This window comes from Natrix helvetica (assembly GCF_964273705.1).
Source record: "Natrix helvetica genome assembly, chromosome: W".
Taxonomy (NCBI): Eukaryota; Metazoa; Chordata; class Lepidosauria; order Squamata; family Natricidae; genus Natrix; species Natrix helvetica.
In genome coordinates, this window is record NC_138555.1 from 78,251,032 (window position 1) to 78,323,120 (window position 72,089).

Consider the following 72,089-nt stretch of genomic DNA (forward strand, 5'->3'; position numbering starts at 1 on the left):
TCACTCAGCTCTGTTCAATTGTCCAGACTCCACCCTCCACTCCAAGGACTATGGGGTCATTAAAAGATGATGATGACACATATTTTCCTTGTGGGCTACTGCCGTTGTCAATTTATAATGTTCATTCCAAATTTTATCTATAAAATGTTCTATAGATGACATCTCCCATCAGCGAGACTGGCTAAAATGTACCTGAATTTATCACTGGATTGTTGGAAATGTAGGCAAATCCAAGAAAAATATGACCCCATGTGGTGGTTATGCCCAAATTGGAATAGAATGAGAAAATGGTTCGAAGAAATTACTAAACAGCAAATAGATAGGAAAACAGAATTATTTCTATCGGGAATACCTACAAAGAAATATGACAAAACCCACAATATTTAATTATACACATCATAATGGCAGCGAGAATAATGTATGCACAAAATTGGAAGAATAGTAATATATCATCAGAGGGAAATGTTATAAGGAAAGCGTTAGAGTGCGTAGAGATGGACAAACTCACAAAAGAAATAAAAGAAAAGGAGGAAACAGAATATTACATGGTATGGAATGAGTGGTACAAATGGCTAGAGGACAGGTGTAAAGCTTAGGGAAAGACTAAATGAAGAAGACACAGGAGCTAGAAAATAGAATAGAATAGAATAGAATAGAATAGAATAGAATAAATTTAATTTGTTAGCCGCTCCCTCTCCAAAAGGACTCGGGGCGGCGTACAATAAAAACCCATACAAATATACATATACATACAATACATATACACATACATATAAACACATACACGTACATGTACATGGAGGAGGTAACAATTGTTAAATGCATACAATAGTAATAATAGAATTAAAATTAACAATTAAAATACCCTCAGTTAAAATTACAAATTTAAAAAAGACTGTCAGGAGCAATGGGATAAAACTATGGTTGAGCCAGGTCAGCTAATTGGAAAAGGTGGGTCTTGAGCTTTACACGGAAGGAGCGGAGATCGGAGGTAATCCTGATGTCAAGGGGGAGGTCATTCCACAGGGCTGGGCCCATCACAGAGAAGGCTCTGCTCCTAGGCGTCGCCCCCCGACACTGTTTAGTGGACGGCACCTGGAGAAGTCCCTCTCTGTGCGAGCGGATTGGTCGCAGGGATGTATGGGGCAGGATGCGATCCCGCAGGTAACTAGGTCCTGTGCCATGAAGCGCTTTAAAGATCGTAATCAGAACCTTGAAACGCACCCGATAGACCACAGGAAGCCAGTGCAGCTCGCGCAGGAGAGGTGTTACATGGGAGTATCTAGTACTCCCCATAATCACCCGCGCGGCCGCATTCTGGACCAACTGCAGTCTCCGAGTGCATCTCAAGGGAAGCCCCATGTAGAGAGCATTGCAGTAGTCCAGGCGAGACGTCACCAGCGCATGAGTGACTGTGCGTAAGGCATCCCGGTCCAATAGGGGGCACAATTGGCGCACCAGGCGGACCTGGTGGAACGCCCCCCTTGCCACGGCTGTCACATGGTCGTCCATGGACAGCCAGGCATCCAGGAGGACGCCCAAATTGCGTGCCTGCTCCATGGGGGCCAGTTGCACGCCCCCGATGGCCAGAGATGGAAGCAACTGGTTGAACCGGGGGGCCGGAAGCCACAGCCACTCCGTCTTGGAGGGGTTGAGTTTGAGTCGGTTGTCATCCATCCAGACCCGTACGGCTTCCAAGCACCGGGACATCATTTCGACGGCCTCGTTGGGATGGTTCGGGGTGGAGATGTACAGCTGAGTATCATCAGCGTACAGATGATATCCCATCCCGAAACCATGAATGATCTCGCCCAGCGGCTTCTTATATGTGTTGAACAGGAGTGGCGAGAGGACCGACCCCTGTGGCACCCCACAAGTGAGGGGGCTCAGGGCCGATCTCTGCTCTCCTGCCAACACACGTTGCATCCGGCCGGAGAGGTATAATAGCAACGTATAGGTGGAGATGAACAAACGTGTATAAATGGAAACCGTACATAATGAAGGATTGTAAATTAAGGGATGCGTATAATAGTATCATACATCTAGACAAAGAGAAACGGAAATAAGGGGGGTGGGGGGAGTGTATTTACAGTGGATTTACAGTGGATTTATACCGAGGTGGAAATGTTGAACAGAAGGAAATTGCAAAAAACCTTTTTTGGTCTTTTTTTTAAAAAAACTGTTTAATAAAAATTAAATTTGACTTTACAGTACTGCATTGTTTTAAATGTTGTGTGTGTGTGTGTGTGTGTATGTATTTGTGTTACAACCCCTGGTATGCCCAAATATGGGAGGGAACTCACTACTCCCCCTTTCTGTCTATCAGCTCACTGCAAGAGCCCATCCAGGGAGAAAACCATATTTTTTTAATGTTGCCTTTTTATATTTGTGTTGTATTTGTGCTGATAAATAAATAAAGGGACACTAGTATAGATCTATTTCAAGTTATTTAGCTCTCATCAGCTAGCCATATTCAATTCCCAGTAAGGGTATGGCTAGATGATGAGAGCTAAATAGCTTAAAATATATCTATACTAGTCTCCCTTTATTTATTTATCAGCAGAAATGCAACACACACACACAAACACAATTATTTTTAAAGAAGATGATGATGATGATTAAGAAACAAAACATCTGATAATCCCCAACAAAATAAATCACAATCCATGAGAAATACACACACAATGGTTTACTCTGGTTTTGGGTTTGACATCTACAGAGGAAGCAGACAGAGAAGGCATGATATCTATTTCTGGCAACTCACAATAGATTTCTTTGCTTCTTGAGAGATCCCTGTGGGATCTTTACCGTTAGTTCCGAATATGTGCTACACCTTATTATGCTTCCAAACAGTAACTAGGTTCATTTTCTATACGAGATGGCTTCCATGTTCATTGCCCGAAATAAATATAGAAGAAGGCAGCAAAACTGTACAGAGGAAACATTCATGAGCCAAGAAGACAAGGCATCTCCTACAAAGCACTAGAACAGAGAAAGTTATGTTTCTCAAACACTGAATCAATGGGTAATGTTTTAACAGATGCATTTGCTCTGCTTCTGTTTTATAAGCAAAATCAGCACAATTTCACAATCTAGAAATGGCTATTAGTAACCAAAAAAATGTGAGATAATGGAAGAGAGAAATCATGAACATTTTCTAAATATTTTGTATTTATGGCGATTCTCAGTCCTAGAATAGAATAGAATAATAGAGTTGGAAGGGACCTTGGAGGTCTTCTAGTCCAACCCCTTGCTTAGACAGGAAACCCTACACCACTTCAGACAAATGGCTATCCAACATCTTCTTCAAGACTTGAAGAAGAGTCCTAGTAAGAATGCTTCTGGTTTTAGTTCTATTTTTTGCTCCCTAATTTCTTCCAACCATTTCCGAATTTTGCACCAGTAATTAAAATATTATGCCTCCATTTATGGAGGAAGTATATTATTATTACAATAATTACAATACAATAGCAGAGTTGGAAGGGATCTTGGAGGTCTTCTAGTCCAACCCCCTTCCTAGGCAGGAAACCCTATACCATTTCAGACAGATGGCTATCCAACATCGTCTTAAAGACTTCCAGTGTTGTGGCATTCACAACTTCTGGAGGCAACTTCTGTTCCACTGATTAATTGTTCTAACTGTCAGGAAATTTCTCCTCAGTTCTAAGTTGCTTCTCTCCTTGATTAGTTTCCACCCATTGCTTCTTGTTCTACCCTCAAGGGCTTTGGAGAATAGCTTGACTCCCTCTTCTTTGTGGCAGCCCCTGAGATATTGGAACACTGCTATCATGTCTCCCCTAGTCCTTCTTTTCATTCCTTCATTCCTTCTTTTCATTTCTTCCTGGTGAACATTTTGAAGATACGTTAGACCTTTTTAAACAGAATTAAAAAAAAATAAGTAAATGGAAAGGAGAAAAATTGATAAGGAGGAAAATATCTTGAATGCCTTTTATATATAGATTGTTAATTGGTAAAAATACTTCCTGGCAAAAATAAACTAGTGAATACAAATTTGATAGATATTGTGGTTTAGCCTCTGATTTGTATTGATCATTGTCCTAATAATCTAGAATATTGAATTTCCCAGTGTGAATCTGAAGATCTTGAAAAAAAAATTGTGAATCATTCTTAGGGCACTTTGCAAGGGGTGAGTATTTTTGCAATTTTTTTAAAAAATTGTTCAGTTCCCAAGAGTGGTTAGCTGTAATATTTACTCTATGAAAGTGGAAACTAATCAAGGAGAGAAGCAACTTAGAACAGAGGAGAAACTTCCTGACAGTTAGAACAATCAATCAGTGGAACAGCTTGCCTCCAGAAGTTGTGAATGCCCCAACACTGGAAGTCTTTAAGAAGATGTTGGATAGCTATTTGTCTGAAACGGTATAGGGTTTCCTGCCTAGGCAGGGGGTTGGACTAGAAGACCTCCAAGGTCCCTTCCAACTCTGCTATTGTATTGTATTGTATTGTATTGTATTGTATTGCATTGTATTGTATTGTATTGTATAAAGTAAGAAATGGTTTGCACAGTTCAAAAGGAATAGATTCAGTCAGATAATTTCTAATGTACAAGGTTTGGGGCTGGTTTAGAAGCAAACATACATTAAATCCAGTTCATAGAACATAGAATAATAGAGTTGAAAGGCAACTTGGAGGTCTTGCAGTCCAACCCCCCACTCAAGTAGGAGACCTTGTACCATTTCAGCTAAATGGTTGTTGACTCTTTTTTTGAAAGCCTCCAGTGATAAGAGTATCCACAAATTCTGAAGCCATTCCACTGGTTGATTGTTCTCACTGTCAGGAAATTTCTCTTCGTTTTAGGTTGCTTCTCTCCCTGATTCATTTCCACCCATTGCTTCTCATCTTGCTTGTTAGTGCTTTGGAAAATAATTTGACCCCTTCGTCTCTGTAGGAGCCTCACAAATATTGGAACACTGCTATCGTGTCTTCCCTAATCTGTCTTTTCATTAGAATAGACATATCCAATTCCTGTAACTGTTCTTCATAAGCTTTATCCTCCAGCCCCCCTCAACGTTCTTGTTCCAATAATACATTCGTAAATTTACTACAAAAGCCAATAGCACTCGGTCCGCATAATGCTAGCTTTAAGCACAGTTTTGAAAGTAGCCAGAATTAGCCATGTTCATTTGTCATAATCCATGATTTGTAACTCATAAATACCAACAAATTGCATTATGATTAGTTGCAATGCCTCTTGTTATGATAGCCTGGAGACCAAAATACGTAGAGAGTGGCTGAAGGATTTGGGTTTGGCTAGTCTAAAGAAAATAAGAATTAGGGCTGACTGTGACGTGATTCCAGAATTTTAAGGGGCTGCCACAAAGAAGAGGGGGTCAAATTATTCGTCAACGCACAAGAGAGTAGGACAAGAATCAATGGTTGAAACTAGTCAAAGAGAGAAGCAACCTAGAATTAAGGAGAAACTTCATAACACTGAGGACAATTAACCAGTGGAATAGCTTGCCTTCAGAAATTGTGGGCTCTCCATCAGTGGATGTGTTTAGGAAGAATCTAGACAGTCACTTATTTAAATTGGTACAGGTTCTCCTGATTGATCAGGGGGTTGGACTAGAAGACCTCCAAGATCCCTTCCAGCATATTCTATTCTATTCTGTTCTGTTCTGTTACACTCTACTTTACTCTACTCTACTCTACTCTACTCTACTCTACTCTACTCTACTCTACTCTACTCTTTCATTCTATTAATGCAGATATAACATAAGAGCCTAAAGGTATCTTGGTCCAGCATTTTGGCCAATCAGATACCACTGGGCTGGTTGACATAGAACTTAGACCCTGCATTTTTTCCTATACCCCTTCCCTGTATGTGTTTCTTGGAAACATGCTGTCACCAACATAGAAAACAACATTTAGGATACAGGAAGATGTCATTGATCAATACAGTAGGGCCTATTCATTGAGCTAAGCATAAAGAATTGATGTCTTTTTACACACTATTGCAGTGTTCTTTGTTCTTTGCCCATGTGTTTTTTTCTCCTTTTTTTGCCTCTGAATCTCATTTTTGCACTGTACTTCATTTTCCCCATTGAGCATTGCAAATCTATGAAGAATGACCAGGAAAGGCTTGATTTCAGTGAAGACTGGTAGGACACCCCCCCTCCCCCCTTGCCCTGGTTTTCCTCCTGAAAATCTCTATCTTAAATTGTTTGTTTTTATCTCCATGATTTATGCGGTTAGTAAATAGAAATTTGAGATGAAATTGCGAGGTTTGCATTAGCATAGAATGAAAAGGAAAGGGATGGGATGGAATGGAATAGAATAGAATAGGATAGCAGAGCAGAGCATAACATAGAATAGGCAACAGAGAATAGAATAGAATAAAATAGAATAGAGAAGGGTAGGGTAAGGTCTCCATGATTTATGTGGTTAGCAAATGGAAATTAGAGATGAAATTGTAAGGTTTGCATTAGCATAGAATGGAAAGGAAAGGGATGGGATTGGATGGGATGGGATGGGATGGGATGGAATAGAATAGAATAGGATAGCAGAGCAGAGCATAACATAGAATAGGCAACAGAGAATAGAATAGAATAAAATAGAATAGAGTAGGGTAGGGTAAGGTCTCCATGATTTATGTGGTTAGCAAATGGAAATTAGAGATGAAATTGCAAGGTTTGCATTAGCATAGAATGGAAAGGGATGGGATGGGATGGGATGGGATGAGGTGGGATGGGATGGGACGGGGTGGGATGGAATGGAATAGAAATAGTATAGCATAGCATAACATAGAATAGAATAGGCAACAGAGAATAGAAGAGAATAAAATAGAATAGAGTAGCGTAGGGTAGGGTAGGGTAGAATAGAATAGAATAGAATAGAATAGAATAGAATAGAATAGAATAGAATAGAATAGAATTCTTTATTGGCCAAGTGTGACTGGACATAATGAGAATTGCAAAATTCAGTGTATGACCAGGTGTAATGAGCACCTGTTTTAAACTTTGTACTTTCAGATGCTATTCTTAAGAACCATAAGACCAAAATCCAATGGAGAACCAAAGCATGTCTGGATTCATCCTCCTGGGTTTCTCCATTGGGCGTCCATCAGAGGTCCTACTTGCCTTCCTCTTCTTCGTCATTTATGTTGGAGCCTTGGGAGGCAATTCCATCATCCTCTGCATTGTATCATCAGATAGCCGCCTGCGTACTCCAATGTACTTCTTCCTTGGCAATTTCTCCATCCTGGACATCTTCTTCACCTCTGTCACCAGCCCACAATTGATCTGGAGCCTCCTCTCTGGGGACAAGTCTATCTCTTTCGCTGGTTGCATGACTATTTCTATTTCTTCCTAGGGACAGTAGAGTTTCTTCTGCTGACCTCCATGTCTTATGACCGTTATGCTGCCATATGCAACCCATTGCAATATCATGCCATCATGAGCAGCCAGGTCTGCATCCAAATGGTATTGGGTTGCTGGTTGGGTGGGTTCTTCTCCGTTCTTATTCCCATCATCATGATTAGCAGACTGTCCTACTGCAAGTCCAACATCATCAACCATTTCTTTTGTGATAGTGGCCCCCTGCTAAATCTTTCCTGTAGTGACACCCATCTCATAGAGTTGATGGACTTTGTGCTGTTGTCTGTTGTGATCCTCTGCTCCTCAGTCTTAACGCTGGTTTCTTACATATGCATCATCTCAGCTATAATGCGTATCTCCACTACTACAGGTCGGGCAAAAGTCTTCAATACCTGTGCTACCTACCTGACCATGATCTCCCTCTCCTCTGGTGTCAGCATCTTTATGTATGTCACACCATCCCAAATGAAGACTCTTGATGTCCGTAAGATCCCTGCCCTTCTCACCACAATTGTCTGTCCATTCCTGAACCCTTTCGTCTTCACCTTGAAAAATGATCTGGTCAAACAAGAAATAAGAGACATGGTGAAAAATGCACAAAACTCACAGCTGATACCTTTTGGGGAGTGTGTGAAAAGAAGGGCCAAAATAAATAGGGAGATCATAAAGAAATGTAAAAACAGAGCCCAGAGGGGGGAAATGTGATTCTTATGGGTGAGAATATCATTATCAAAAGAAGGGGAACTCTGTCAGATATTAATCCAATACTAATATGCTTTATCTGCTTGGCAGATGGAAAGTGATAGGTTGATATAACACAATGCCCATTTTTCCTTATATCCTCATCTTAGGACCTCCTAAATTATCGTGTCCTCTGAATCCCAAACAGTTGTTTAGGCTTCATGTGTCTTGAGTTTGAGGTTTTTGAAGTCAAGGAAGCTATCTCTATGCATTTGATTTCATCTCCTGTATACACAAAGGAATGCATGGGCACACATATAAGACTTTTTTTTGCACCAAATTGTGTGAACTGCATGACAAAGTCCTTTGGGCTGACTGAAAGTAGGCTTTTCCCATGGAATATTTCTATGCAGTTGTAAAACAATATGGCCAATGAAGAAAAAATAGAGTAGAACAGAATAGAACTTGATGGCATGTAATCTATTAATTAGTTAAGACAATTTTTCTCAACGTTGGCAACTGTCATATGTGTCGACTTCAGCTCTCAGAATTCCTCAGCCAGCATGCTTTCTGGGAGTTGAAGCCCATATAGTTCAGCGATGGTGAACCTTTTTGGGCTCGCGTGCCATAAGTGGTGGGAGCGCAGAGGGGTCGTGTGTAGGCGTGCTGCACCCATAATGCAATGCGTGACACCCCCCCAGTGCACATGCGTGCACTACAGGCATGACCCCCCCATTTTTGCATGCTTCTTTTGCCCTCCCCAGGCTCCAGAGGCTTTATAGGAGCATGGGGAGGACGAAAACAACCTCCACCGCCCCCCAGAAGCCCTCCGGAGGCTTCAGGGACCTTCAGGAGGCTTCCCTGAAGCCTCGGGAACAGTCAAAACAACCCTCCGAGCAAACAGGAAGTCACTTCCAGTTTGCTTGGAAGGTCGTTTTAAGCGCTCTGAAGGCTCCAGGGACCTTCAGGAGGTTTCCCTGAAGCCTCCGGAGCAGTCAAAATGACCCTCCGAGCAAACAGGAAGTCCGTTTCTGAACTTCTGGTTTGCCCATAGGGCCGTTTTTTGAGCTCCGGAGGCTTCAGGGAAGCTAATGAAGCCTTTGGAGGGCCTCCTTAGGGGCGGGGGAGGCTCTTTTCGCCCTCCCCAGGCTCCTATAAAGCCTCTGGAGTCTGGGGAGGGCGAAAAATGGCTTTAAAAAAGGGGGAACTCAGCTGACAGGGCAGCGCCTCGCGTGCCCTGACAAATGGCGTGCCATAGGTTCACCATCACTGGTTTAGATTGCCCCCCCCCCAGCCCCCAGGAGCACTCTATGTCTCCTAAACACTATTCATGCCCTTTTAAGAAAGAAAAAAACAACAACAAATGGGCCCGTTTTGGTGAAAAGTGGCCCATTTTGGGGAGGTCTGCAGAGTGCAAAAACTTTTTTTTTTAAAAAATTGCCTCTTCAAAACCTTGGTGCGTCTTATACTCCCAAAAATATGGTATGTCTTATTGTTTCCCTTTGGGAAATGTACAGGTTTTTTTTTATTGCTGTTACTGTATTTCACCACTTTAACATTAAAAAAAATATAATTACATTTTTAGAAACCATTGCACTCTGGCTATTTTACCATAAACAGAATATCCTCTCTATGTAAGAGAGAAAGATAGAATGGAAGTCTTGGAAGAAATATCCTGCTGGGGTCAGTTCCTAGTGGGGAGAAAGACACTGGAAACTTGGTGGCTGCTTGGAAAGATGGTTTATGGTGGACAGGATCACATGGCTTGAGATGCTGGGCAAAAAAGTGAAGAGATGCTGAGAGTGCCTGGGTTTTATGCCCTCCCTGGGCTTTTGAATTTGAGCTTGTATTCTGATTGGTTGTCGGACTCTGATGAGGCCACGCAGGGGCAACTCTGTAGTCCCAAACTTGGTTGAGCCTTCCTGGGTGATGATGTAATGAAAGGGCTTTGGGCAATTCCTACTATGGCTATGCCTGAAGGAGGTAGAGCTTTGTTATGTCTATTCTACATAGACATGTAGAATAGTCTATATGTCCAATGTAGACCTGGTCTACATTGGTCCATTGACAAAGTTGAGGGGGGTGAGTTTTTGGCTCCCTTTTAGGGAAAATATTCTGCTCTCTTAATATTTCCTAAAATATCTCATTTTCCCAGGAGAGGGATGGGTGCCACCTTCCCACAGAAGAGGGTGAAGAAAATGAAATGGAAAAGAGGACTTTCGGAGTGCCCATGCTAAGATCAGCTTTACAACTCCGTGACTGTCCTTCCCTCAAGGTCACAGTCTATAGTGGTGCAGATAACCAAGGGCGTTGACACTAACGTTAAAATACTGTCTAGTATTTGACATGCTACTGTAATGTTTATTGGTGATATTTTAGTACTGGTCTTGTATGAAGCCTTGGCATAATGAGGGCAGAACAAGAAGCAATGGGTGGAAACTAATCAAGGAGAGAAGCAACTTAGAACTGAGGAGAAATTTCCCGACAGTTAGAACAATTAATCAGTGGAACAGAAGTTGCCTCCAGAAGTTGTGAATGCCCCAACACTGGAAGTCTTTAAGAAGATGTTGGATAGCCATTTGTCTGAAATGGTATAGGGTTTCCTGCCTAGGCAGGGGGTTGGACTAGAAGACCTCCAAAGTCCTTTCCAACTCTACTATAGTATTGTAATTATTGTAATAATAATATATAATATACCCTTCCAACGCTGCTATTGTATTTGTATTTGATTTTAACTTCTGTAATAGTGTAATAACAATTGTACTAATCCTTGTAATAATATTAATTGTTTATATCACCATTATATTTGCATTGTGCTCAATATTTTAATAGTAATGAGTAACTTTGGTTAATTTTTATTCAATACTAATTTAGAAAAAAACACAAACAAAGACTTCTATTTCCTGTTTTGGCTTCCGTTTCCTAGCCACTTATAAATTCTATTCCATATTTTATAGAAACCCGATTCTTCTCTTTCTTTTAGTTTCATGGTCATTTTGTCCATCTCTGCCATGCAGAGCAGAGGGTTGGACTAGAAGACCTCCAAGGTCCCTTCCAACTCTACTATAGTATTGTAATTATTGTAATAATAATATACTTCCTCCATAAATGGAGGCATCATATTTTAATTACTGGTGCAAAATTTTAATTACTGGTGCAAAACTCCGGAAGTTGTGAATGCCCCAACACTGGAAGTCTTTAAGAAGATGTTGGATAGCCATCTGTCTGAAACGGTATAGGGTTTCCTGCCTAGGCAGGGGGTTGGACTAGAAGACCTCCAAGGTCCTTTCCAACTCTACTATAGTATTGTAATTATTGTAATAATAATATACTTCCTCCATAAATGGAGGCATCATATTTTAATTACTGGTGCAAAATTCGGAAATGGTTGGAAGAAATTACGGAGCAAAAAATGGAACTAAAACCAGAAGCATTCTTACTAGGACCCTTAGATCAAAAAATGGATGAACACTTTCAATACATAATAATACATATTCTCACTGCAGCTAGGATTGCTTTCGCACAAAGCTGGGGAAAAAATCAATACACCCGCAGAGGAAACAACAATTAGAAAAGTACTTGAATGTGCAGAGATGGACAAAATGACCATGGAACTAAAAGAAAGAGAAGAATAGGATTTCTATAAAATTTGGAATAGAATTTATAAGTGGCTAGAAAACAGAAGCCGAAACAGAAAACAGAGAATGCAAATATAAAGGTGATATAAATAATTAATGTCATTATAAGTGTTGCTACTACGGTTGTTATCTTATAGGACAAATTAAAAGCAATAGGAAGGCAATGCAAAATGGAGAACCAGAAAGGCTAAATGTGAAAGCCGACACAGAAGGCTGTATAATTGCTTTACATCGTTATGTACGTTTTGCGTATTGTGTTTTTTTCTTCTTGTGTTTTTCGTTCTGTTTTTAAAGATTAAATTGTTGAATAAAAACTTTTTTTAAAAAAAAAGTATTTCAATTACTGAATAGAATGGAGAAAGTATACATGTACACCACTGGAGGACATCGCCAGGTCTCGCTGCTTTAGCAGAGTAAGGAAGATACTCAGAGATGATTCAAACACTGGTCAGTGTCTCTTCACACTTCTACCACTGGGCAGAAGACATCAAATTATAGGCAGCCGAACAAAGAGGTTTAAAGATAGTTTCTATCCTTGGGCTGTGAGACTTTTAAATGCAACCACAATCACTCCATGCATACGCTAGTTGTTTTTTTTCCTTTTTCTTTCTTTTTTCGTTTCCGTTATAATTTTGCACCAGTGAGGTTAAAACCAATTTCGTTGTATTTAAGTGCAATGCCAATAAAGATTATACTTATACTGGTGTAGCTTTGAGGATACATTTGCTTATTCTGGGGGTAGGGGGAGGGAAGTTGAAGAAATATTCATCCTTAACCACAGATATACTATTTCGTCCTATTACAGACATGAGGTCATAATGAGGTCACAGATATACTATTTCGTAGTATTACAGACATGAGGTCATAATGACCTCTGTAGCAAAATGATGTTTTTATGGTTGGATCTAAAAAATTGATTCATAGAGCAAAAAAAGTGTATTGATCTCTATCAAATGCACATCGCTCAGGCCACGTTTTGTTTCTCTGTGCTTGAACTTCAATCTTCTCAAATTTCCTCTAATTCGTCCACTGAACGAGGGCACTAATCAATTCTTTAGAAAATAATATTTTCCAAATCCCTAGGGGAGAAGGTGAATTTTCGAGATTTCTAGCTGCTTGCCGTAACGCAGGTAACTGCACACCAATATTGTGACTAACGGTTCTGGATCTATTGCTTCCAAAAGTTGCAGAAGACCATTTGAATTTGTTCTTGCCATAAAAATTATTGCACGACGTAGATTGTACCTGGTCTTCGATTTCTTTGGGAGCTTCCTCAAGACTGTTGTCAAAATTGGTGGCGGAAGTCAGTTCCTCACCTTCCGTTACAATTTTTTTGTCACAATCTGCTTCCACTCCACTCAGATCACTCTCTTCGTCCCCATACCTCTTTTGGACAGTTTAGTTGAAGTTTGGATCACCAAATTGCACTCTTTTTGGCCCCGACATTACATTAAAAAAATACATTAACAAAGATCTGTGGTCAAAATGACCAAAACATGAATTCAAATGCTGCTACAGAAAACACCAAATAACCGACCCAAGCGCGAAGTTTGCATTTTAATTCTCTGAATAGAATTTTTTAAAAAAACACTTGTGTATAAAATATTCCCATCCCCAGCTGAACATGTCTGAGTAAACTTGTTTGTATGATGTAACTTCTCGTTCGTTGCATATTTGTTAAAATTATTTGCCATCTATCTCACTGTACATTCACTCTGGGCAGCTTACAACCGTACAAAGAGAGAAATGAAAAGAATGCATGTAAGAATAAGCAAACTCAACGAGCACCAAAGTTTCCTCATCTCTTTCCCCCCTCTCTCTCCCCCTCTCTCTGTCTCTCTCTCTCTCAAAAGAAAGATAACAGAGCAATAGAAAACTTTGGTGCTTTCTGAGTTCTCTCTCTCTCTCTCACACACACACACACACACAGACACACACACAAACACACACACAAAAATGTATGTAAGAATAAGCAAACTGAATGAACACCAAAGTTTCCTCATCTCTTTCCCCCCCTCTTTCTCCCCCTCTCTCCCCCTCCCTCCCTCCCTCCCTCTCTCTCTGTCTCTCTCTGTCTCTCTCAGAAGAAAGATAACAGAGCAATAGAAAACTTTGGTGGTTTCTGAGCTTGTTCTCTCTCTCTCTGTCTCTCTCTGTCTCTCTCTCTCTCTCTCACACACACACACACACAAATGTATGTAAGAATAAGCAAACACAACGAGCACCAAAGTTTCCTCATCTCTTTCCCACCCTCTCTCCCCCTCTGTCCCCCTCCCTCCATCCCTCTCTCTCTCAGTCTCTCTCTCTCTCTCTCTCACACACACACACACACACACACAAAATGTATGTAAAAATAAGCAAACTCAACGAGCACCAAAGATTCCTCATCTCTCCCCCCCTCTTTCCCCCTCTCTCCTCCCCCCTCTCTCTCAGAAGCAAGATAACAGAGCAATAGAAAACTTTGGTGCTTTCTGAGCTTGTTCTCTCTCTCTCTCTCTCTCTCTCTCTCTCTCTCTCTCTCTCACACACACACACACACACACACACACACACACACACCAAAGTTTCTTCATCTCATTCCCCCCTCTCTCCCCCTTTCTCTCCCTCCCTCCCTCTCTCTCTCTCTCTCTCTCTCAGAAGCAAGAGTATAGAGCAATAAAATAAACAATGAAAAGGAATGCAATGAGAAATGCAGCTATATGATTATCAAAAAAGAAAGAGGGGCAGGTAGAGAGCAAAGAACAAGAGGAAGGAGGGAGGGGGAGTCTGCCAGCTACCTCGAGTGTGGAACTCCCTCTTTAGAACCCAGGCCAACTGGCAGAGCCAAATCTTTCGGTCTTTTATTAATTGAGCAGCATCTACAAGGATAACAAAAGATGAGAGATGTTCTTCCAAGTCCTTCTTTTCTTCCTCTCAGTCTCTCTTGCCTTTTCTCTTTAGTCCATCAACTTTATCACCTGAAGGATTGAAGTATGGGCTCTAACACGGGGTAGTCAGTCTGATGTTGTACACATTGCTCCATTCATTCTCACGTGTCCCCCAGAGTTCCGGAACTGAAGGAGATCACTTCCCCGATTAGTAGATGCTCGTCTCCATCCCCAACCACCCTCCAAAGCTGTTTCCCTCTCCATCCGCGACCATCCTCCGAAGCTGCTCTCATTTCCACCCACAAGCCTCCTTCAAAGCTGTTTTCACCTGCCTGTTTCTCAGGCTGTAAATGAAAGGGTTGAGCAAAGGAGAGACGACGTTGTTCAAGACACCTACCGTCTTGCTGAGGTCCAGCCCGCCACTTTGCGTGGGCTTGACGTACATGAAAATGCAGCTCCCGTAGGTGATGAAAACCACCACAATGTGAGAAGCGCAGGTGGAGAAAGCCTTCTGCCTGCCTGTCCTGGAAGGAATGTGCATGACGGCAGCAATGATTTTAACGTAGGAAACGATTGTGACGGCCAAAGTCCCCAGCACAGTCAAGGTGGCCATGAGAAAATCCATCAGTTCCAGAAGCTCAGTGCTGGCGCAGGCAAGCTTGATCAGTGGCATGTTGTCACAGAAGAAGTGATTGATGACATTTGGACCACAGAAGGGAAGACGAAACAACAGAACAAGGGGCATGATGACGTAAAGGAAACTGATCAACCAAGAACCTACCACTAACTGAGTGCACAATTTGTTGTTCATGATGACTGTGTAGCGCAGAGGGTTGCAGATGGCTACGTAGCGGTCGAAGGACATGGTGGCCAAAATGAAGAACTCAGTGGTGCCCAGAATAAAGTAGAAAAAGGTCTGTGTGAAACAGCCCGCCAGAGAAATGGTAGTGTTGCCCGAGGCCAAGTTCAGCAAGGCCTTTGGGATGGCCGAAGAGATAAATCCTATTTCCAAGACGGAAAAGTTCCGGAGGAAAAAATACATGGGGTTATGAAGGCGATGGTCAACCAGAGTGATGTAGATGATGAGAAGATTTCCCATGACGGTCAGAAGGTAAGTGAGAAGGATGACCCAAAAGAGGAGGATCTGCAGCCATCGGATACGGGTGAAGCCTACAAGAATGAACTCCGTTACCATAGCTGTCCTGTTCAATATTTCTGCCATTCCATTATGAGTTCTTTCTGGGACCAAATCTTTAGAAAAAAGAGGAAAAAGGTGTGATGCGTCCAACCTTTTCCTCAGAACATTAGAAAAAACAAACAAACCACAACTTAATTCCTCTTAAAGCTGTCGTGACCGATAAGGGGAAAAAAACAGAATAATAATGGGGAGAACTGTTAAATTTACATGATAGAAAATGCTAGTAAGAAAGTCTACAGCTATCAGTAGAGGAAAGTATTATTGGAGAAACAAAGTAAATAGCACTGCAGATCAAAGTGGGAAGGAGAGATGACCTTCCATCTTTTTTCTAGGAAACCACCCGTTTTTATAAATTGAAAAAAAAATATGCACCCAGGTTTTAAGGTTTACTTGAATGTTCCTTCTGATGCAATTCCCATCTTAATTAAAGAGGTTGACATGTTAATTTGTTTACGAGGAACACTGGTTCTTCGGGGAATTCACTCGGTGGACAAAAAGTTCATTCGATTCTTCTAAAACATGAGTCAATCTTCTCAAACAATTAGCCCTTCAAGGTGGACCAAACCTGGGAACCAAAAATATCAAGCTGATTGACCAACCCAAAGCTAAGAATGGTCATGCTTTGTAGTTGAGTTCTTTATTGTTTCACATCTAGAAGACAAAATCTTGCCAGAAGTCTACTATATGCACGTACAATGTACTTACCACGGAGGGGCTGTTTACAACCTCTTTCACTCATAATTCCTGGACTGAGTTGTCTCCTGCTGTTCTGGAATGCCACTCCTCCCTCCTGAGAATCTACCTCCTTACTGCTATTCCATCACACTGATAGTCTTTTGATTATAAGATGTCAGTAACAGAACCTTGCAAGTCTGAATGCGTGTTGCAGTCACAGCTTTGTTCCAGATAGTTTCCCGCTAGGCATTCAAAATGGATTAATACATAGATGAAAGGGTGCATAGTTTGTATAGATAGATGATAGACAGACAGATAGATAGATAGGTCAGTCCTGCCAGTCAGGATTCAGGCCTGGATATAGGACAGAAATGGCATTGAGCCCACTTTTGGATGGTCTCTGGCAGGAGCGGGATGGCGGTAGTGCATCTATCTATTGCTGTGCTTGATCTCTTTCGATACCATCGACCACGGTATTCTCCTCGAGCGGCTTTGAGGGATGGGAGCGGGAGGCCCATTTGCTAGCCTGGTTCACTTCCTTCCTCTGCGGCTGTTCTCAGTCAGTGTTGATAGGAGGGGTGAGATCCAGCCCTTGGCCACTGCTTTGCGGGTTCCGCAGTACTCTCTCCGCTCTATTCAACATTTATATGAAGTCACTGGTGAGATCATCTGTCACCATGGACTGAGGTATCCTCAATATGTCGATGGTACTCAGCTGTATGTCTCAGCCCACAGTGAGTTAACGACACTGCGTCCTCCCTCTTGCCTTGCCTGGAGGCTGTTAGGGCTGGATGGGGTTGAAACTAAACCCTGGCAAGACTGAGTGGTTCTATGTTTGGGGTTCTTTGGCCCAGGGTGAATTGCCCCCTTTGGTCTTGGATGGGGTGGCACTACCCCAAACAGAGTCTGCATAATCTGGGGGTTCTCCTGGATTCGTGACTCAAAGAACAGGTGGCGGTCGTGGCCAGGAGGGCCTTTGCACAACTGCGGGTTATACTCCAGTTACGCCCTTTCCTGGACCAACAATCCCTACTCATGGTCAATCATAGTCATTTCCCGTCTTAACTATTGCAACATGCTCTACATGGGGCTGCCCTTGAAGAGCACCTGGAAGTTCCAGTTGGTGCAAAACACAGTGGCCGGCATAGTTTTGTGCAGACCCCGGTGTGCGCATGTATCACCTCTCCTGTGGGAGCTGCATTGGTTGCCGGTACAATTCAAGGTGCTGGTTATCACCTTTAAAGCCCTTCATAGCGTGGGACCAGCTTATCTGAGGGACTATCTCTTGCTAGTTACATCTACCTGATCCACCAGAGTGGGGAGGCAAGGAATGTCGTGGGCCCTATCCCCTAGGTCAGGGGTGTCCAAACTTGGGAACTTTAAGACTTGTGGACTTCAACTCCCAGAATTCCCCAGCCAACCATGCTTCTTTTCGGCTGTTTTTCGGCCTTCTTTTCGGCTGTTTTTCGCCCTCTGGAGGCTTCACCTAAATGGTTTGCATGTTGGGCCATTTTTCATGCATTAGGGAAGCCTCCTGAAGGCTCCGGAGGGCTAAAAATGGCACTATGGACAAACCTGAGTCATTTCTGGGGGCATTTTTTGCCCACTGGAGGCTTCAGGGAAGCCTCCTGAAGGCTCCGGAAGGCAAAAAATGGCACTACGGGCAAACTGGAGTCACTTCTGGGGGTGTTTGTTGCCCTCTGGAGGCTTCAGGGAAGCCTCTTGAAGGCTCCGGAGGGCAAAAACCGGCCCTACGGACAAACCGGAAGTCACTGTTTCTGAACTTCCAGGTTTATTTATTTATTTATTTATTTATTTATTTATTTATTTATTTATTTATTTATTTATTTATTTATTTATTTATTTATTTATTTATTTATTTATTTATATTTGGTGCTTCTAGACCGCCCCCTCTCCCAGAAGGGACTCGGGGCGGTGTACAGTCCATAGAGAATATCACAAAATACAATAAAAAATTAAATATGTACAGTTTGGAGGAGGTTAAAATGCAATTAAAAGAACTGTACAAAGCTAAATAAATATAATTTTTTAAAAATCCCTAAAACAGACACAACAGATTAAAAAAACCCTAAGATAACCAGATAATAATACATTTGCCAGGAGGGACAGTTGTAATTATGCCAGGCCTGCTAATCGGAACAGGTGAGTCTTCAATTTTTGCCGGAAGGAGCGGAGGTCAGAAGTGGTTCTAATGTCGGGGGGGAGGTCATTCCAGAGGGTTGGGCCCATCACAGAGAAGGCCCTACTCCTTGGCGCCGCCCGCTGGCATTGCCTAGTGGACGGCACCTGGAGAAGCCCCTCCCTGTGAGAGCGAATTGGCCGCAGGGATGTATGTGGGAGGATGCGATCCCGCAAGTAACTAGGTCCCGTGCCATGGAGCGCTTTGAAGATGGTAATCATCACCTTGAAACGCACCCGAAAAACCACAGGTAGCCAGTGCAGCTCGCGCAGGAGAGGTGTTACGTGGGAGTACCTCGTACTCCCCATCACAGCCCGCGCGGCTGCGTTCTGAACCAACTGCAGTCTCCGGGCGCGTCCCAAGGGCAGCCCCATGTAGAGAGCGTTGCAGTAATCCAGGTTGCTCGTAGGGCCATTTTTCACCCTCCGGAGCCTCCAGAGGCAAAAAAACAGCCCTATGAGCAACCCAGAAGTGACTTCCAGTTTGTCTGTAGTGCCGTTTTTTGCCCTCTGGAGCCACCTAGAAAGCCTCCGCAGCCTGGGGAGGGCAAATAAAGTGTGTGTTTATATGCGTGTATGTTGTGCTGATCACGTGCGCATTTGCGCTAGGGTTGTGTGCATAGCATTATTTGGTTGTGGGCACACCCTCGCATGCCACCCCTGCACTTCCCACCCCCGTTTTTGGCATGCGATCCAAAAAAGATTAGCCATCACTGGACTATATAAAAAGATTGCAGTAAGATTTGGACTTCTAATGATATATAAAATGCAGCTTATTAAGCCATTGCAAGTCCTTCTATCTAATTCTCCCTTTCTTTATTAACTATAATAAAACGAAGTAAATCGAAGGGCCTCTATGGACCCAAAGTTTTTGCCATTATAAATTCTTAACCTCTTAATTAATTTTCTGGGGAATAAGAGAAAGAAACAAAGTTATTCAACTTCTTGCTTGACCTCCAGTAACCTTAATTGAGAACAAGAGGTTAGAAACCCAGGTTTAATTCTCATACACTGTGGAATTAACCAATTTCTTTTTTTAAAAAAATCCTTTGAATATAAAATACACCCAGTTCTTTCTTTTATTTAATTTTATTTTTAAAAAGTTAAAATACAAAATTCCCCAAAAATTTAACAGGAACAAACCAACAACAACAACAACAACACACACACAGAGACACACAACAAACAAGACATTAATAGGGTGCATTGAAAAAACATTAACACATACACATATTATTCCCCCTAATTAAATGACAATATTAATTTCCCACTCATTGTAGAACAGGCGTAACAAAATTTAAACTACTAATACTATTTACAGATAGGTTACCATATTAACCTGTCTCCCTATCCACTATACCAGTGATGGCGAACCTTTTTTGACTCGCGTGCCACAAGTGGGGGGAGCGCAGGGGGGTCGAGTGTGGGTGTGCCGCACCCATAATGCAACGCGTGAACCCCCCCAGTGCGCATGCGCGCACAATGCCCCCCCCATTTCTACATGTTTTTGTTTTTGCCCTCCCCAGGCTCCAGGGACTTTATAGGAGCCTGAGGAGGGCGAAAAGAGCCTCCCCCGACCCCCCGGAGGCTTCAGGGACGCTTAAAACCACCCTCCGAGCAAACCGGAAGTGACTTCCGGTTTGCTCGGAGGGTCGTTTTAAGCGCTCCGAAGGCTTCAGGGACGGTCCCTGAAGCCTCCGGGGGGGGGGAAGGCTCTTTTCACCCTCCCCAGGCTCCTATAAAGCCCCTGGAGCCTGGGGAAGGCAAAAAATAGCTTTTAAAAAGGTGAACTCAGCTGGCCAGCGCGCGCATGCGCGCTGGCCAGCTCACAGGGCAGCGCCTCGCGTGCCCTGACAAATGGCTCCACGTGCCACTTGTGGCACACGTGCCATAGGTTCGCCATCACGGCACTATATTAATAACAAAATAGTTAACAGGTAAAACCATAATTTAAAAAAAAAACAAGATGAAAGTTTCAAAGAACTCCATTAGCAAACTTCTTGTAATCAACTGATAGAAAGTTTACCACAGCTTCTTATCTAGAAAATACAGTTTTGTATGGACATCTTCAGACTTAACAAGTTGCCCTTGACGTATAATTGTAATTGAGCCTAGAATCATGGTTGCAAGTCATATCAGTTATTAACCACACCACCCTGTCTTATTTTGCGACCTGTTTATGGTTATCGTACATTGAATCAGCCCAGTTTTTAAGCAAACCAGAGCAGCTGTTAAATTAATCCATGACGGATTCTGGGAAATACCGTCCTAAAGTGTGATCATGTGACTGTAGGAAGCTAAAAATACCCATAATTGTAGGCCAATCGCCAAGCACTCAAAATGCAATCATGGAGGTTGTCAATTCTGAAGCCATTTTTGGACTGCTTCAGTGTTGCCACATTGCAGCTGAGCGATAGGGAGTCGTGATTTGAGATAGAGAGGATTTTGTAGCCAAAACAAAATATTTTTCTTGGGAACCAAGGACATTCTCACACCTGGTCAGAGGCAGGCGGAGTGATGCTACCCTGTTGCCAGACCGCAACGTGATTGGACTATATGACTGATTGTTTTGAGAAAGTAGAAAATCATTTACTTTTAATTAGGGGAAAACTGTGGGAGCTTTCAGAGTCGGCTTTCACCAGATGAGTGCCAATATGATATTTCCAATAAAGCTATTCTTTTGTGGGAATCTACTGTCCTTGGAGTTTTGCTTGATATGGACTTGTTACTTGGAACCCTGAAAGAGGTGTTGTAACTTTGAATCTGGGTTGTAAGTAGTCCTGAGGAGGTCCATTGTAATTCTGGTTAATCAATAAATGATTGGTTGCTGGTTGAGAACTATTTATACTGGGGTATTATTTCTGGGGAGCAACAAAACTTTGTTGGTTTGGTTATGACAGGATGTGCGTAGTGTTGGCAAAGTTTCTATGTCCCACCACAGTTATCTGAAGTTAACAAGGACATGTATTACTCCATCCAGCAGCCTCATTCTCTGCCGTCCCCTTCTTCTTTTGCCCTCAATCTTTCCCAGCATTAGGCTCTTCTCCAGTGAGGCCTTCCTTCTCATTTGGTGGCCAAAATATTTGAGTTTCATCTTCAGGATCTGGCCTTCTAAAGGGCAGTCAGGATTGATCTCCTCTAGGATTGACCGGTTGGATCGCCTTGCAGTCCAAGGGACTCACTGAAGTCTTCTCCAGCATCATAGTTCAACGGCCTCAATTCTTTGCCACCCAGCCTTTCTTATGGTCCAACTTTCACAGCCATCCATTGCAACTGGGAAAACCATAGCCTTAACTATACACACTTTTGTTGGCAGGGTGATGTCTCTGCTTTTTAATGTGCTGTCTACATTTGATGTAGCTTTCCTCCCCAGGAGCAAGCCTCTTTTCATTTCTTGGCTGCAGTCCCCATTTGCAGTGATCTTGGAGCCCAGAGAAATAAAATCTGTCACTATCTCCATTTCGTCCCCATCTATTTGCAGGAATTGAGAGGCCCGGATCCCATGATCTTAGTTGTCTTAATTCCTTAATTCTTAGTTCCCTGGAGAAGGAAATGGCAAGCCACTCCGGTATCTTTGCAACAAAAACCCCATGGATAGCACCAACAAGTTGTTACACTACACAGCTTCTTTGCTATTACGTACAGTGGAAATAACGTAAGATGCAATCAAATTAGCAGAGATTAATCATACCACATGGGGGCTCTCTAATGAACGACCAATATCAACACACACTGTAGTAGATATTGATTTATATAGAGAGAGGTTGCCCAAAAGGATATCCAAGAGAGAGAGAAAACATCTTCAGAACTATATCTTTCGTTTGTCTGGCATTGACACATTTATCATGTTGAAGTAACTACATAACTTTCAAGGTACATTTTGGGAAGGTGACCTGATTCAAAGATCATTAGTAGAATATATCTTGGGCCAACGATCCCTCAAAATGTATTTTGGATTAAAGGGGTTATCTCAGGGGGTGCCACGAAGAAGAGGGAGTCAAACTATTCTCCAAAGCACCTGAGGGTAGAACAAGAAGCAATGGGTGGAAACTAATCAAGGAGAGAAGCAACTTAGAACTGAGGAGAAATTTCCTGACAGTTAGAACAATTAATCAGTGGAACTGAGTGAATGCCCCAACACTGGAAGTCTTTAAGAAGATGTTGGATAGCTATTTGTCTGAAACGGTATAGGGTTTCCTGCCTAGGCAGGGGGTTGGACTAGAAGACCTCCAAGGTCCCTTCCAACTCTACTATTGTATTATAATTCTGCGAAGGAGTCAGAGGATTTCTATCTTTGTATCACCACATCCTCACATTCATTATTTAATCTTCACTTCTGAACCACAGAACAACCTACTATTTAAAGGCAATTTTCCAAGATGCTTCAATTTGGATTTTGTTAAGGGAAACAGGACCCAGATCTTGTGGTAGATTAGTCCTAGATTTAGTCCTAGATTTCAGACTATGATCATCCTTGTCCCATCTTTTCATGGGCCACAAAAATGCTCCCACGTTGGTTGCATGATACAGTCTTTCATGTATTTTCATCTGGCTACCACAGAGTTCTTCCTCCTGGCTGTCATGTCCTACGGAGGCTTTCCTTGAGCCTTTGGGAGGGTGAAAACTGTCTCCCATGGGCCCCGGAGACCCTCGAGAGGCTGGAATTGGGCCCATTTCCAGCCTCCCAGAACTTCCAGGAGGCCCGTCTTGCCCCCTCCCTGAGCTTCCGCGCAGGCATTGCACTTACCTCACATCCAAAATGGATTGCGTGAGATTCCTGGGAGGGGCAGAGTGCGGTGGGCGGGGCAGGGTGGGCGGGGCCAGCCAGGGGTGGGCTTTGGAGGTTCTCCAACCCAGCCATAAAATCAGCTACGGGTGATCCCAAACCTGGGTGGACCTGTAGCAGTCCACACCTGGTCTTTAGTAGAACTAAGGCAGAGCCTATGTTGTTTGATTTCAGGCTATTCCCCAATTTTGAAATTGTTCAATGAAGAAGGATTACCACTCAAGAAGGGATGTTAGGATTTGCTCATTATCTACAGGAGGAAGTTCTCAAAAAGTTTCTCTCTGGATTCTATAGCCTTGAGGTGATTATAGTAGTGGAGAAGTAACTCAAGAGACTGCTTCCCCCTTCCCTAAGAATGCCTAACAGAATCCATTAGGGACCTCAATGTAGCATTCTCTCCATTGCTTAAAGCAAATGCATCTTTTTCTCAGCTTCTCCTGGATGCCTTCTGCAGGTCTCAAGAAGAAAGCATTTCTTTGATGGAATCACACCTGCTGCCTTCATATCACCACACACATTCACCTTTTCTTTTGTGCAGGTCAACTGAACAACACTAGCATTTTGCAGTTGTTGTTTTTTTAAATAAAGGTTTCAACTGATGTTTGGTGAAGAAAATCCCATGGACACCAGGATTCTAAAACCCCCATCATTTCATATCTCTCTATTTTAGTACTCCAAGACTGAAGAGATATAAAATGTGAGTATGTCTTCCAATTTCCTAGAAGGGCAAAGATGTCTTAGCTTAGGAGGCCAATCAATTGCGTGAACTCTTTTAGAAATAGGAATAGGAAAGTTCTTTATTGGCCAGGGGTAATTGGACACATAAGGAATTTGTCTCCGATGTGTAAGCTCTCGGTGTACATACCAGCAACGAAGTGGGAAGTCACAGGTCATAAATCATAAGATATAAACAACAAGTGATAAAGGATGAGATACCAATGCTAGAAGGTAGGAGGAAAGATGAAGAGATGAGAAAAAGAGGAAGATGATTAAACAGTCAGTTGTCTGAAATGGTGTAGGATCTCCTGCTTAAGCCTAGAGTTGGACGGAAGGATCTTGAAAACAATGCAGCTCTACTACATAAGTGATAAAAATATGACTACAAGTGTAAATTTAAAAAAAAAACATATGTGTAATCTAGAAGTAAAAGTTCTAGATTCTCTTTAAAATATATAAAGTATTCCATAAGATTTTACTATAAGATTTGAAATATAACCATGCCCTTTCAGTAGTGCAGGATAAAAATTACATTTTGAAGGTGTTGGAAGCTGAAGTAGAAATAATTCCAATTAACATTTTTTTTCTGGTGGATTTGTTTAATTTGGTTCATATAACTCCATTTGAAATGTTGCCATTCATTATTGGCATTCCTTTTCTGAATTTTGTAAAGCTGTTAGGTGCATTTTACGGCTTCTAAAATCATTAAGTGTTTTAATTCTTATTATTATTTTTGCTATGCCATGTTATAGATTATTAGCTCCCCCAGAAAGGGAAGAATTACGTTGTGGAAGCAGAGATGGAAAAGTCATTTTCAGGACACTGTTAATCTAAATAAATTGCATCACATCCAACTTCTACACGTAGAGTAGCCTTTTCAAGGCAGGAGTGCAGTTATTCAGCTGAATATTCATACTAAGTGGAATCATTGTTTTTCTCTATTGAATTCCTGATCAGAGTTCTATCGTAACCATGAAAAGTAACGAATCGAGGATCAACGAGTTCATACTTCTTGGATTCAAAGATAGTCGGAGGCTGCAGCTCCTAATTTTTGTCATTCTTCTATTTGCCTACTTTTCCACAATTACTGGAAATGCTGTGATTATCATCTTGGCTAATATAGACTACCGGCTACAGACCCCTATGTATTTCTTCCTCTGGAATTTTTCCGTTTTGGAAATTGGATTTACCACTGCTGTCATTCCCCAAACTTTGTCCCATCTTTTGACGGGCCACAAAAACATTCCTTATGTTGGTTGCATGATACAGTCTTTCATGTATTTTCATCTGGGTACCACAGAGTTCTTCCTCTTGGCTGTCATGTCCTACGATCGATACCTGGCCATCTGTAACTCCTTACGCTACCCATCCATCATGCAAAAGAATTTATGCACCTTGCTGATTTTCTGTTGCTGGATTGGAGGCTTCCTACTCATCATCGGTTTCTTTGTGATCCTCCTACAAATTCCAATGTGCGACTCAAACATCCTGGACCATTTCTTCTGTGACTACACACCATTGATCCAACTCCTATGTGGGGACACGGGATTTCTTCAACTTTTTGTGTTCGTCAGCGCTGTATTTTCTTTGCTGGGGACTTTGAGCATTTCAGTGGCTTCCTACATCAACATAATTAAAACCATCTTGACTATCCCATCTGCTACAGGGAGAAAGAAAGCTTTTTCCACCTGTGCCTCTCACTTCATTGTGGTGTCCATCACTTATGGGAGCTGCATCTTCCTTTATGTCAGCCCATCCCAGGCAAGCAAAGTGGAGTTTGGCAAAATCGTGGCCATTCTCAACACGATTGTTTCCCCTTTGCTCAATCCTTTCATCTACAGCTTGAGAAACCAACCAGTTCAGGCAGCCTTCAAAGATCTGATGAAACAGGTTGTAGTCTTTATTAAAGGTCCAAGGAATACCTGAACACAGGGTTCCTACTGGACTTGGTATATCTTGATCTCTTGTTCAAAGAGATGAAAAAATATACAGTTATTTGGTGCTTTGGAGTAGCATTTCCTACGGCCAAAGCTCTATGGTTGACCCTGTTAATTTTGTGGAATATCCATTGACGTTGTCCAGCACTGAGGGGTCTGAAAAAATGAGGTCTTTGTGTTAAATTAGTATCATCTAATAAGCGTCATATCGTGGTTTTGTATCTCTTTCTTTTCCCCTAAATCCTAAGAGTAGAGAGAGATTTTTCAAAGTTGGGAGTTGAGGAAAGAGAATTTACTTGGGACGCCAGAATGTTTTAGAATTGTGAGTTGTAGAGATAGAAGTGACTTTGGAGGTCTTTTAGTCCAACCCTCTGCTCAAGGCAAGAGATCTTATTCCATTCCAGTCAAAAGGTTGTCCAGTTTATTGATGGAAACCTCAACTGATGGAGCACCAAAACTCCGAGAGGCAGTTTATTCCAAATGCCACTAGTTTTTACTATCAGAAAACTTCACCTTATTTCTAGGTTGGCCTTTTTGTTTTAACAAGCTTCCTCTTTTCCATGGTCCATCCCATAAATGTCACATTGATAGGTCCAAATTTATTTTTCAAGAATGTTTCCACTCAAGATGGCTCTGTCTAGGTTGCCTTCCCATGCAGCTGTCACAGAATCAATGCTCCTTGGCATTTAATCGCCCCACTATTACATTCACACCGATAACAACTTCCCAAAGATCTTGGGTTCCATGATTGAAGGTGGGAATTGGCCACCATTCCAAACCGCTGTTGGGCTCAGCCCTGCATCCTAAGGGTGAGTGTATAAAAAAGGAATTTGTGAGTTTGTGAAATCAAGACTTGGATGGACACAGTCATGTTTGCGTTGGGAAGAGGTGGGATGAAATGTTAATGAAGAGTACACGGTTGGACAAATCTGAACCCCTCAATAGCCATTCGGAAGAAGGCTAAATTTACTGAGATGTAAAAAAAAAAGATGTTGAGACTCAAGAAAGAGTACAGTGAAGAGCAACAAATGTGATTAGGGAGGTCAAGAATGGTTGTTGCATTTGGGCATGTTTAGTTTGAGGAAAAGAAGGACCAGGAGTGACATGATAGCTGTCTTCCAATATCACAGAGGCCCCTACCAAGAAGTGGGGGTTGACTTATTCTCCACAGCACCTGAAGGCCATACAAGAAGTGATGGAAAGAAACTAATCAAGGAGAGAAGCAATGTAGAACTAAGGAGAAATTTCCTGACAGTTAGAACAATTAATCAATGGAACAACTTGCCTCCAGAAGTTGTGAACGGTCCAAAACTGGAAGTTTTTAAGAAGAGATTGGACAACCATTTGTCTTAAATGGTGTAAGGTTTCCTGCCTGAGAAGGAGGTTGGACTAGAAGACCTCCAATCTCCCTTCCAACTCTGTTATTCTAGGATAGGAGGAGATGGGTTCTCACCCAAGAATTCATCTTTGGAAGTTCTCTGATTAAGAAATCACATCTTCTATGTTTGACTTGCATCTGGTTGTCCATTAAATCCAAATGTATGAAATTGGCCTAATTTACTTGAGGTGGCTATTGAACTTATTATTTGACCCCATCTCCCATTGTGCTTCCTGCTCCCCCTCTGCCTATCTCTTTAATTCATATCGCCGTTCTTATATTTTTATTGTTATCGTTTTGTCATGTTGCTATTGTTATATCTGTAGCTACGTTTACTGTTATAAGCCACTAGGGGTAGCCCTGTGGCAACATAGGCAACAAATACATTTAACAAACAAATAAATACGTAATTCCACAAATGGCGTAGGTTAATGCAAACCTATAAACAATTCTTGTGCCTTGTTTCAATAACTGTACGTACATGCACAAGCACACACATACAGAGACAATAAAATAATCCTTCTATATAGTTGTCTTAAATCACTTTGTGATGGAATGGGTAAAAATGGAGCCTGGACTTCAGTCCTATAAATAGATATATGTGGGTTTATATAAAACTCTCCTTCTATGTAGGATAGGTAGCTAGGTAGCTAACTAAATAGCTAGATAGCTAGATAGCTAGATAGCTAGATAGCTAGATAGCTAGATAGCTAGATAGCTAGATAGCTAGATAGCTAGATAGCTAGATAGCTAGATAGCTAGATAGCTAGATAGCTAGATAGATGATAGATAGATAGATAGATAGATAGATAGATAGATAGATAGATGGATAGATAGATGATATCTGATAGATGGATGGATGGATGGATGGATGGATGGATGGATGGATGGATAATAGAAAATAGATGAGGATAGATAATTGGTGATGGATGGATGGATGGATGATGTATAGTTGATCAGATGCTAGACAATAGAAAATAGAAAATAGATAAATGATAGATAATTGGTGCTAGATATAAAATAGATAAATATAGATAATTGGTGATGGATGGATAGATGATCGATAGTTGATCAGATACTAGATGATAGAAAATAGATAAATGATTGATAGAAGACAAATATTGAGAGAGAGAGAGAGAGAGAGAGAGAGAGAGAGAGAGAGGGAGGTAGAAAGAGAGACAGACAGACAAGCTGGCAGACAAGAGATGTGGAGGGATAGATAATTAATTTTAAAAACTTTGGGTTTTTTGCCAACTTTGGTGACAATTTTGTTTTCATTTTCCCATCTGGGTTTCATATTACCCAAATTCTTCATATATGTCCACTGATGAGATTTTTCTCCCCTGGATGGTGAAAACGGAAGGATTTACTATATATTCCTTGCAGTCATCTGGTTATTAGCACTCTGTCTGAGAGTCCTTGAGCCCTCTTGGCTGTGCTAATGACCAGATGTCTCCAAAGGATATAAATGACCATTCGTCACCCTTCAGTCAAAACTGAAGAAGCTTCTCTGTGAAGGGCCCAACCGTCTGTAATGACCTCCCCCCCCCCCGATATTAGAACCACCACTGATCTCCGCTCCTTCCGCAAGAAACTCAAGACCCACCTGTTCCAATTAGCTGGCCTGGCCCATTTATAGTCCTATTCTTTAATCCTCCTGGCAGTTATTTTAATTTTGGGGTAGATTTTGGGGTAGATTTTAATGTTGTTTCTAATTTTATCATTACTGTACAGTTTGTATATCGCCTCCTCTATGTATATATATGTATATGGTGTTTTAACTCTGACTGTACACCGCCCCGAGTCCCTTCGGGGAGAGGGAGCGGTTTATGAATCTAAATAAAGTAAAGTAAAGTAAAGTTCTTAGATGAAAAGTGAAACCTCTTCAAGTCAAACCAAGAAAATCCAGTTGCCCTTTGAAAAAAGGACCTGGGAGACAACCATGATAGACCTGAAGCCATTTTGTCGACATCTTTAGGGCTTCTACAGTGAGGCCGGGTGGATCTGTGGGAACATTAGTCGTGAGGTAGAGAGAGCTGGGGGATGGGTAGCCAATATTCCATTCTTCCTCATGGGTGCCAAGAATGCTCGACCAGGTGTTGGAAGGGCATGGAGCATTGCCAACTGGAGTTGGGACGGTGACTTGATTGGCCCATTTGATGGACCTATGACCTGGAGGGCAGGGGCTTTGGGCTTTGATTTGGGTGGGGAAAATCCTGGGTCCTTCAGAGTTGGGTTTCCACCAGCTGGGCCAACACGACATCCCAAATAAATATATTCTTTGAGGAAACTCGAGGCCTCAGTGTTTTGATTGCTTTGGGGTTGTTACTTGGACCCCGGACACATGATCTGGATAACTGAGGATCTCCATAGACCTGTCTTGGCTTAGGTGAAAGGAGGCTTCAGGCAGGGGTGGGCTTCAAACATTTCAGCAATGGGTTCTCTTCCGGGTTGCTGGGTGGGCATGGCCATGGTGTGTGTGTGGCCTAGTCAACCTCCTTCACCAAGGTGGGGGGCATTTTGACTTTCTCCAGGCCCCGGAGGCTTTCCTTGAGCCTCTGGGAGGGTGAAAACTGTCTCCCCTGGGCCCTGGATGCCTTCGAGAGGCAGGAATTGGGCACATTTCCGGCCATCCAGAACTTCCAGGAGGCCCGTCTTGCCCCCTCCATGAGCTTCCGCGCAGGCGCTGCCCTTACCTCACATCCAAAATGGATTGCGTGAGATTCCTGGGAGGGGCAGAGTGGGGTGGGAGGGGCAGGGTGGGCGGGGCCAGCCAGGGGTGGGATTTGGAGGTTCTCCAAACCAGCCATAAAATTAACTACGGGTGATCCCAAACCTGGGTGGACCTGTAGCAGTCCACCCCTGGCCTTTAGTAGAACTGAGGCAGAGCCTATGTTGTTTGATTTCAGGCTATTCCCATATTTTGAAATTGTTCAGTGAAGAAGGATAACCACTCAAGAAGGGACATTAGGATTTGCTCATTATCTATAGGAGGAAGTTCTCAAAAAGTTTCTCTCTGGATTCTATAGCCTTGAGGTGATTATAGTAGTGGAGAAGTAACTCAAGAGACTGCTTCCCCCTTCCCTAAGAATGCCTAACAGAATCCATTAGGGACCTCAATGTAGCATTCTCTCCATTGCTTAAAGCAAATGCATCTTTTTCTCAGCTTCCCCTGGATGCCTTCTGCAGGTCTCAGGAAGAAAGCATTTCTTTGATGGAATCACACCTGCTGCCTTCATATCACCACACACATTCACCTTTTCTTTTGTGCATGTCAACTGAACAACACTAGCATTTAGCAGTTGTTGTTTTTTTAAATAGAGGTTTCAACTGCTTCTTTGGTGAAGAAAAACCCATGGAAACCAGGATTCTAAAAACCTCATCGTTCCATATTTCTCTATTTTAGCACTCCAAGACTGAAGAGATATAAAATGTGGGTATGACTTCCAATTTCCTAGAAGGGCAAAGATGTCTTAGCTTAGGAGGCCAATGAATTGCGTGAACTCTTTTAGAAATAGGAATAGGAAAGTTCTTTATTGGCCAGGGGTAATTGGACACACAAGGAATTTGTCTCCGATGTGTAAGCTCTCGGTGTACGTACCAGCAACGAAGTGGGAAGTCACAGGTCATAAATCATAAGATATAAACAACAAGGGATAAAGGATGAGATACCAATGCTAGAAGATAGGAGGAAAGATGAGGAGATGAGAAAAAGGGGAAGATGAGTAAACAGTTGTCTGAAATGGTGTAGGATCTCCTACTTAAGCAGAGAGTTGGACTGAAGGACCTTGAAAACAATGCAGCTCTACTACATAAGTAATAAAAATATGACTACATGTGTAAATTAAAAAAAAAACATATGTGTAATCTAGAAGTAAAAGTTCTAGATTCTCTTTAAAATATATAAAGTCTTCCATAAGATTTTACTATAAGATTTGAAATATAACCATGCCCTTTCAGTGGTGCAGGATAAAAATCACATTTTGAAGGTTTTGGAAGCTGAAGTAGAAATAATTCCAATTAACATTTTTCTGTTGGATTTGTTTAATTTAGTTCATAACTCCATTTAAAATATTGCATTTCATTATTGACATTCCTTTTCTGAATTTTGTAAAGCTGTTAGGTGCATTTTACGCCTTCTAAAATAATTAAGTGGTTTAATTCTTCTTATTATTATTTTTGCTATGCCATGTTATAGATTATTAGCTCCCCCAGAAAGGGAAGAATTACGTTGTGGAGCCAGAGATGGAAAAGTCATTTTCAGGACACTGTTAATCTAAATAAATTGCATCACATCCAACTTCTACACGTAGAGTAGCCTTTTCAAGGCAGGAGTGCAGTTATTCAGCTGAATATTCATACTAAGTGGAATCATTGTTTTCCTCTATTGAATTCCTGATCAGAGTTCTATCGTAACCATGAAAAGTAACGAATCGAGAATCAACGAGTTCATACTTCTTGGATTCACAGATAGTCGGAGGCTGCAGCTCCTAATTTTTGTCATTCTTCTATTTGCCTACTTTTCCACAATTACTGGAAATGCTGTGATTATCATCTTGGCTAATATAGACTACCGACTACAGACCCCTATGTATTTCTTCCTCTGGAATTTTTCTGTTTTGGAAATTGGATTTACCACTGCTGTCATTCCCCAAACTTTGTCCCATCTTTTGACGGGCCACAAAAACATTCCTTATGTTGGTTGCACGATACAGTCTTTCATGTATTTTCATCTGGGTACCACAGAGTTCTTCCTCTTGGCTGTCATGTCCTATGATCGATACCTGGCCATCTGTAACCCCTTACGCTACCCATCCATCATGCAAAAGAATTTATGCACCTTGCTGATTTTCTGTTGCTGGATTGGAGGCTTCCTATTCATCATCGGTTCCTTTGTGATCCTCCTACAAATTCCAATGTGCTACTCAAACATCCTGGACCATTTCTTCTGTGACTACACACCATTGATCCATCTCCTATGTGGGGACACGGGATTTCTTCAACTTTTTGTGTTCGTCAGCGCTGTATTTTCTTTGCTGGGGACTTTGAGCATTTCAGTGGCTTCCTACATCAACATAATTAAAACCATCTTGACTATCCCATCTGCTACAGGGAGAAAGAAAGCTTTTTCCACCTGTGCCTCTCACTTCATTGTGGTGTCCATCACTTACGGGAGCTGCATCTTCCTTTATATCAGCCCATCCCAGGCAAACAAAGTGGAGTTTGGCAAAAACGTGGCCATTCTCAACACGATTGTTTCCCCTTTGCTCAATCCTTTCATCTACAGCTTGAGAAACCAACCAGTTCAGGAAGCCTTCAAAGATCTGTTGAAACAGGTTGTAGTCTTTATTAAAGGTCCAAGGAAAACCTGAACACAGGGTTCCTTCTGGACTTGGTATATCTTGATCTCTTGTTCAAAGAGATGAAAAAATATACAGTTATTTGGTGCTTTGGAGTAGCATTTCCTACGGCCAAAGCTCTATGGTTGACCCTGTTAATTTTGTGGAATATCCATTGACGTTGTCCAGCACTGAGGGGTCTGAAAAAATGAGGTCTTTGTGTTAAATTAGTATCATCTAATAAGCGTCATATCCTGGTTTTGTATCTCTTTCTTTTCCCCTAAATCCTAAGAGTAGAGAGAGATTTTTCAAAGTTGGGAGTTGAGGAAAGAGAATTTACTTGGGACGCCAGAGTGTTTTAGAATCGTGAGTTGTAGAGATAGAAATGACTTTGGAAGTCTTTTAGTCCAACCCTCTGCTCAAGGCAAGAGATCTTATTCCATTCCAGTCAAAAGGTTGTCCAGTTTATTGATGGAAACCTCAACTGATGGAGCACCAAAACTCCGAGAGGCAGTTTATTCCAAATGCCACTAGTTTTTACTGTCAGAAAACTTCACCTTATTTCCAGGTTGGCCTTTTTGTTTTAATAAGCTTCCTCTTTTCCTTTGTCCATCCCGTAAACGTCACATTGATAGGTTCAAATTTCTTTTTCAAGAATGTTTCCACTCATGATGGCTCTGTCTAGGTTGCCCTCCCATGCAGCTGTCACAGAATCAATGCACAGTGGCATTTAATCTCCCCACTATTACATTCACACCGATAACACCTTCCCGAAGATCTTGTGTTCCACGATTGAAGGTGGGAATTGGCCACCATTCCAAACCACCATTGGGCTCAGCCCTGCATCCTAAGGGTGAGTGTATAAAAAAGGAATTGGTGAGTTTGTGAAATCAAGACTAGGATGGACACAGTCATGTTTGCATTGGGAATAGGTGGGATGAAATGTTAATGAAGAGAACACGGTTGGACAAATCTGAACCCCTCAATAGCCATTCGGAAAAAGGCTAAATTTACTGAGATGTAAAAAAAAAAGATGTTGAGACTCAAGAAAGTGTACAGTGAAGAGCAACAAATGGGATTAGGGAGGTCAAGAATGGTTGTTGCATTTGGACATGTTTAGTTTCAGGAAAAGAAGGACCAGGAGTGACATGATAGCTGTCTTCCAATATCTCAGGGGCCCCTACCAAGAAGTGGGGGCTGACTTATTCTTCAAATCATCTGAAGGTCATACAAGAAGCAATGGATGGAAACGAATCAAGGAGACAACTAACCCAGAAGTAAGGAGAAAATTCCATGATAGTTAGAACAATTAATCAGTGGAACAACATTCCTCCAGAAGTTGTGAATGCTCCAACACTGGAAGTTTTTAAGAATAGATTGGACAACCATTTGTCTGAAATGGTACAGGGTTTCCTGTCTAAGAAGGAGGTTGGGCTAGATCATCTCCAATCTCCCATCCAACTCTGTTATTCTAGGATATGAGGAGATGGGTTCTCGCCCAAGAATTCATCTTTGGAAGTTCTCTGATTAAGAAATCACATGTTCTATGTTTGACTTGCATCTGGCTGTCCATTAAATCCAAATGTATGAAATTGGCCTAATTTACTTGAGGTGGCTATTGAACTTATTATTTGACCCCATCTCCCCCTGGGCTTCCTGCTCCCCCTCTGCCTATCTCTTTAATTCATATTACCGTTCTTATATTTCTCTTGTCATTGTTTTATCATGTTGCTATTGTTATATCTCTAGCTACTTTTACTGTTATAAGCCACTTAGAGTAGCCCCATGGCAACATAGGCAACAAATAAATTTAACAAGCAAATAAATACGTAATTCCACAAATGGTGTACATTAATGCAAACATATAAACAATTCTTGTGCCTTGTTTCAGTAACTGTATGTACATGCACAAGCACACACATACACAGACAATAAAATAATCCTTCTATATAGTTGTCTTAAATCACTTTGTGATGGAATGGGTAAAAATGGAGCCTGGACTTCAGTCCTATAAATAGATATATGTGGGTTTATATAAAACTCTCCTTCTACGTAGGATAGCTAGCTAGCTGGATGGATGGATGGAAGGATGGATGGATGGATGGATGGATGGATAGATAGATAGATAGATAGATAGATGATAGATAGATAGATAGATAGATAGATAGATAGATAGATAGATAGATAGATATGGATGGATAGATCGATCGATAGAGATAGATAGATAGATAGATAGATAGATAGATAGATAGATAGATAGATGGATGGATGGATAGCTGGATGGAAGGATGGATGGATAATAGAAAATAGATGAAGGATAGATAATTGGTGATGGATGGATGGATGATGGATAGTTGATCAGATGCTAGATGATAGAAAATAGAAAATAAATAAATGATAGATAATTGGCAATGGATGGGTGAATGGATGATCGATAGTTGATCAGAAGCTAGAAAATAGAAAATAGATAAATGATAGATAATTGGTGCTAGATAGATAAATATAGATAATTGGTGATGGATGGATAGATGATTGATAGTTGATCAGATGCTAGATGATAGAAAATAGATAAATGATTGATAGAAGACAAATATTGAGAGAGAGAGAGAGAGAGAGACAGACAGACAGACAGACAGAGAGATAGAAAGACAGACAGACAAGCTGGCAGACAAGAGATGTGGAGGGATAGATAATTAATTTTAAAAACTTTGGTTTTTTTGCCAACTTTGGTGACAATTTTGTTTTCATTTCCCCATTTGGGTTTCACATTACCCAAATGCTTCAGATATGTCCGCTGATGAGATTTTTCTCCACTGGATGGTGAAAATGGAAGGATTTACTGTATATTCCTTGCAGTCATCTGGTTATTAGCACTCTGTCTGAGAGTCCTTGAGGCCTCTGGGCTGTGCTAATGACCAGATGTCTCCAAAGGATATAAATGACCGTTCTCCACCCTTCAGTCAGAACTGAAGAAGCTTCTTAGATGAAAAGTGAAACCTCTTCAAGTCAAACCAAGAAAATCCAGTTGCCCTTTGAAAAAAGGACCCGGGAGACAACCATGATAGACCTGGAGCCATTTTGTCGACATCTTTAGGGCTTCCACAGTGAGGCCGGGTGGAGCTGTGGGAACACTAGTCGTGAGGTAGAGAGAGCTGGGGGATGGGTAGCCAATATTCCATTCTTTCTCATGGGTGCCAAGGATGCTTGACCAGGTATTGGAAGGGCATGGATCATTGCCAACTGGGGTTGGGGCGGTGACCTGATTGGACCATTTGATGGACCTATGACCTGGAGGGCAGGGGCTTTGGACTTTCATTTGGGTGCGGAAAATCCTGGGTCCTTCAGAGTTGGGTTTTCACCAGCTGGGCCAATACGATATCCCAAATAAATATATTCTTTGAGGAAACTCAAGGCCTCAGGGTTTTGATTGCTTTGGGGTTCTTACTTGGACCCCTGACACATGATCTGGATAACTGAGGATCTCCATAGACCTGTCTTGGGTTAGGTGAAAGGAGCCTTCAGGCAGGGGTGGGCTTCAAAAATTTCGCCAATGGGTTCTCTGCCGGGTTGCTGGATGGGCGTGGCCATAGTGGGTGTGGCCTTGTCATCCTCTTTCACCAAGGTGAGGGGGGCATTTAGACTTTCTCCAGGCCCCAGAGGCTTTCCTTGAGCCTCTGGGAGGGTGAAAACTGTCTCCCCTGGTCCCTGGAGGCCCTCAAGAGGCTGGAATTGGGCCTCTTTCCGGCCTTCCAGAACTTCCAGGAGGCCCATCTTGCCCCCTCCGTGAGCTTCCGCGCAGGCACTGCAGTTACCTCACATCCAAAATGGATTGCATGGGAAGATCACTTCCGGCAGCTGAAGGCGACGGACATGTGCGTCCGCCTTCTCGCTGCTTCGGTGGGCTCCCCTGAACCGCAGGGGAGAACAGGGTGCCTTGGAGGGGCGCCCTACTGTAGGGGCGGCTTGCTGGGACCCTCTGGAGTGGTTGCGGCCGCGGGGGGTGGTGTCTCCAGCCTTGCTCCAGGAGCTGGTGAACGCGGGGAGCACACGGAATGCCACCGCCCCCTTCGCCAACGCAGCCTGGAAGGAAGCAATTAATTTGAATGCAGCAGCTGAAGTGTGGTGAGGCAGGGAGTCTCCCCAGGTCTTTTACAGTTTATTACCCTAATGATTGATTTGCAGTTTTTTTTCTGAGACTTTGTTTCAACTTTTGAAGGAGTTAGAATTGGAGGGGGGGATTTCCACCCTCCTTGGAAAAGAGGCACTTTGACAATCTCTCCCTTGCAAGGGGGAGAGAGAAAGTTTGAAACATTTTAACTTCCCTTAATTAATGGGGGGGGGGGGAATTCTCTTTTTTTTCTTTTTTTATAACAACTGCGAGAGAAAAGATGGTTGAACTGATTCTCCTCTAAATTATGCATGGGAATCTTGACTTTGTTTCCTGACCACCTGTATTGGCTGAGCCAAGACGGCCTACTTCCTCTTTCTTCTTTGTCTTTGTGCAGGTGACTCCTCCCTAAAAAATCTTTGTGGCTTTGAACTAACTTCCACCCCATAGACCTCCAGGAACCTCCTCAAATAAGTTTTTCCCCGGGATTTGGAATATCTTGATCCACCTATTTGTTCCAGTTTTGCACTAAACGATTTATTCTCCTTTGGATTTGCTCAATTGGTGGTCTCTACTGGTTGTGCTTTCTCACGGGCACCATCTCTCTGTATAGAACAATACCTATCTCTGAGCGTCATGATGTGTCTGAAGAGGTTACCGCCTGGAAAGGCTTCTTCGCCCCAACATCCTCCAGGTCCAGCCCCATTGCTCAACAATCACATCTGGGATCTTTTTTACAACCCAAAGCCTCTGAAGAGAGTTCAAAGGATTTGTCCACTCAGCAGATGCTTCAAGCCCTCTTAAAGGGACAGGACAAAATGAAAAATCAACTGCAGGTCTTAAATGATCAGCTCAGGGAGACGCAAAAACAAGCCATGCGGAATGAGCAGAGGATAGGTGTACTGGAGGAGGGTGTGGCCGGGATGAGAGATGACCTGAAGACGGTCCAGAGGGGGAATTTAGAATTTGAGAATCATGTGATAAAAATGGAATTTGAAAGGATGTCTTTTTTCCTTAGGTTTCAAAATTTGCCAGAAGTTGAAAATGAAGATCTTAAGGAGATTATGACCACAATGTTAGCAGAATATATTAATAGAGACAAACAGCTTGTGTGGGATATTGACCTGATTTATAGGATTAACTCAGCCTATGCTAGAACACACAATGTCCCAAGGGAAGTTCATGTTAAATTTCTTAGAAAACTACAAGAGATGAGGTTCTAGGAGCTCAAATGGGAGGACCATTAAAATATAAGGATAAAGAAATAACCATTCTTAAGCAGATCCCAAAGAAAGTAAGAGATAAGAGAAGGAAATTTTCCTTCTTAGCAAAAAAAATATACAATAATGGGGTGTGGTTCAGGTGGTTGTTACCAGAAGGCATGCTGATTTTTTGGGAGGGGAGTAGAATTAGAATCAACCCAGTTGAGGAAGCAGAGACTTTTATTTAAAAAAAAGAGCCCTCTTAGGAGATATGGGGGAGGCTACACAATAAACAAAGCAGGGAGGGGCGGAGGCTCTGCCAGTGGACCGGGGGGAGGGATCGACAACAAGAAGACTCAGATCACAAAAGTGAATTGAAACATCATTGCAATTGTTGTTATAATGTACCTTTTTGGAAGTGATAAAAAGCAAAACGATTGAAACATATTGAAGATTTTGTGTTAAACTTAAAACTGCTAATATCTATATAAATCTTCATAATTTTCTACCTTTTTTTTTGTAAAAGTTGCGAGGCCTGGAGGGGGGGCTTCTCCCCCACACACGATGTAGCTGTCAAAATGTTCCACAACCCTTTAACCCCCTTTTTTCCCGTAAAACTTTTAAAACTAATAAAACTTGGACAATAAAAAAAAGGGTTGCGTGAGATTCCTGGGAGGGGCAGAGTGGGGTGTGAGGGGCAGGGTGGGCGGGGCCAGCCAGGGGTGGGCTTTGGAGGTTCTCCAAACCAGCCATAAAATTAGCTATGGGTGATCCCAAACCGGGGTGGACCTGTAGCAGTCCACCCCTGGCCTTTAGTAGAACTGATGCAGAGACTATTTTGTTTGATTTCAGGCTATTCCCCAATTTTGAAATTGTTCAATGAAGAAGGATTACCACTCAAAAAGGGACATTAGGATTTGCTCATTATCTGTAGGAGGAAGTTCTCAAAAAGATTCTCTCTGGATTCTATAGCCTTGAGGTGATTATAGTAGTGGAGAAGTAACTCAAGAGACTGCTTCCCCCTTCCCTAAGAATGCCTAACAGAATCCATTAGGGCCCTCAATGCAGCATTCTCTCCATTGCTTAAAGCAAATGCATCTTTTTCTCAGCTTCTCCTGGATGCCTTCTGCAGGTCTCAGGAAGAAGGCATTTCTTTGAGGGAATCACATCTGCTGCTTTCATATCGCCACACACATTCACCTTTTCTTTCGTGCATGTCAACGACACTCTAGCATTTAGCAGTTGTTGTTTCTTTAAATAAAGGTTTCAACTGATGTTTGCTGAAAAAAACCCCATGGAAACCAGGATTCTAAAAACCTCATCGTTCCATATTTCTCTATTTTAGTACTCCAAGACTGAAGAGATATGAAAAGTGAGTATGTGTTCCAATTTCCTAGAAGGGCAGAGATGTCTTAGCTTAGGAGGCCAATGAATTGCGTGAACTCTTTTAGAAATAGGAATAGAAATATTCTTTATTGGCCAGGGGTAATTGGACACACATGGAATTTGTCTCCGATGTGTAAGCTCTCGGTGTACGTACCAGCAACGAACTGGGAAGTCACAGGTCATAAATCATAAGATATAAACAACAAGGGATAAAGGATGAGATACCAATGCCAGAAGGTAGGAGGAAAGATGAGGAGATGAGAAAAAGGAGAAGATGAGAAAACAGTCAGTTGTCTGAAGTGGTGTAGGATCTCCTGCTTAAGCGGAGAGTTGGACTGAAGGAGCTTGAAAACAATGCAGCTCTACTACGTAAGTAATAAAAATATGACTACATGTGTAAATTTAAAAAAAAAAACATATGTGTAATCTAGAAGTAAAAGTCCTAGATTCTCCTTTAAGTATATAAATCTTCCATAAGATTTTACTATAAGATTTGAAATATAACCATGCCCTTTCAGTAGTGAAGGATAAAAATTACATTTTGAAGGTGTTGGAAGCTGAAGTAGAAATAATTCCAATTAACATTTTTTTTCTGGTGGATTTGTTTAATTTGGTTCATATAACTCCATTTGAAATATTGCATTTCATTATTGAAATGCACTTGTCTGAATTTTGTAAAGCTGTTAGGTGCATTTTAGGCCTTCTAAAATCATTAAGTGGTTTAATTATTATTATTATTATTTTTGCTATGCCATGTTATAGATTATTAGCTCCCCCAGAAAGGGAAGTTTTATTTTGTGGAACCAGAGATGGAAAAGTCATTTTCAGGACACTGTTAATCTAAATAAATTGCATCACATCCAACTTCTACACGTAGAGTAGCCTTTTCAAGGCAGGAGTGCAGTTATTCAGCTGAATATTCATACTAAGTGGAATCATTGTTTTCCTCTATTGAATTCCTGATCAGAGTTCTATCGTAACCATGAAAAGTAACGAATCGAGAATCAACGAGTTCATACTTCTCGGCTTCACAGATAGTCGGAGGCTGCAGCTCCTGTTTTTTGTCATTCTTCTATTTGCCTACTTTTCCACAATAACTGGAAATGCTGTGATTATCGTCTTGGCTAATATAGACTACCGGCTACAGACCCCTATGTATTTCTTCCTCTGGAATTTTTCCCTTTTGGAAATTGGATTTACAACTGCTGTCATTCCCCAAACTTTGTCCCATCTTTTGACGGGCCACAAAAAGATTCCTTACGTTGGTTGCATGATACAGTCTTTCATGTATTTTCATCTGGGGCACACAGAGTTCTTACTCTTGGCTGTCATGTCCTACGATCGATACCTGGCCATCTGTAACCCCTTACGCTACCCGTCCATCATGCAAAAGAGTTTATGCACCTTGCTGGTTTTCTGTTGCTGGATTGGAGGCTTCCTACTCATCATCGGTTCCTTTGTGATCCTCCTACAAATTCCAATGTGCGACTCAAACATCCTGGACCATTTCTTCTGTGACTACACACCATTGATCCAACTCCTATGTGGGGACACGGGATTTCTTCAACTTTCTATGTTCGTCACCGCTGTGATTTCTTTGCTGGGGACTTTGAGCATTTCAACGGCTTCCTACATCAACATAATTAAAACCATCTTGACTATCCCATCTGCTACAGGGAGAAAGAAAGCTTTTTCCACCTGCGCCTCTCACTTCATTGTGATGTCCATCACCTACGGGAGCTGCATCTTCCTTTACATCAGCCCATCCCAGGCAAGCAAAGTGGAGTTTGGCAAAATCGTGGCCATTCTCAACACGATTGTTTCCCCTTTGCTCAATCCTTTCATCTACAGCTTGAGAAACCAACCAGTTCAGGCAGCCTTCAAAGATCTGTTGAAACAGGTTGCAGTCTTTATTAAAGGTCCAAGGAAAACCTGAACACACCGTTCCTTCTGGACTTGGTATTTCTTGATCTCTTGTTCAAAGAGATGAAAAAATATACCATCATTTTGTACTTTGGAGTAGCATTTCCTATGGCCAAAGCTCTATGGTTGACCCTGTTAATTTTGTGCAATATCCATTGAAGTTGTCCAGCACTGAGAGGTCTTAAAAATGGGGTCTTCATGTTAAATTATTGTCATATAAGAAGGGTCATCTTTTTAAAATCTCTTTCTTTCCCCTAAATCTTAAGAGTAGAGAGAGATTTTTCAAAGTTAGGAGTTGAGGAAAGAGAATTGACTGGGGACACCTGGAAGCTTTAGATCATAGAGTTGTTGAGATCTGCTTATACATATGCCTAGTCAAACGTTGTTCACAAATTAAAATATTGATCTGATTTTGAAACCCTGTGTGATAAAGTTATTAAGAATAATAGACCTTCTCGTGCGTTGGTGATAATTTCTGCATAATTTGTCTTTATTTTGATTTGGTCCATTGGGTCCTTCTTGGGTATTGTCACCCCATCCAGGGTGTTCAGGGACTGGGGCAGGACATTTATGGTATTAGGTCACCTGGGATGAAGATTCAAAGCTGGATAACATCAGCATCATTCCAAACTATCAGATTGCTTAATCCAATGGGCTCATGATGATGTTAAACAAGAAGAGTGAAACTTGTGGCACCTCATAAAGTAGCAACCGTAAGCTGGGTCTCTCCTCCCATCAACATCAAATATTGCCATGAAGTTGAACAAGACCTTTCAATTTATTAAAAACAACAACAACATGGGGCTGGTTGTAGATGGAGAGAGGGGGGGGGAGAGGAAGAGAAAGAGAGAGGGGGTGGATCTGTATCTAAACCTCCTAGTGTATTTGAACTATGAATGAGATTTTGAACTCAAAGCTTCCCGTGATGTCTCTCTTGGATGACTCCTCAGGAGCTTCCTTAGAGATTGGCTCAAGGGAGGATGAGCTCATTTCTGGCACATTAGGAACTTGGTTAATTAATGACTCTCAATATTCACCCAAAATAGATTTACTGGGGGGGGGGCAGCTTGCAGGGGCAGATGGTCAATGGAGGACGAGTTGCCCTCTGTGGTGAATCCGAGAGCATGCAAGGTAGAGAAAAGACAAGAACAATGGAGATCTGCCAGATTATTCATGAGAAAGTCCCTCCTGCAGTGGGGGAATCAATTTTTTTTACTACTGGTTCTGTGGGTGTGGCTTGGTGGGCGTGGCAGGGGAAGGATACTGTAAAATCTCCATTCCCTCTCCACTCCAAGGGAAGGTTGCTGCAAAATCCCCATTTCCTCCCAATCTGCTGGGACTTGGGAGGCAAAGAATAGATGGGGGCAGGGCCAGTCAGAGGTAGTATTTACCAGTTCTTCGAACTACTCAAAATTTCCTCTACCGGTTCTCTAGAACTGGTCAGAACCTGCTGAATACCACTTCTGCCTGCCTGTCTTGATGGGCTGTATTGGAAAGCTATTTATCATGGCAGGCAGAGGGGGCGCATTGCTGGGAACAATGTGTTCGGTTTCTGGCTGTGTGGGTTTGTTCCTCGTGCTTCCTGCTGAACGTTGGAGACTCTGAATGTCTTTTGCCAAGTGACCCCATGTGGGTGTATCTCAATTTGGCCTGGTGGATTAAGTTTGTTTGGTGGACTTATTTGTTGGAGCAACTTTCCATTTTTAATGGACTATTGGCCATCACCTTGTGGACTAACTCGGCCTGCTTGTAGCTATATTTATTTGGGACAGTTCTGAGGCTGGGTGAAGGGAATTGCTGTGGGAAATCAATAATCTTTCTCTGTGTGAGTAAGTGAGTGAGTAAGTAAGTGAGTAGGGCTGGTCTGACCTAGGCTTCCCCAGCAGCATGAAGCCAAGTCATCTTCCTGATAAACCCCTTTTATTTAATTTACAGTGAATTCCTCTCCAGCAAAGTCCAGGTCCATATAAGTTCCCAATTACTGACCTTTATCAGGCTTGGAGAGCGGCCAGGCCAATATCTTTCAGACGCCGCAAAACTTGGCAAGAATGCAGGAATGAACGAATTGCCTCCTGCAAACTCCACTCCCCCTTCGCTCCTCTTTTATTCCCCATGGGAGAGGCCATTCCTCATCCACCTGTAGCCACACTCTCAAGTTGACCTTTGTTTCTTAGCTATTCCCTTCATCTGCCAACTCTGCGCAAGCTCACACTGGGAACAGGCTCCAGCTGTTCATCTGCCTCACTGATTTCTGACTCTGAAGACAGCTGACAACTGTCAGACAGCCCTGGCCCCATCTCTGTCTCCGACACAGAGCCCTCATCAGAGCCTCCCCCAGACTCCAGGACTGGCCCATGTTCCTCCTCAACCTCCAAATTTGCTGCCAGCTCTGCTGGCTTCTGTCAGGCTACAACAGCAAGTTGAACCACACTAAGCCATTGATGAGCTTAAAGTGGAAAGAAGAATTCCAAGGGGTTGTAAGTGGGGGGAAAATTGACACAGCCCAGAGGGACATTCCCACCACTTGCAAGTCTCAAGTATATTGGGGTTCCATGTGAATAAAAGCTACACCTTCGTTTACCAATCCAAAGCATTGCCTATGGGGTTAGCCCACAAATAATGGGAGGTTGTTTCATTTATTGATGGGACTGTTAAATAGGTCGATGTTCTAACCTAGGCTTCCGTAACAGCACAAAGCCAAGTCTTCGTCCTGATAAACCCTTTTTATTTAATTTACAGTGAATTCCTCTCCTGCAAAGTCTTTTCTCTCCCACAGTCTTTCAGGATAGTTCCCAATTACTGACCTTTATCAGGATTGGAGAGTGGCCAGGCCGATATCTTTCAGACGCCGCAATACTTGGCAAGAATGCAGGATTGAATTAATTGCCTCCTGCAAACTCCACTCCCCTTTCGCTCCTCTTTTATTCCCTATGGGAGGGGCCATTCCTCATCCACCTGTGGCCACATTCTCAAGTTGACCTTTGTTTCTTAGCTGTTCCCTTTGTCTGCCAACTCTGCGCATGTGCACACTGGGAACAGGCTCCAGCTGTTCTTCCGCCTCACTGATATCTGACTCCAAAGGCATCTGATAACTGTCAGATGGCCCTGGCCTCATGTCTGCCTCTGATGCAGAGCCCTCATCAGAGCCTTCCCCAGACTCCAGGATTGGTCCATGTTGCTCCCCCAACTTCCTCACTGTCTGAGTCTCCTGCCAGCTCTGCTGGCTGCTGGTGGGCCACAACAGGGGCAGCACACTTTTTGAATTGTAACCATTCCCCTAACTATGACACTACACTTTCCCATTCCTTTATACTCCATGCTCAAGCATTCAGAACCACCTATGAATATCCTCAGGCTGAAATTTTATTGTTTGTCACCTATGTCACAAGAACCTCTCTAGACTGGTTGCATTCCTTTGGGAGTGGCCAGTTAAGACTTCATGGATTCTGAGGAAGGTCAATCCTAGGCTGTTTATGGTGGCTTAATGAATCCAAGCCTAGCCCTCTCTTTACCCTTTCATCTAATCTAGCTGACACTTCCCCAACATTTATTGACTGTCAGATGACTATCCAGTGGCTTCCAGATATCTGGGAAAAAGCAAGCAAGCAAACAAACATCATCAAATTAGCAATTGTTAGTATATCATGTGGGCTAAGGGGATCTATATTGAGCAATCACTATATGCATATAATAATATTGATCATATCTATCTATCTATCTATCTATCTATCTATCTATCTATCATCTATCTATCTATCTATCTATCATCTATCTATCTATCTATCTATCTATCTATCTATCTATCTATCATCTATCTATCTGTCTACCTATCTATCTACAGTATCTATCTATCTATCTATCTATCTATCTATCTATCTATCTATCTATCTATCAATCCATCAATCCATCAATCCATCAACCCATCAATCTATCCATCCATCCATCCAACCATCCATCCATCCATCCATCCATCCATCCATCCATCCATCTATCTATCATCTATCTATCTATCTATCTACAGTATCTATCTACACTATCTATCTATCTATCTATCTATCTATCTATCTATCTATCTATCTATCTATCTATCTCCACTATCAATCTATCAATCTATCAATCTATCAATCTATCAATCTATCAATCTATCAATCTATCAATCTATCAATCTATCAATCTATCAATCTATCAATCTATCAATCTATCAATCTATCATCTATCAATCTATCATCTATCTATCTATCTATCTATCTATCTATCTATCTATCATCTATCTATCTATCTATCTATCTATCATCTATTTATTTTATTTATTTGCCCTTGGCCAAAGGTCTAATCAATAAAGAGAATGTATGTAGGATTGAAGTCTCCAGTTTTAACTATTCCATCCCACATCTGCCCAACCCAGTTGCATAAATTGAATTTTTTATTGTGTATGTCTGTGTTTGTGCATGTTCATATAGCAGGGGTGGGTTCCTGCCAGTTCTAAGCTCTTCTATAGAAGAGGTTCCACAAATCTACCATGCCGTTTAGAACAGGTGCCAGCTCCCTCCCCCCACCCGTCCACCCATCATCAAGATGAAGAGCGAGAGGAGGAATTCTGGGAGTTGAAGTTAGGGGTGCAAGGGTCTTGTAACTTGACAGCTTTAAGACTTGCATGCTTCAATGCCAGAGTTCCTGAGCCAACATGACTGGAGAAGGAATTCTGGGAATTGAAGTCCACAAGTCTTAAAGCTGTCAAGTTTGAACACCCCTGGGTTTTTTTCCTAAAAGGTTAGGGGTGCAAAGGTCTTGTAACTTGACAGCTTTAAGACTTCCACACTTCAATGCCAGAGTTCCTGAGCCAACATGACTGGAGAAGGAATTCTGGGAATTGAAGTCCACAAGTCTTAAAGCTGTCAAGTTTGAACACCCCTGGGTTTTTTTCCTAAAAGGTTAGGGGTGCAAAGGTCTTGTAACTTGACAGCTTTAAGACTTCCACACTTCAATGCCAGAGTTCCTGAGCCAACATGACTGGAGAAGGAATTCTGGGAATTGAAGTCCACAAGTCTTAAAGCTGTCAAGTTTGAACACCCCTGGTTTTTTTTTTCTAAAGGGTTAGGGGTGCAAGGGTCTTGTAACTGCCAGCCATGTGACTGGGTAGGCGTGGTCAACTTGTAAAATGTGGTGAAACCCACTTAAAAACGCTCTTGCTTAGCAACCAAAATGTTGGCTCAGATAAGGTAAGTTGTTGCACATAAGGTAAGTTGTTTTGATCTGGGGATCCCAATGAGTCATAGGTCCCACCACCTACAGGAGTATTTTTTATGCACGGTCACCAGCCATTTCTGTGGCCTGGTTGCAATCCCTTCACAGCCCACTAGTGGGCCACTATACTCTGGTTTTGTATGATCATTTGGGTATAAAATATTCCGGAAATAAAGAGAACGCAGATGAAGGAACAGTGCTTAGTCACATCATATGGGGATACAGGCAACCTCTAATGAGTAGCTAATATCATCCAATAGCATAAATTGCTTGGCATAGATAGATACTAAGTAAATAAGGAGTCCCAGAGGATTTTACTCTGCTAGTCATTGTCGACTGTAGGGGCCGATGCACATCTTCATTTCAAAGCTAGCTCTATCCAAAGACATTTCGGTGGTCATATGGGCAGTATGATATCACGAAGTGCTGCTACCTTCCCACCAAAGTGGTACCCATTTGTCTATTCACATTTGCATGTTTTCGAATTGCTTGGTTGGGAGGAGTTGGGATGAGAATGGGAGCTCATCCCGTCACATGGTGCTTGGATCTCCAAACTGGGCAAACTGCCCAGCTTTCCAGCCAAAAAGGCCAGCACCTTAATGCTCAGCCACTGCACCAAGTGAGGTACTAATACTACTCTATAAAGCCTTAGTAAGACCACACCTAGAATATTGCATTCAGTTTTGGTCATCACACTATAAAAAAAGATGCTGAGACTCTAGAAAAAGTGAAGAGAAAAGTAACCAGGGTGATTAGGGGACTGGAGACTAAAACATATGAAGAACGGTTGCAGGAACTGGGCACGGCTAGTCTAGTGAAGAGAAGGACCCAGGGGAGACATGATAGCAGTCTTCCAATATTTGAAGGGCTGCCCCAGAGAGGAGGGGGTCAAACTGTTTTCCAAGGCACCCGAAGGCCAGTTGAGGAATAATGGATTAAAACTGACCAAGGAGAGATTCAACCTAGAAATAAGGATACATTTTCTGACAGTGAGAACAATTAGTTGCCTTCAGAAGTTGTGGGAGCTTCATCACTGGAGGCTTTTGGGAAAAGATTGGACTGCCATTTGCCAGAAATGGTGTAGGGTCTCCTGCTTGGGTGGGAGATTGGACTCGATGACCTAACAAGGTCCCTTCCAACTCTGTTAATTTAATCTAATCTAATCCAGCCCCTTATAGATCGAAGTTGACCCAAGGGATAATCTAAATAAGCATATTCACAACTATATATCTGAAATTGTTTGCTCTGGAATGACACATGCATGCATCCCACCAAAGTTAATAACTTTTAAGGTAAGCTCTGGAAGGGCAAGATGACCCAAAGTTAATTAGCAGAACGTATCTTGGTCCATCAAAACATATTTCAGTTTAGGTGAAAGGCATTTTAAATCAAATAAGTCTATCCTGTTTGAGCTCAGGAAGAACTATTCCCCAATCTTGAACTTGTTAAACAAAGAGGAAGGATTTACACACGAGAAGGGATATGTGGAACTGCTTAATATCTATGAGAAGATGTTCTCGAAAATTTCTATCTGGAGTCTACAACCTTTAATTGATTGTAGTGGTGGAGAAATAACTTGAAGGACCTTCAATTTTTCTGTAGCTAAGAACTTCAAGCAGTATCCCTTAGGGACATCAGTATGGTATCTCTCCGCTATTTGTAGCAAATTATTTTTTTTCTCAGCTTCTGCTGGCTGTCAACTGCAGGTCCTACAGAAAGAAGCATTTCTCTGAAGGACTCAGAAAGAGCTGCTAACTTCATATCACCATATGCTTACAATCGCCATTCAATCCTTGCTTCTGAATCACCGTACAATCTAGCGTTTAATATCAAAAGAGTCTTCAACCAAGATTGGGTCAAGAGAAATCCATGGACACATGGATTTTGAGGTGCCTAGATTATTCATTCCATACCAAGATCATTCCTTTTCTTTAGTACTGTTGTTAATTCTTAGAAGGGCAAAGATTCGTTTGCTTTTAGGGAGTCAATAAAGTGAAGGAACTTTAAAAAAAAGACAAAGGTGTAATCTACTATTATTTATTTATTTGCTTTTTTAAAAAACCCATCTTTATTACTTTATAAGTAGCTCAAAGTAAAGTCTTCTTAAAATGTACACAGAACTTTCTAAGTTTTTTTCCCTATACTATTTGAAATGTATCCATGTCCTTTCAGTGTCTGTAAGATTTTGATCTCCTTTTTTGGGGAAGCTGAGGGAGAAATCACTCTGATTCTCATTTTCTAGGTGGATTTATTGAATTTAACGTAATGGAAAATGTGTAGGAGAAGGAGTAGCAGAACCTAGGTGTTGTGGCATTGAAAGAGGGATCAGTCTAGAATTTAATTCATAGCCATAAGGGAGCTAAGTTCAATCTTTCTTGAGTGCCATTGACCCTTATCTAACTGTAGGCAGTTTCTGACTGTTAGTTGAGAAGATTTCTTTTTTTACATATATAAATGTTTTTATTGTACATTTTCCATTTACTCTACATCACAATTTCAATTTTGTAACAATGGTATACTGGTTGTATCAAGTCCTTTGTAAATATATATGTGGTGTTATACACCCTAATACAATACAATAATACAATAGCAGAGTTGGAAGGGACATTGGAGGTCTTCTAGTCCAACCCCCTGCCTAGGCAGGAAACCCTATACCGTTTCAGACAAACGGCTATCCAACATCTTCTTAAAGACTTCCAGTGTTGGGGCATTCACAACTTCTGGAGGCAACTTCTGTTCCACTGATTAATTGTTCTAACTGTCAGGAAGTTTCTCCTCAGTTCTAAGTTGCTTCTCTCCTGGATTAGTTTCCACCCATTGCTTCTTGTTCTACCCTCGGGTGCCTTGGAGAATAGTTATAATACGATAATACAATAGTAGAGTTGGAAGGGACCTTGGAGGTCTTCTAGTCCAACCCCCTGCCTAGGCAGGAAACCCTATACCGTTTCAGACAAATGGCTATCCAACATCTTCTTAAAGACTTCCAGTGTCGGGGCATTCACAACTTCTGGAGGCAACTTCTGTTCCACTGATTAATTGTTCTAACTAATCGCAACCTTTATTCTCTTAATCATATAGTATGATCTCTTTTTAAATGCATGGTATTGTACAACATAATTATGTCTATGATTTCCATAGTTGTGCCATCCTCTATACCTTTATCACTCTATACATTTTAATATATCGTCGCATATAGTCTGATAATGCTGTTTCTTACAACATATATTCTTATGTATATTTTTATACCTGTATTTGTTTCTAATGTATTAATCTTCTTTCAAGTTGAGAAGATTTCTGTGCATAGATTCTTAGCATTAAATGCTAAGCCTTGCAGGGCCAGTGAAGTGTGTAACATGTTCACACTGGTGTAATGGGACTGGGTGTTTCTTACATGTGATTTATTGGGTTAGGCATTTTTTTTTTCTTTGTCTTTGTTGTGAGTGGTATTGTGTTGGGGTGTGTGTGTGTGTGTCTGTGTGCACAGAGGGAGCTCAACCGATCTCATTGTATGTATGTTGTGCACTGACAATAAAGAATTATTATTATTATTATTATTATTATTATTATTATTATTATTATTATTATTATTATTATTATTATTATTATTATCAGTTTACAAGGACCTTACACTTGAGGACCTGGTCTTTTACACCGGACAAAATTACATTTCAGTAATTGCATTTCTTTTCTGGATTTTATAAAACTGTGTTTTATAGTTTACAAGGAATGCTTAAAATTCTATAGCAATTTGGGAAAAAATTGCTACAGTTAGTTAAGTGCAATAAGAAGTCTTGCATGCCTTCCAATAATTGAACAAATGATTATAAATGGATCCAAAACCCTGGCTTGAAAATTGCATCATCAGAAGGGGAATGAAAGGATGTTATGGAGCAGATGGACTGTATTGTTATAGTATAGTACAGTCAGCATCAAATGATAATCTGGTTTTTTTTCCCTGCGCTTTGTTTTACTGTCATCATAATCCAATATTTCAGATATAGATCTGACTGGGAGAGCTGATCTGTCATTCTTCCATACCCAAGAAAATAATTTGTTTAAATGATTGTCTAAGTAATTGCTATATTTTACTTTTTTAAAAAAGTCACATTTATGTCTGTAAAAGGCAAACATGTTGGAGGACTTAATTTAGAAAAAGAACATATCTGAACATATGAGGGCAGCTTATACAAACGTCGAACTGAGAAAGATTCCTGCGCCTACATTCCTAACCCTTACAATACAAAAAAAAACCAGCCAAAGAATGAGGAGAGAAAATATCACATAAATGAATTAATATTCATCATTTTTTGTGATGAGACATTAGGCTGAAGAGGGATGGCATGGTCATCTGAATTAAAAAAAAAACAAGAGTCAATATCTAGACTCATGAACCAGTAGTTGAGTAGAAGTCAATCAACTAATAGCAAGAGTCAATATCTACACTCATGAATTAGTAGTTGGGTAGAAGTCAATCAATTAACAGCAAGAGTCAATATCTACACTCATAAACCAGTAGTTGGGCAGAAGTCAATCCACTAATAGCAAGTGTCAATACTCTACACTCATTAACCAATAGTTGGGTAGAGGTCAATCAATTAAAAGCAAGAGCCAATATCTACAGGCATGAACTAGTAGTTGGGCAGATGACAATCAATTAACAAGGAATAAACTCAAGGTTATAACGTCTTCCTTTGCAGGTCAGTGTTAGAAGAATAACTCTGGGCCAATCCAAGCTGGGTTTACACGAGGATGACGCTGCTTGAAAAGGACAATGCTTATTCAAGAACATAAAAGACAGCGCTCAAAGGTGAGCTGCAGTTTGAAGTCTTGAGGTTGGCGGGTATTTATAGGAAAAATAGCACTTTGTGTTTTGAAGTGTTGCTCTTTGGCAAATTCCTCCAATGTATACTTTACCTGTCCCCTTTGGATGTGTTCCTAAAAGCCTAAAATGTAGTGTATAGGGGAAGTGGTGACCCAGTGGTGGGTTTCAATTTTTTTAGAACCTCTTCTGTAGGTGTGGCCTACTTTGTGGGAGTGGGTTGCCGGCCATGTGACTGGGTGGGAGTGGCTTGACAGCCATGTGACTGGGTGGGCATGGCCAACTTGTAAAATGTGGTGAAACTCATTTAACAACACTCTTGCTTAGCAACCAAAATGTTGGCTCAGAAATTCTGGCATTTGAAGCACACAAGTCTTAAAGCTGTCAAGTTACAAGATCCTTGCACCCCTAACCTTTAGGAAAAAAACCCAGGGGTGTTCAAACTTGACAGCTTTAAGACTTGTGAACTTCAACTCCCAGAATTCCTCCTCCAGTCATGTTGGCTCAGGAACTCTGGCATTGAAGTGTGCAAGTCTTAAAGCTGTCAAGTTACAAGACCCTTGCACCCCTAACCCCTTAGGGAAAAAAACCCCAGGGATTTTCAAACTTGACAGCTTTAAGACTTGTGGACTTCAACTCCCAGAATTCCTCCTCTCGCTCTTCATCTTGATGATGTGCAGACGGGCGGGTGGAGGGAGCTGGAACCAGTTCTAAATGGCACTGTAGATTTGTGGAACCTCTTCCATAGAAGAGGTTAGAACTGGCAGGAACCCACCCCTGGGGTGACCCTTTGAGAGCTATAGGCAAGTAAATTTCATTTTAATGTATGTTGATTAGTGTACATTTAATGTGATCATAAAGTTATTCTAAGTCTAAGCCATTTACCCTAAAGGATTTTTCTGGTTATCTATTCTTTCAAATTAAGGTTTGGTTTGGTTTGGTTTGGTTTGGTTTGGATTAGTTTAGTTTAGTTTAGTTTAGTTTACCATGTTTTCCCCAAAATAAGACAGGGTCTTATTTTTTTTGACCTCCAAAATAATTGCTTGGCCTTATTTTCGGGGAGGTCTTATTGCTTTTGAGGTGCAGGAGGTGGCAAGCGTGGTCACCTCATGGCTGCTGCTGTGTTGCAATATTTTCGGGGAGGGCTTATTTTTGGGGGAGGGCTTATATTAGCGCATGAGCTCAAAATCCCGATTGGGCTTAGTAACTGGGGAGATCTTATTTTGGGGGAAACAGGGTGGTTTATTGTCATTGCACCTTGTTCAACGAAATTACATGCCATTTTCAGTGCACATTATAACTATAAAAAATAAAACACAAAGACACACACTTCACATTCTATACAATTGGATTGAAAACCCGACATTGCATTAATATTGCACTAATTCATATGGTCTGTGGCGATTCTCCGTTTTCCAGTTCATGGTTGTCCCGAAAGTGCTTTTTCAAGAGGCAACTCGACTTTCTGGACCAGAAAGTCCAGTTGCCTCTTGAAAAAGCACCTTTGGGACTTTGAAATGAATGCAATTTCAACCTGACAATGCTGACCCAACTGACAGTTAATGTCAACTCCTCGTGTTGTCATGGTAGAAAGGAGGGGGAGTATATTCCGCGCATACTGTCGGCTGAAGTCGGATCTCAGATTACTGCAGCCGGCTTGGGAGGGGTGCATCTTTAAGGTGAATGTGATCTATGACACAGACTGAGGGGAGGGAAGGAAGAGTGGTAAAGTTCAGAAGAAAATCAAACAAAGCACAGGCTTGACTGCGAACAGATATTGCCTAGTGGAGCACCTAATAAATCACTGGTTTTGTATTCAAAACTTGACTCGATAATTATGAATTAATTAAGGCATTGTTAGGAAATTTGACAGATAAGCAATTTTTTGCTAGATTGTATTTATCTCTGTCATTTCATCTATTGACAGATTCTGTTGTTGATTCAAGGAGCATTCGTGGGGAATGCTTGAAAAAACTGATTTCTAAATTTATTTTCTTCCCACCTCAGCTTTCCAATTAATATCCTAAATCGCTGGTTGTACGATTCGGGATATTTGCCTAGTTTCAGATTCTTAAACAATAAAAACTCATTTAATTCACCAAAGAGTTTGTTAAAATATTCATGACCCGGAGAGACATGGGAACAAGGTCAGCCAATGAATAGGCATAGCAACTAAGTCAGCCAATGTGAGCTTAAACAGATCTGAGTCTGTGCAGAGCAGAAGTAGGTTGCTCCCGGTTCAACCCGGATCGGGCAAACTGGTAGTGGCAGTGGCAAGAGGCTCCACCCACCTGTCCAGACGCTTCTGCACATGCGGGAGTGTACACTAGCATGAGCGAACCGGTAGCGCCGGGATTTGCAACCCACCTCTGGTGCAGAGAATTGAAACAGAAACTTAAGAAGAAAATAGTCTGCTGCTCTGTGAAGTAAACTAGCACTCTGTCTGGGCTTCTCTGCTGAAATGAAGCTAACTTCTGGTGCTTGCCTGTAACTCTCCTACCTTGTGTTTACTTGGAATGACCACCTGTTGGTATTGTACATTTATTCATCTATTCTTATGTATATGAAGAAGTTAATGAATCCAGCTGCATCAGTTATCTCTTTGTGCTTCTGGATTTGAATTTATGCAACAAACTCTGTTTATGTCTGCAGATTGCTTACAACTAAGATAACATGGAGAACCAAACCAAGGCTGGGGAGATCTTACTGCTAGGATTTACGGAAAGTCACCACCCTGAGATGCTTCTATTTGCCCTTTTCTTGGTCATGTACCTGATGGCCGTAGCTGGAAATGTTCTCATCATTATTATCACCCTTGTGGATCTCCACCTCAGGACCCCAATGTATTATTTCCTCAGGAATTACGCCGTTTTGGAAATTGGATACACTTCAGCGGTCATTCCCAAAGCTTTGATCAATTTGGCGTCGGGGAAGAGAACCATCTCTTACGCGGGGTGCATCAGCCAACTGTTTTTCTATTTCTTTTTGGGCACTACCGATTTTTTCCTGCTGACGGTTATGTCCTTTGACCGCTACGTGGCCATCTGCAACCCTTTAAGATACGCCACCATCATGAGCCAAGGCGTTTGTACTTGGATGGTGCTGATCTCTTGGGTAGCGGGATTCGTCTTGATTTTTGGCCAAACCGTATCTTTCGCACAATTCCCCATCTGTGGCTCAAACATCATCAATCACTTTTTCTGCGACAGTAAACCACTGATGAAGCTTCTCTGCGGGGACACGCGTCTCCTGCAGCTCGTCGGCTTCGTCCTTTCCATTTTTTCGCTCCTGGGAACTTTAGCAATCACCACAATATCCTACACAATCATCATTTCCACCATCCTGCGCATCCCGACGGCTGCGGGGAGGAAGAAGGCCTTCTCCACCTGTGCCTCCCACATCATCGTGGTCTCTGTCACGTATGGGAGCTGCATCTCTATGTACCTCATCCCCGAGGAAAGGGAAGGGAAGAACTTCAACAACGCCGTGGCCATTCTCAACAATGTGGTTTGTCCCCTCATGACCCCGTTTGTCTACACTCTGAGGAACAAGCAGGTCAAAGACGCTTTCAAAGACGCCTTGGGCTGTAAGAGGACAACTCGTAAAACGTGAGGAACGTCAACGTACTTGAAAGAGGAAAACAAAAAAAAGGAAAACATGAATGTGGACAGAGTAAAAATAGATTGGTGAGCTCTGTTGAGCCTGTGATTGATTGATTGATTGATCAGCTGCCTATGTAATTGGTGGTGAGGGTAAGGGGGATTAAATGCTTTGTTTAATTTAATTTAATAATACAATTTCATTGTATTTATTTTGCACAATGTCAATAAAGATTACACTTATATTGGAAGTTTTGGAACTAGTTCATTGCAAAAATTTTCTTAATGCATCCTTACATTAAAACAGATTTAGCTTATCTAGTGGGTGTTTCCTGTCTGGTCTACCTCCGTTTGAAATCCATCTTGCAAATCTGAAATTACATGTTTCTTCCCCCTCCCCCCCACATTCACTTTACAGGTTAAGAAACTAGAGAGGGTCTCTTATGAGCCTCTTGGCCCACCCACACTCCTGCTGGGCTAGGTTTTACTTGACTGTTCTCTTGCCTATGCCCTGTTTCTCAGGGTGTTTCCCATTTACTATTACACTTAGATCAACTTTAAAGAGGAAGTGGAAGTTGAAACAGAAGTGGCACGATTAGAATTAATATTGTTTGCCTTGAAGAGAGCATTTATTACATGAATGTTCAGACCTGAACTTTGGGCCCTAGCTAACAAAATGAAATTCAACAGTGAAAAAAAGTAAGGTTCTACATTTAGGCAAATACACAGGTATAGCATAGATCAGGGCTGAGTTTGACACCCCTGGTGTCAGCGACGTGCAGTCAGGGGAGGCATGGGAGTCACAGCCTCACCACTGTCATCATGAAAAGAAAAAAAATGTAAAAGGAAGAAGGCGAGAGCTGAGGTCAGGCTGAGCTAGTTGCTGCCTCACCGTGGATGACTCTGCTTAGCTGTTTAAAAAAGCCTCTAAAAAAGCGCCCTCTACTATGAGGCAGGAGAACTGCATGCCTCATCTAGTCTGACTTTAGGCGTTTTATGATCATTGAGCAGAGTTAAGCAGGGGTTAAAAGCCTAAAAATTCCTGATGTAGCTGAGGCACGCAGTTCTCCTGCCTCATAGTAGAGGGCGCTTGTTTGGGTGGGGCTTCTTCAGAGGACCCGAGGCAAGAGCAGAATTTAAATCCTCTCTGAAACAGCTGGGAAAGGTACGTGTGAGTTGGAGGGAGGGGGAGGAATACAAACTTCAAAGTGTAGTTTGATTGCAGGCAGAGCCACGTTGCCTTTTCAAACCTGTAATCAGTGAAGCTGGGCTAGATCCTTCCGGGGCTGGGGGAAAGTGTGTGTAGCCTAATCCAACTTCTCTGTGTGTGTGTGTGTGTGTGTGTGTGTGTTTGTCTGTTTAAGAGAGGGGGGAGGGAGGGAGGAGGGGAAGGGAGAATAAAAAGAAAAAGAAAGAAGGAATCTTCTTTCGCAAAGGAGAAAAACAAATGCTGTCGCTTTAAATCAGAACTGAGCATGCCTGGCTGTGCAATTCTGGGAGTTGAAGTCCACAAGTCTATAAAAATTTGAAACCCACCACTGTGTCAGTGCCTCACCAGCCATAAACCTCACCGCACGTCACTGACACAGGTATAGCATAGATCAGGGCTGAGTTTGACACCCCTGGTGTACATGGTACCCAGATCAATAATAGTAATTGTGAGTGTGATCATGGAATCCTAGTGGACAATCACTTAAATATGAGCAAGCAGTGTGCAGCAGCTGCCAAGAAAGCCAACACAGTTCTAGGCTGCATCAACAGAGGGATAGAATCAAGATCACGTGAAGTGTTAATACCGCTTTATAATGCCTTGGTAAGGCCACATTTGGAATACGGCATCCATTTTTGGCCACCACTATATAGAAAAGATGTTGAGACTCTAGAAAGAGTGCAGAGAAGAACAACCAAGGATGATGAGGGGATTGGAGGCTAAAACATACGATAAACGGTTGCAGGAACTGGGCATGGCTAGTCTAGTGAAGAGAAGGACCAGGGGAGACATGAAAGCAGTCTTCCAATACTTGAGGGGCTGCCCCAGAGAGGAGAGGGTCAAGCTATTTTCCAAAGCACCTGAAGGCCAGACAAGAAATAATGGATGGAAAATGATCAAGGAGAGATTCAACCTAGAAATAAGGAGGAACTTTCTGACAGTGAGAACAATCAACCAATGGAACAGAAGTTGCTTTCAGAAGTGTTGGGAGCCTAATCACTGGAGGCTTTCAAGAAGAGATTAGACTGCCATTTGTCAGGAATGGTGTAGGGTCTCCTGCTTGAGGGGTGGTGGTGGAGTAGATTACCTATAAAGTCCCTTCCAAGTCTGTTAATCTGTAATCTGTACTCTCCAAAGCACCTGAGGGTAGGACAAGAAGCAATGGGTGGAAACTAATCAAGGAGAGAAGCAACCTAGAATGAAGGAGAAATTTCCTGATAACTCAGTGGAACAACCTGCCTCCAGAAGTTGTGAATGCTCCAACACTGGAAGTTTTTAAGGAGAGATTGAATAACCATTTGTCTGAAATGGCATAAAGTTTCCTGACAGCATTCTAGAAGACTTCCAAGGTCTCTTCCAACTCTGTCATTCTGAATAGTTTTAGAATAACCAGTAGAGGGCGACAAAGACCAGACCAAGCCAAGTTCCCAGGAGTCTTCATGGAGGCTTGCCGGGCCCTAAAGGAGGGGAGGGAGGGTGCAGTTCCCCCTGCCATTTTTTGCTCCCAGGAGGCTGCAGGGGGCACAGGGGAGTCTTCAAGGGAGGGAGAGAGAAAGAAAGAAAGAAAGAAAGAAAGAGAGAGAGAGAGAGAGAGAGAGAGAGAGAGATGATAGACAGATAGACAGAGAAAGAAAGAAAGAAAGAAAGAAAGAAAGAAAGAAAGAAAGAAAGAAAGAAAGAAAGAAAGAAAGAAATAGAAAGGAAGGGAGCGAGGGAAGGGGGGAAGGGAGAAAGGAAGAAAGGGGGGAAAAGAGAAAGAAAAAGGGAAGGAGGGAAGGGAGAAAGAGGGAAGGGAAGGGAAAGTGAATGAGATATGGATGGATGGATGGATGGATGGATGGATGGATGGATGGACAAACAGATAGAGGGAGAGAGGGAGAGAAAAAGGAGAGGAAGAAGGACCCTAAAACCCGGCACTAGATGCAGATCCAGAAGACGCTTTGAATCAGCACAGCAGTCCAGGGCTGGAAGGGACTTCCGAAGTCATCTAGTCCAACCCTCTGCTCCAGCAGGAGACCTTATATCACAGCGCAGGGGGGTCGTGTGCGAGCGCAGGGGGGTCGTGTGTGAGCGTGCTGCACCCATAATGCAACACGCGACCCCCCAGTGCACATGCACCACAACGCGTGGCCCCCCATTTTTACATGTTTTTTTTGCCCTCCCCAGGCTCCAGGGGCTTTATAGGAGCCTGGGGAGGGCGAAAAGAGCCCCCCCTCCCCCCCGGAGGCCCTCCGGAGGCTTCAGGGACCATCCGGAGGCTTCCCTGAAGCCTTCGGAGAGCTTAAAACGACCCTCCGAGCAAACCGGAAGTGCCTCCGGACGGTCTAGCTAGCTATCATCTATCTAGCTATCATCTATCTAGATATTATCTGCCTGCCTGCCTGTTTGTTGATCTGTCCATCCACCCATCCATCCATCTTGCTATCTAGCCATCTAGCTATCTAGCTATCATCTATCTAGCTATCATCTATCTAGCTATTATCTGCCTGCCTGCCTGCCTGCCTGTTTGTTGGTCTGTCCGTCCATCCATCCATCCATCCATCCATCCATCCATCAATCCAGCTATCTAGCTATCTAGCTATCTAGCTATCTAGATATTATCTGCCTGCCTGCCTGCCTGTTTGTTGGTCCATCCATCCATCCATCCATCCATCCATCCATCCATCTATCTATCTTTTTTCTATCTAGATATTATCTGCCTGCCTGCCTGCCTGCCTGCCTGCCTGCCTGCCCGCCCGCCCGCCCGCCCGTCCGCCCGCCCGCCCGCCCGCCCGTCCGCCCGCCCGCCCGCCCGCCCGCCCGCCCGTCCGTCCGTCCGCCCGCCCGCCCGTCCGTCCGTCCGTCCGTCCGTCCGTCCGTCCGTCCATCCATCCATCCATCCATCCATCCATCCAATCTATCTATTATCTCTTTATCTCTCTATCCATCATCTCTACTGCTCTATCTGCTGGTGTATATGTTATCTTTTCCCCACCAGATGGCATCATCTACATAGCCCTATTCCAGCTTGGAAGGTAAAATGGGCCCAGTCTCTGTAGCCTTTGATAGGAAAGTTACCAAGAACCTAGACTGAGAAGGTCGAATACATTTCTGAATCGAGTGGGGGGGGGGGCACAACTTTTTTTGCAGATTATTATTAGGAAATCCGTCTAAGCAGACTAATTATTTTCCTTGTGGTATATTTCTAAATATTTTATTTTAGGGTGTTTTGCTCTCTCTTTTTCAAGGCCAGGCAACATGCAAAATTTCCAAAACCATTGCCTATCCTGGAAAAATTTGGAATAAGAAGACTTATACCTGTGGTTTGTATTCCTCTCACAATCCCTTTTCCATACCCTGTGAGAGAGAGAGGAAAAAGGGTTATTACATTTTATAATGACAGGTGTATAGGTGGGAAAGGAAGATTCTGCCCCTTTAGACTCTTGAAACTTCTGACACCAACATAACATGAATTACATTTGCCAAGAGTTATCCAAAGGATATTTATCTGGAGCAGGGGTGTCAAACTCAATTTCATTGAAAGCCACCTTAGGGCTGTGTTCAGGGGTGAAATTCAGCAGGTTCTGACGGGTTCCAGAGAACTGGTAGCAGAAATTTGAAGTAGTTCAGAGAACTGGCACGTACCACCTCTGGCTGGGCCCAGAGTGGGGTGGGAATGGAGATTTTGCCGTATCCTTCCCCTGCCACGCCCACCGGGCCATGCCCATCAAACGCCAGAACGCCCACCAAACCACGCCCACAGAACCAGTAGAAAAAAAAATTGAATTTCACCACTGATGGGCTGGGGTGGACATGGCCAAGGTAGACATGGACAACTTGATGTTACTCATGTTGGGGGCACCTGTGGTGGTCAGGTGCTAAGGCAGGACTTCCCTCAGACCTTCACTCTCATGATAATCTCCTTCCTTCCTTCTTCTTTTTCCTTCCGTCTTCCTTTCACCTTCTTCTTCCTTCCCCTCTTTCCTTATTTTTCCTTCCTTGCTCTCTTTCCATCTTTCCTTCTTTTTCTTTCCCTTCCCTCTTTCCCTTTCTCCTTTTCCTGTCCTTTCTTGCGTGCAAAAGGGGAAAACATTTCTCCTTCGGTTTTGTTTTTAGTTTGTTTTTGTCAGGGTGTAAATTCAGCCCTGTATATAATGAGGGATGAACCGTGGCCTTTTCTTGAAATATACTTGATGATTAAGCAAAATAAACCCGAGAATCAAGATCTCGTGAAGTGTTAATATCACTTTATAATGCCTTGGTAAGGCCACACTTGGAATACTGCATTCAGTTCTGGTCGCCACAATGTAAAAAAAGATGTGGAGACTCTAGAAAGAGTGCAGAGAAGAGCAACAAAGAGGATTAGGGGACTGGAGACTAAAACATATGAAGAACGGTTGCAGGAACTGGGTATGTTTAGCTTAAAGAGAAAGAAGGACTAGGGGAGACATGATAGCAGTCTTCCAATATCTCAGGGGTTGCCACAAAGAAGAGGGAGTCAAACTATTCTCCAAGGCACCTGAGGGTAGGACAAGAAGCAATGGGTGGAAACTAATCAAGGAGAGAAGCAACTTAGAACTGAGGAGAAACTTCCTGACAGTTAGAACAATCAATCAGTGGAACAGAAGTTGCCTCCAGAGGTTGTGAATGCCCCAACACTGGAAGTCTTTAGGAAGATGTTGGATAGCCATTTGTCTGAAACGGTATAGGGTTTCCTGCCTAGGCAGGGGGTTGGACTAGAAGGCCTCCAAGGTCCCTTCCAACTCTACTATTGTATTATTGTATATATTCTAAGAAACACATTTTATTGTAAAGAAAATGAAAGCACAAACTTACTAGCTAACGATTACATTTTGGCAGGCAAACAAAAGAAGCAAAGAAGGTGAAATAATAATGACAAAGGAGTGTGGAAGAATGTGTGGACATGCGCAGTTGAGTTTAGTGATAAGAGTCAGATCAGTCTACCGTATGTCTTAGAGTTGAAGCACAGCTGGCAAACAAAAAAAAAAAAACCCGCAGTGACAGTTTTAATGGCCCTCTGCCAGTGGAAACGGAGCTCGGGCACCGTTTTTGGGCCGTGACAGCCTCCTGCAACCCTCTGCCAGCAAAAATGGCGTGCTTACACCCGGTCTCTTGTACACGTTTGACAAACGAACGAATAAAATAAAATAATAAAGAAATAGATTGGATCCTCCATCTACATTACCCTGGGATACATACGGTGTATTCACCTTTGTTCGTGAAAGTTAATATTATTAAAATGAACGTTGCCTCTCACGTGATTTATGTCAGGGGTGTCAAACTCGATTTCATCCAGAGCTGCAGCAGGGGTTGTGTTTGACCTCAAAGAGCCAGGTGGGCTGGGTGGGCGTGGCCAGGGTGGGCATGGCCATCTTGACATCACTCATGTTGGAGGCACCTGTGGTGGCCGGAACGCTCTGTCAACAAAAATGGAGCTCGGGAAGGCTGCACGCTCCATTTTTGCTGGCAGAGGCACCGTGGGCCAATCCTGTGCTGTTTCCAGGGCCAGATCTAAGCACCCTGTGGTCTGGATCCAGCCTGCAAGCACTGAGTTGGATACCCATGATCTACAGTGAGGGATAAATTTCCGCATGGCTTGGAAAAATCAAGGACGTCCTTTCTCCCGTTTGAGCCTGTCAGCTGCAGCAGTTAAAACGGTGGACCATTCCCCAGCAGCTGCAAAGCTCAGCTGTCAACCTCCGCTCCAAAAGTCCCACCGACATTTCCCTGTGTATGTGTGTTTGTGTGTGTGTGTGTGTGTGTGTGTGTGTGTGTGTGTGTTAAAGGGTAGGTGAGTGGGTTTTTGCAGATTTGTCCTTCGGGATTCCGGGTCGAGGCAACCTACTTTGTGGGGGGCTCAGAGCTGCTTGCAAAAATATGAAATAAAATAAAATCAGGAATTGGTCTTTTTTTGGGGGGAGAGGGAGGGCGAATGCATCTCAGTTGGTGGTGGAAGGGAACTCAGAGGTCTTCTAGCCCAACCCCCTGCTCAACCAGGAGACCCTAGACCATTTCAATCAATCAAACAATCAATAAAGCTGGGAGGGACCTCTGAGGTCTTCTAGCCCAACCCCCCACTCAAGCAGGAGACCCTAGATCAGTGGTTCTCAACCTGTGGGGTGGGACCCCTTTGGGGGTCGAACGACCGTTTCACAGAGGTCGCCTAAGACCATTGGAAAACACATATTTTCGATGGTCTTAGGAACCGAGACACCAATTTTATGGTTGGGGGTCACCACAACATGAGGAACTGTATTAAAGGGTCGCGGCATTGGGAAGGTTGAGAACCCCTGATTTAGACCATTTCAATTCATCAATCAATGAGAATAGAGCTGGAAGGGACCTTGGAGGTCTTCTAGTCCAACCCCCCAGCTCGAGCAGGAGACCCTAGACCATTTCAGACAAGTGGCTGCCCAGTCTTTTCTTAAAAACCTTCCAGTCACTTTCTCCCATTTGAGCCTGTCAGCTGTAGCAGTTAAAATGGTGGACCGGGAGTTCATTCTTGATGAATGATTGGGGGGACGGGGATGGGGGGCTATCAATCTTTTGCAGCTGAGCCCACCTCACAGGGTTGGTGTTTGGCAACTGAAGTCAGAGGAGGCTTTGGGGAGATCATCTTGATCTGAATGAGAAGGGCAGAACGGGTAACAAGAGCAGAAGACGAGGGCTTGATTTATTTAATGGGGGAAAACAGTTTCGCTTAACAACCATGTTGTTCAACTCACAGCAGTGACTGGCTTAGCAACCTTGGCCCAAAGGATCCTAGAATGGGGCGTGACCCACCTAAGAGCCTCCTTGCTTAGCGATTGTGGTCGTAAGTTGTGTGTCAACACCTAAGGCGTTTTCATGACTACTATCACCTTGAGAAGGGGGGGAAGGAAATTCCATGCATACTTTTGGCCAGAGGAAAAGTCTCATATTTCTGTACTGGGGTGTGAATGCACATGCCCAGAACCCTGCCATAACATCCTCTTGGACAATGTGATTGATGACCTCAGCCAGAGGGGAGGGGGAGACAGGGGTAAAGCTCAGACGCCATTAAGTGGGATTTAGTTTCAGCTACACAGAAGTCCATGCCAAGATGTTAGTCCTAATAAGCAAATGGTTTTACTTCAAATTTCATCCCGGGGCTTGTAAATTAATTAGGGCAACTCTTGGAACCTTCACATATGTATTGTGTCACAACCCCTGGTATGGCCAAATATGGGAGGGAGCATACTGCTTCCCTTTTTCTGTCTTTCAGCTCACCCTAGGAGCCATCCAGGCAGAAAGCCATTTTTTAAATGTTGCCCTTGTTACATTTGTGTTGCATTTGTGCTGATAAATAAATAGAGGGAGACTAGTATAGATCTATTTCAAGCTATTTAGCTCTCATCAGCTAGCCATACCCTTACAGGGAATTGAACCTGGGCTGTATTATATATTAGGCAGTTGTTCTAGCCACTAAGCCACAGGCTCTCCTCTTTTATCAGCTAAGCCAGGGAAATAGGTATGTTGTCAATGCCTAAGGCGTTTCCATGACTACTATCACCTTGAGAAGATGAGGGAAATTCCATGCATACTTTTGGCCAGAGTAAAAGTCTCATATTTCTGTACTGGGGTGTATGCGCATGTCCAGAACCCTGCCATAAAGTCCTGTTGGAGAATGTGATTGATGACCTTAGCCAGAGGGGAGGGGAGACAGGGGTAAAGTTCAGATGCCATTAAGTGGGATTTAGTTTCAGCTACACAGAAGTCCGTGCCAAGATGTTAGTCCTAATAAAGAAATGGATTTTTTTTTATAATTTCGTCTTGGGGCTCGTAAATTAATTAGGGCAACTCTTGGAACCTTCACATTGAGGACCATGTGGAATAGTAGAAAACTTTGAGAAACAGACACATCTGGACCCTCGGTTGTTTAATCAAACTAGTGAAAGACCCAGGTGGAGTGTCGTCATGAGTTTCTCCATGAGCTTTGGAGTTCCAACATCTGCCTACACTGGCTGGCCACTGGAGCTAATGCCAAACTCTGCTTGCATTTGAACTTGAATGAGCAGCTGCCCCAGTGGTGGGATTCAGCCAGTTCGCACCAGTTTGGGAAAACTGGTTGTTAAATGACCTACCCACACCCTCGATCAAAGTCGACCCTGGGTGCTGCGCTATGTTGCAATGGAGACATAGCCAGCAGACCATCTGGCGCGAGGGAAGGAGAAGGCCACTGTTCTGTCCCATGATTCCAATGAAGATGCAGACACAGGCGTGGCTGTCTGCCATGACTACCCCTTGGCTAGGAGCCTAGAAAGCTATCTTCAAGAAACCAAGATTAAACTTACAGAATGCTTTCTCAATGGTTCGTATAACGGACTGTTGTTTCCTGCAAAGATTCCCCTCCCGTCGCTCCAACTATAAACACTTTGGGAGGGGCCACACCCTTAGCCAGCTGTCCTTACTTCCTTCTATGACGTCTTCTTCACAGCTGTTCCTTTCTCCTATCAATTCTACGCATACGCACCTCAGGGACAACCTCCCTCTGTTCCTCCTCACTGCTCCCTGACTCAGATGCCACCTGGTGGCCAACAGGCCTCTCTAGTTCCTGCTCTGACTCTGAACACCCTACAGAGTCTTCCTCATCCTCCAGAGCATTTCCATAATGGTCTGAGCTGTCAGAGTCCACCAACAGCTCAGCCGGCCACTGCTGGACCACAACAGCCACTTTCCCTCTTTCTTCTCCCTGCTCCTCCTCCTCCTTCTTGCATGCTGGCTGCTCCATTGCCCATTTCTTCATTGCAGTACAGTTCAGGATCCACTTTGATAGCCGGTGTGTGTGTATGTGTGTCAGGTGTGGGTTCCGGCTTCTGTTACTGCTGGTGTGCTGTGAGTGTGCCTGCTTCATGCGCAGCAGTAAAAAATGGATTCTGCGCAGGTGCAGAAGCAAAAAACAAGATACAATACAATACAATAGCAGAGTTGGAAGGGACATGGGAGGTCTTCTAGTCCAACCCCCTGCCTAAGTAGGAAACCCTATATTGTTTCAGACAAATGGCTATCCAACATCTTCTTAAAGACTTCCAGTGTTGGGACATTCACAACTTCTGGAGGCAACTTCTGTTCCACTGATTCATCCTCCGGAGTCTTCAGGGAAGCCTCCAGAAGGCCCCTGAAGGCTCCGGAGGGCTTAAACCGGCCCTACGAGCAAACCGGAAGTCCGTTCCCGAACTTCCGGTTTCCCCGTAGGACTGTTTTTTTTGCGCTCCGGAAGCTTCAGAGAAGCTCCCGAAGCCTCCGGAGGAGGGGGGCAGGGAGGGCTGTTTTTGCCCTCCCCAAGCTCCTATACAGCCTCTGGAGTCTGGGGAGGGTGAAAAAAGCATGCAGAAAATGGGGGGGGGGTCGCGCCTGTCATGCGCGCAGGGGGTCGTGCATTGCATTATGGCTGCAGCGCGCCCACACACGACCACCCCTGCGCTCCCCCCACTTTTGGCACGCAAGCCAAAAAAGGTTCGCCATCACTGACCTATTCTGTCCCTGTGCATTTCGTTTTTCTTGCCTAAATGTAGAACCTTACTCTTTTCACCATTGAATCTCATTTTATTAGATAGTGCCCAATGGTACAAGATGGCACAACCAGTTCGGGGGCGCGGCCAGCCGCGTTACTACATATTCGGCTGAACCAGTCCAAACTGGTAGGGACTCACCTCTGGTGTGTGTGTGTTTGTGTGTGTGTGTGTAATGTAACAACCAGATCACCCAAACCAGTGCGAACTGGCTGAATCCCGCCACTGGGGCAGCCGCTCATTGAGGTTCAAATGCAAGCAGAATTTGGAAGCACTTTGGATCCACTTTGATAGCGGGGAGGGGAGGAGTGGATAATTTAACCTCTGGTTTGCCCAGGGTCAGGTTGAACCGTGTCTCCCACGACAGCCCACCTGACCCCCGGCTGAACTGGTTGTTAAATTATTTGAATCCCACCACTGGCCTGTCCCAGTACTAACATCAACATTGGTACCTTACTGATGACCAGATATTCACTAAGGAAATGTTAAAGCGTCCAGGTCCTTCTAGAAGAATACAAATTGGCTATGTTCATTTCTCCTTAATCATCTCCCTGTACACCAGCCGAGAAAGTACACTTTAATTAACCCCGAGAACTTTTTTCCTGCCATGGGAGACCTGAAGCTCCAAAGAATCCAGAAGAATCAAAGTTAATTGGTAAGCTTGGGAGTTAGAGGTAAAGTTTTAAGAGAAACAAACAAACTTTTCCCCCTCCCTCCTCTCATGGTGTATCGGAAGAAACCGATAATTATAATGAGACTTCTGTGAACGGGGAACAAAGATAATGAGCGTTTTATTTGGGTGAAATCAATTTGGGCTTGAAAAAGGAGCTAGTTTGTTTGAAAGTAAAGCAGCTATGCCCTGTTTGGACCACCAGAGAGCAAATGCTTGGCTGAAACTAGCAAAGAAGGCATCACAATATTAATCGTAACAGAGTAACAGAGTTGGAAGGGACCTTAGAGGTCTTCTAGTTCAGCCTCCTTCTCCAGCAGACCATTTCAGACAGATGGTTGCCCAATCTTTTCTTTAAAAGCTCCATTGATGGAGCACCCACAACTTTTGAAGACAAGCCATTCTACTGATTAATTGTCCTAAATGTCAGGAAGTTTCCTCCTTATTCCTAGGTTGACACTCTCCTTGATGAGTTTTCATCCATTGCTTCTTGCCTTGACTTTAGGTGCTTTAGAGAATAGGTTGACCTTCTATCCTCTGTTGTTGTTGTAGTTGCGAAGACCCCACGGACAACATTCCTCCAGGCCTTCCTGCCCTCCACCATCCTCTGGAGTCCATTGAAGCTCACGCCTACTGCTTCAGTGACTCCACCCAGCCACCTCATTCTCTGTCGCCCCCTTCTTCTTTTGCCCTCCATCTTTCCCAACATGAGGTTCTTCTCCAGTGAGTCCTTCCTTCTCATTAGGTGACCAAAGTATTTGAGTTTCATCGTCAGGATCTGGCTCTATCCTAGAATAGATTCCATTCTATTCCATTTTATTCCATTCTATTCCACTCTATTCCACTCCATTCCATTCCATTCCATTCCATTCTATTCTATTCTATTCTATTCTATTCTATTCCATTCCATTCCATTCTATTGTTGTTAGTTGTGAAGTTTTGTCCAACCCATCACGACCCCACAGACAATGCTCTTCCAGGCCTTCCTGTCCTCTACTATCCTCTGGAGTCCATTTAAGCTCAAGCCTACTGCATTGGTGACTTCATCCAGCCACCTTATTCTCTGCCCTCCCCTTCTTCTTTTGCCCTCCATCTTTTCCAGCATGAGGCTCTTCTCCAGTGAGTCCTTCCTTCTCATTAGGTGGCCAAAGTATTTGAGTTTCTTCTTCAGGATCTGGCCTTCTAAAGTCTGGGTTGATCTCCTCTAGGACTCACTGGTTTGATCGGTTTGTTGACTGACTGTTGCAGTCCAAGGGACTTGCAGGAGTCTTCTCCAGCATCAGAGCTCAAAGGCCTCAATTCTTTGGCGCTCAGCCTTTCTTATGGTCCAACTTTCACAGCCATACATTCTCTTCTCTGTAGCAGATCCTTAAATATTAGAAGGCTGTTTTTGTGTCACCCCTAGTCCTTCTTTCCATTAAACTAGACATACCCAGTTCCTGCAACTGTTCTTCATGTGTTTTAACCTCCAGCCCCCTTTGCTGCTCTTGTCTGCACTCTTTCTAGAGTCTCAACCTCTTTTCATTTAATCAATTTGATTATTCTTTTGATATAATAATGAAGTATCTGTACTCCTCACTCCTTCTCTGCAAATGGTAGGGAATAATAAGCAAGTCAAATATAAAAATGAAAATGCTTGGCTTTCCTGCATTGGTTTTCTTAATATTTGTTGACAATAAAAATAATAAATCTCAGTAGCAAAATGCTCCTGGAGTGTTCTATGATCATTAAAGGTAGAACTGTCTTAAATTGAGCTCCGTATCAGTTGACGAAATAGACCAATCCTGGGCTTGTCTCTCCCTCCTTCATCTCTCTGTGAGAGAAAGGGGGGAGGGGAAGGAGAGGGGGAGAGGGAGAGAGGGAGAGAGGAGGGAGAGGGAGAGAGGGGGAGAAGAAATAGAGAGGGAGAGAGAGTGGGTAGGAAAAAGGGGGGAGAGGGAGAGAGGGGGAGAGGGAGAGAGGGGGAGAGGGAGAGAGAGGGAGAAAGAGGTGGGAGAGAGGGAGGGAGAGGGGGAGAGGAAGAGGGAGAGAGGGAGAGGGAGGGGCGATGGAGAGAGGGAGTGGGAGAGGGGGAGGAGAAATGGAGAGGGAGAGAGGGGAGAGAGGAAGATGGGGAGAGAGGAAGAGGGGGAGAGAGGGAGATGGAGGGAGGGGAGATGGAGCGAGGGGAAGAGCAAGAAAGGGGGAGAGTGAGGGGAAGTGGTGGGAGGAGAAATGGAGAGGGAGAGAGAGTGGGGAGGGAGGGAGAGAGGAGAGGGAGAGAGTGGGAGAGTGGGAGAGGGAGAGGAAAAGACAGAAGGAGAGGGGGAGAGAGGTGGGAGAGAGGAAGAGGGGGGGAGAGGGAGAGAGAGAAAGGGGGAGAGAGGGGGAGGGAGGGGAGATGGAAAGAGAGGGGGAGAGGGAGAGAGAAAGAGAGGGGGGAGAGGGACAGAGAGGGGGCAAAGGAAATGCCAGGAATCAAGGCCTTTCCTTTTTTAAATGCATCATGCTTGAAAAAAGGGGGAAAGCTTCATTGATATGGAGAGATAGTTCAGTGTAAAGCAGGGGGTCAGCAACCTTAAACCCTCAAAGAGCCATTTGGACCCATTTCCCACAGAAAAGAAAACACCAGGGCCTTCATTTTAGTAGCTTCAGGGCTACATTTTGTTCCAAATCTGACCTGAACAACAACAGTTTCATTGGTGAGATACTTTAGAAGGTGAGAGTTTCGGAGGCCCTTGAGCTTCTTCCCAAACGGGACGGTTGGTTGCAGCTCTGAAACCGTCACCTGAGATTCTTCAGCATAGCTGGTGTGTCTCACTTGCTATTCTGGGATACTAGAAAGGACAACTCTCTGATGTGCGGTCACCCATGAACATCAAACATGTTTCTAATTTTTTTAAAAATAGGGTGGGTTTTTTTTGAGCTGGTGGCGTCTTCATTTAGCAGTGAGGCCAACCATTCCTGGCGGAGAACCCATCCGTGGGAAGACGAAGTGAATAATGGGTCAACTGATGTCCATGGAAGTCCTTCTTCCTTGGACGCCACCTTCTGTCTCATCTGGCTTTTGGGGAACTTTAACTTTAACTTTTTAAACTTTTATTTAATTTATAAACCACGCCCTCTCCCAGAAGGGACTCGGGGCGGTGTACAATCATATTAAAACACAGTATAAATACATAAATATAAATAAATATAGATATAGATGGAGGAGGTGGCATATAAACTGTACAATAATAGTTAAAATTAAAAATTGGAGATACATTAAAAACTACCCCTAAAAAAAGCTACCCCAGAATAAAATGTTTGCCAGGAGGTATAAATGGGATTATAAGTGGGCCAGGCCAGCTAATTGGAACAGGTGGGTCTTGAGTTTCTGTCGGAAGGAGCGGAGGTCGGTAGTGGTTCTAATATCGGGGGGGAGGTCATTCCAGAGGGTTGGGCCCATCACAGAGAAGGCTCTACTCCTGGGCGCCGCCTGTTGGCATTGCTTAGTGGACGGCACCCGGAGGAGTCCCTCTCTGTGGGAGCGAATTGGTCGCAGGGATGTATGAGGTAAGATGCGATCCTGCAGGTAACTAGGGAAAAAGTTGTTTTAAAAACAACAACAACAAAGAGGCATGCTGTAAAGTACCAGCCTATCTGATTCTATCCACCAGTGTCCACCCGTTCGGTTGAACCAGTAGTGGCAGTGGCACGAGGCTCCGCCCGCCCACCCACCCGGACACCCTCACGGACTTTCTGTGCATGCACAGACATGCCACAGAGTGACTTCCCTCCGCTCCCTTCGCTCCCGCTACCAAACCATTAGCGAAAATAATAGGATACCATTACTAATCCTATCCTATGTCAGGTTCTGAAGAGTTAATGAAAACAGCCAAACACAGAGACGGTTTGAAAATGCCATTTATCTTCTTCCTCCAGCATAAACTGACCAACAAAGCACGAAGGCAGTGTTTCTCAACCTTGGCAACTTGAAGATGTCCGGACTTCAACTCCCAGAATTCCCCAGCCAGGCTGGGGAATTCTGGGAGTTGAAGTCCGGACATCTTCAAGTTGCCAAGGTTGAGAAACACTGCGCTAAGTCAATGAATACATTGTCAGAGATGACACCCGGTGCTCCCCAACACCTTTTATAGTTAAACATAGGCTAACCCACCATCACCACCCGCGTCCACACACACCCATCACCTTATGACCCAGGGTGAAAACCACCTGGCAATCAATTATGGATTGTTCGCAGTCAGTTAGCAGTTCTGGAATGTTCTCGGTGGAAACCTCCCGACAGTCAATCATGAAGAGCTTTGTAGAATTCTTAGTTGGACTGCTTGTGGAGGAGGGAAATATCCATCTGGTATCATGAGTCTTGGCAGCTGGCCCAGTTGTTGCCCCCAAATGCCAGCCAGAGCTGACATCCTATCCTACCCTACCCTACCCTTCCCTTCCCTTCCCTACCCTTTCCTACCCTACCCTACCCTACTGTATCCATATCCTATCCTATCCTATCCTGTTCTCTGTTGTCCTATTCTATTCTATTCTATTCTATTCTATTCTATTCTTTTTTATTAACACATTCCAGTCATTATATCAACATTGTTATGTCATCATATCTGTACATGTACCGTATATAATATTTCGCTTCTATATTTACACACCTTTCTACACAGTTCTATGTGTATTTATATATTTTTTTCGGCTTCATTAATTTTCTTGTTTTGCAGCCATTTGCACCAATTGTTCCAAATTTCATAATGTTCCGACTCTTCTTTAGCTTTTAATTTCAGTGTTCATTTGTCCATCTCTGCACAATCCAAAGTTTTTTTTTTATAACTAACTCGTCGGAAGGGGGTATTATTTTGTTTCCAGCATTGGGTAAATGCTATTCTAGCTGTAGTTAGCAGATGTGTTAATATGTACTTAATTTTCTTTGTATATTTCCCTTTGATTATTCTATTCTATTCTATTCTATTCTATTCTATTCTATTCTATTCTATTCTATTCTACTCTACTCTACTCTACTCTACTCTACCCTACCCTACCCTACCCTACCCTACCCTACCCTACCTTACTCTACTCTACTCTACTCTACTCTACTCTAGCCTAGCCTAGCCTAGCCTTGCCTAGCCTAGCCTAGCCTAGCCTAGCCTAGCCTAGCCTACTCTAATCTTTCTTCTAGGACAGGGGTCAGCAACCTTAAACACTCAAAGAGCCATTTGGACCCATTTCCCACAGAAAAGAAAACACCGGGACCCACAAAAGTCCTAACTGGAAGCCCCCTGTTCAATTCTGGAGCTGACTGGAACTTCAGTTCCCCCACCATAGTCTCCTCCTAGCGAGGCATACTTTTTCCTCCACCTGTCATAACCAAAAGCCCTATCAATTGTGGAGACAACTGGAAAACCCTCCTCTTGCTTTAGAGTCTTCTCCTGTAGCACTACGCTTCTCCTCCCCGCTCCCACCGGAAGCTCCTCTCAAAAACACTGGAAGACTTTAAGGAGATGTTGGATAGCCATTGGTCTGGAACGGTGTAGGTTTTCCTGCCTAGGCAAGGGGTTAGACTAGAAGACCTCCAAGATCCCTTCCAACTCTGCTATTGTATTAACATTGTGGAGCTGACTGGTGATGGAGCCGCAGCAGAGGGAGGAAAGAGCCACAGGCGGCTCCAAG

At 43.0% G+C, this 72,089-nt stretch overlaps 5 protein-coding genes across 5 annotated transcripts; 4 read left to right on the forward strand and 1 right to left on the reverse strand.

Annotated features, from left to right (window-relative positions):
- Window positions 1-7,026: 7,026 nt before the first annotated feature.
- Window positions 7,027-10,332, forward strand: LOC309400304 (olfactory receptor 6J1-like; the record flags this gene model as incomplete). Its single annotated transcript, XM_081968720.1, is given in 3 exon segments — window positions 7,027-7,309; window positions 7,312-7,922; window positions 10,174-10,332. Coding segments are annotated over 3 exon segments (1,053 nt in total).
- A 4,480-nt stretch (window positions 10,333-14,812) lies between these two features.
- On the reverse strand, window positions 14,813-15,745 carry LOC309400305 (olfactory receptor 6E1-like; the record flags this gene model as incomplete). The annotated part of the gene is made up of 1 exon (XM_081968721.1): window positions 14,813-15,745. One exon carries the CDS (start codon window positions 15,743-15,745, stop codon window positions 14,813-14,815), a length of 933 nt encoding a protein of 310 aa, XP_081824847.1.
- A 16,086-nt stretch (window positions 15,746-31,831) lies between these two features.
- LOC309400600 (olfactory receptor 6C1-like) lies at window positions 31,832-32,785 on the forward strand (the record flags this gene model as incomplete). Its single annotated transcript, XM_081969160.1, has 1 exon — window positions 31,832-32,785. One exon carries the CDS (start codon window positions 31,832-31,834, stop codon window positions 32,783-32,785), a length of 954 nt encoding a protein of 317 aa, XP_081825286.1.
- Window positions 32,786-40,430: 7,645 nt separating this feature from the next.
- On the forward strand, window positions 40,431-41,384 carry LOC309400601 (olfactory receptor 6C3-like; the record flags this gene model as incomplete). Its single annotated transcript, XM_081969161.1, has 1 exon — window positions 40,431-41,384. The coding sequence occupies one exon, from the start codon at window positions 40,431-40,433 to the stop codon at window positions 41,382-41,384; it is 954 nt and encodes a 317-aa protein (XP_081825287.1).
- A 12,723-nt stretch (window positions 41,385-54,107) lies between these two features.
- LOC309400602 (olfactory receptor 6E1-like) lies at window positions 54,108-55,046 on the forward strand (the record flags this gene model as incomplete). Its single annotated transcript, XM_081969162.1, has 1 exon — window positions 54,108-55,046. One exon carries the CDS (start codon window positions 54,108-54,110, stop codon window positions 55,044-55,046), a length of 939 nt encoding a protein of 312 aa, XP_081825288.1.
- Window positions 55,047-72,089: the final 17,043 nt, after the last annotated feature.